The sequence below is a fragment of the Maniola hyperantus genome, chromosome 11, assembly GCF_902806685.2.
Source record: "Maniola hyperantus chromosome 11, iAphHyp1.2, whole genome shotgun sequence".
Classification (NCBI taxonomy): Eukaryota; Metazoa; Arthropoda; class Insecta; order Lepidoptera; family Nymphalidae; genus Maniola; species Maniola hyperantus.
This window is the reverse complement of record NC_048546.1, coordinates 15,143,362-15,214,028: the sequence shown is the minus strand read 5'-3', so window position 1 is coordinate 15,214,028 and position 70,667 is coordinate 15,143,362. Positions and strand designations below refer to the sequence as shown.

General features: G+C 47.4%; 5 protein-coding genes across 6 annotated transcripts in view; 2 read left to right on the top strand and 3 right to left on the bottom strand.

Moving 5' to 3' along the window:
- Window positions 1-2,621, bottom strand: part of Pfdn2 (prefoldin 2) — a 3,015-nt gene extending 394 nt beyond the window's left edge. The window contains exons 1-3 of the mRNA XM_034973242.2: window positions 2,263-2,621; window positions 2,036-2,177; window positions 1-1,344 (exon numbers count right to left, since the gene is read on the bottom strand). The exon at window positions 1-1,344 is cut by the window's left edge and continues 394 nt beyond it. Coding sequence (XP_034829133.1) covers window positions 1,195-1,344; window positions 2,036-2,177; window positions 2,263-2,396 — 426 coding nt within the window. The 5' untranslated portion in view covers window positions 2,397-2,621 and the 3' untranslated portion in view covers window positions 1-1,194. The remainder of the gene's footprint in view (window positions 1,345-2,035; window positions 2,178-2,262) is intronic.
- A 688-nt stretch (window positions 2,622-3,309) lies between these two features.
- Sec3 (exocyst complex component Sec3) lies at window positions 3,310-25,844 on the top strand. 2 transcript variants are annotated; one of them, XM_069501963.1, is made up of 10 exons: window positions 3,310-3,777; window positions 5,227-5,524; window positions 5,594-5,793; window positions 5,864-6,382; window positions 10,448-10,617; window positions 10,692-10,881; window positions 10,986-11,451; window positions 19,249-19,373; window positions 20,538-22,233; window positions 24,879-25,844. In XM_069501963.1, exons 1-9 carry the CDS (start codon window positions 3,613-3,615, stop codon window positions 20,634-20,636), a joined length of 2,232 nt encoding a protein of 743 aa, XP_069358064.1. In that variant the 5' UTR covers window positions 3,310-3,612; the 3' UTR covers window positions 20,637-22,233; window positions 24,879-25,844. The 2 variants fall into 2 exon arrangements, with proteins under 2 accessions (XP_069358064.1, XP_069358063.1); XM_069501962.1 differs by lacking the exon at window positions 20,538-22,233 and having other exon boundaries at window positions 19,249-19,715.
- Window positions 23,909-26,080, bottom strand: LOC117986263 (uncharacterized). Its single transcript, XM_034973097.2, has 3 exons — window positions 25,890-26,080; window positions 24,979-25,136; window positions 23,909-24,034 (listed from the first exon to the last, which is right to left on the bottom strand). The coding sequence occupies exons 1-3, from the start codon at window positions 25,933-25,935 to the stop codon at window positions 23,978-23,980; spliced, it is 261 nt and encodes an 86-aa protein (XP_034828988.1). The 5' UTR covers window positions 25,936-26,080; the 3' UTR covers window positions 23,909-23,977.
- A 1,823-nt stretch (window positions 26,081-27,903) lies between these two features.
- On the top strand, window positions 27,904-48,686 carry Cln7 (CLN7/MFS domain-containing 8). Its single transcript, XM_034973615.2, has 5 exons — window positions 27,904-28,541; window positions 41,255-41,825; window positions 41,898-42,144; window positions 46,556-46,814; window positions 47,442-48,686. Exons 1-5 carry the CDS (start codon window positions 28,353-28,355, stop codon window positions 47,712-47,714), a joined length of 1,539 nt encoding a protein of 512 aa, XP_034829506.2. The 5' UTR covers window positions 27,904-28,352; the 3' UTR covers window positions 47,715-48,686.
- LOC117986743 (organic cation transporter protein-like) lies at window positions 48,337-67,701 on the bottom strand. The gene is made up of 8 exons (XM_034973614.2): window positions 67,046-67,701; window positions 62,675-62,885; window positions 60,350-60,450; window positions 56,814-56,968; window positions 56,175-56,434; window positions 54,508-54,856; window positions 52,367-52,548; window positions 48,337-50,997 (listed from the first exon to the last, which is right to left on the bottom strand). The coding sequence occupies exons 1-8, from the start codon at window positions 67,624-67,626 to the stop codon at window positions 50,842-50,844; spliced, it is 1,995 nt and encodes a 664-aa protein (XP_034829505.1). The 5' UTR covers window positions 67,627-67,701; the 3' UTR covers window positions 48,337-50,841.
- Window positions 67,702-70,667: the final 2,966 nt, after the last annotated feature.

The window sequence follows — 70,667 nt, the reverse complement described above, 5'->3', positions numbered from 1 at the left end:
GTATTCACCGATGAATGCCGTGCACAGAAGCGCCCCCTCGGGCTGCGGGAGGGGAGCTGTCCTATCCTATCAAACGGTACCTCCAAGCATTTTTTCAAAAAACTGATATTACTATTTCTGGAGAAAAATATCCTTTGACTCAACGGGAATAACCCTTTTGGAAATCGGTTTTTTAATAAAAAAAATATTTTAAGATTTTTTAGTGTAAGTAGTCATTGTGGCTAATTCCGTTGTACACAATCTTTAAACTAAACTAAAATGACACGTCTAAATCTATTGCTATCCCTTTCATAATGTTGCTTGCGGAAAAGGATGGCACTAGATTGAGACCTGTAAATTTAGTTTAGTTTAGAGATTGTGTACAAAAGAATCGGCGCCACTGTTTGATACCTAAAATATCAATTCACCACCAAAACTTTCCAAATCCACACGGCTTAGGAGTTCAGTACCTTCAAGCATCAGGATTGAAGAGTTGGGACTTGGAATTCAATAACAAAGTCTATGCTCTCAGCATTTACAATATTATTTCACCAGGAACAGTTCCTGGATCTCTATAGTTTAGGAGTGCTGTACCCCTACATCATCAGGGTTGAGGAGTTGGGACTCGGAATCCAAGCATAAAGTCGTTGCTTGGTACCTACAACATTAATTCACTATGAACACTTCCTGAATCTTAATAACTTAGATGGGCGGTAACCCTGCAGCATCAGGACTGAGGAGTTGGTCCCAGAAATTTTCATGGGACCACCACGGAAACATCCTCTGTTGATTAAAAAAGATTTGCAAATCGATCCAGAAACCTCGAAGAAATCGGTGAACATACAATTTTAAAAAATGGGTTGAATTGAGAACCACCGCCTTTTCGGAAGTTGTTTAAAAATAATTTTTTAAAAATCTTTGTAAATATTCCTGCTGGTACCGTGACAGTGACACCCGGCGGGCGGCAGGGGATGATTAGTTATCTGAGGAATATTGCCTTATTCAAATGCTAACATGTAGGGTTGTGCACTTTCAGCTGACACGTGGGGTTGTGCACTTTCAGCTGACTTGTGCATACAATGTTTACATCTTTGTGAGGGAAATTTGCGAAGCTGATAGCATTAGAATGTGGCAATAACGAGCATGGGTTATTGTCCGAAGGCAGCAGTGCAGGGTCCTCCAGCACGTTGCTCTGAAGGCATCTGCGCAGGGCCCTCAAGCGCTGGCGACCAGCACGTTGCTCTTGGCGGCGTCGGGCGCGGCCGCTTGGGGCTCCGCGTCGCTGCCGCGCTGCACGCGGATGTCGTGCTGCTCGATGTAGTCGTTGATCTCCTGCCCCTTGCGCGTCAGCTGCTCGTTCAGCGCCTGCCACACCAACGACGTTAGGGCTCCAGTGTCACGAGTGCGAGTGTATGTGTTTTAACTTTTCATAGCTGCATTTGAACTTTAACTGTGCAACCCCAAATACAAATCATTTATTTGCCAATTGTAGTTGTGTTGTGTCATTTATAACTTGTTTATTACAATTGTTGTTTGTACAAACCTACATTCTGCCACCATGGTGTGCAAATTTGAAATTATAAAGAGGTAATGTCGTTAAGTTTGTTTGTAGGGGATAATCTCTGGAACTACTGAACCGATTTTGAAAATTCTTTCACCAATAGAAAGCTACATAATTCCTAAGTGACATAGGCTATATTTTATTTTTTTAAAAATTAGGAGATCCCTTCAAAAATATTTGCAATTCGAATATATAAAATTGCAATAAAGTGAAAAAACTCGTCTCATCTGTGAGCTTCCGTGGCGTACGCTGCCTAAATAGTTAGCACGAAAACAATGTTCAATGGAATTGTTCCTCTTAAACAGCTCTAAAAAAAGTCCGGTATCATTTCGCTTAGAATAATATCTTAGGAGATATCAAGAATTTAAAATAATGGAGACGGCCGCGGCAGTCCGTGCATGCAACGCGATTATGTCGCAGGACGAAGTACGATGATATCGGAGGTAAGTAGTATAGGCTCCACGCCGCGCAGCGTCTCGATCACAGAAGGCTCACCTGCAGCGCCTGCGGCAGGCGGTCGCGGTTGCCCTCCAGCTCGGGCAGCACGGCGCCCACGGTGCGCTCCACCAGCACGCCGCCCACCATGCGGAAGCACCTGCGCTCCGGCTCCACGCCGCGCAGCGTCTCGATCACAATTCTGCCGCAACGATACACAGGATCACAATATTATTACGCAGGTTAAGGCGACGACAGAACGTCTCGGTGGAGACGAAGCTGCTTACTTGTGCTCGTTCAGATCCATCTCCAGCTCCGATATCTTGTTGGCGAGCTGCCTCTGCTCGGCGCGAAGGTTCTGAAAGCCTGCGAATACTTCTTCGTTCGATTTTTTTCCACCCTTGGTAGCGTTCTTTGCCATTCTTGCTGTTGTTTGACTGCACTCGAGTGAGGTTATAATGTATGCGGCTCTCCACGCCCTCCTATATATGAAGCTCAATTTTTTAAATAAGTATTGGAATATTTGTATTAATTTAAAAGCAAATCAAATCAATGCGTGACTTAATTTACAATTTTGCATATTTTTTCGTAAAAATTATAAATAATATTATACATCGTTTTGTTCTGGCTTTTCTGGTTTCACAGCTCTGGGTTCTAGCTTAGTATATTATCTATGGTTCTAGCCATAGATAACACCTATACCAATGTACTCTGTGGATAAGGATAACATTCATCCAAGGATAACACGTTCTGAATGCGTTCTGGTTCTGAGGATAACACAATATAAATACCAGAGAGTTCTAGCCCCAAAGAGTTTATAATCACTACGCAACCTCAATGGATCAGCCTGGCTGTCCATAAATAGTGCTAGGGGCAACAACCTATTGGCATGGACCACCAATCCAGTTGGTACAGTAGCTACGGATAACTTTAGAAACGTGTCAAACATTGTGAATCGATCATCCTACTGTAAATTGTTTAGTAACATCTAAAATCACCTTATTACTCGATAAAAAACATATTTAAGTAAATCATATTCTAAAATCCCTTTTTTAAAGCACTATTATACCATCTCTAGGTACTTATTTTATTTCAGTAATAATTTAACTAAGTAGGTACCTACTAATTTTATAATGCTTCTTCTTTACTCTTCTTGTGAAAGTTCAATCTAAAATAGAGAAGCAGGGACTGGTTCATGGACTCATTCTCATGAACCAACTGAACCACATCATCACTAACATGAAACATCTTAAATATTATAATAATAATAATCATATTATGGTATCATTATTATTTTACAATTTGTCATTTGACATTAGTGTAAGATTGATGCGTTGTTTGACAGCTTAGACAATCGCCCTTGTTAGCTAATGTCAAAACGTGTTGTTTCGGTGGTTTGGTGTTGTTTCATTAAAAACACATTAAAATTCGACTACCTATACAATCTACAAATCAAAATTTAATAATATTTTTATTCATTTCATTTTACCTAAAGTACTTTTTAAAGTGAAAGATAGATTCTTACTAAAATTATTGTTGATATTTGATAATATGACAGCTTATGGTGATTCGTTATAGTCATTAAACAACATAGAGAAAGTAGTTATTATCGGTGTGTGGTACGTGGGAGGGGGAGGATGAAGCTGGAGGAGTGCGGCGTGGAGCTGGGCGTGGACGTGGAGGGCGAGGGCGGGCGCGCGCAGCGCCTGAGCGCGGAGGGCGGCGCGCTGGTGCTGAGCGAGGGCGGCGCGCGGCTGCGCGTGTGGCCGCTGCACGCCGTGTGCGTCAAGCCCGACCTGACGGTGAGCGCCGACCGACGTCGCTCAGATTCCAATCGTGGGATCTGCATTAAGTGAAACATCTAGTGTAGCACTGCTATGAAATGATTTGTATTTGGTGGGCTTTCGGTTTGGGTTTGGTTTGTAAACATGAAGCTGAAGGTGGCCCCAACTTAATTGTTTGAGATAATAATACTAACGTTGGACATGCATACTTAACATGTTACCGGCTCAGTGTGATCTTCACGTGACAGCTGTCGCTGGGTATCTGATCCAGTACTCTGTCCAAAATTTTAATTTATGAAATGAACTGCTCAAACATTTTATATAAAACTAGCTTATGCTCGCGGCTTTGTCCGCATGGACTACACAAGTTTCAAACCCCTATTTCAACCCCTTAGGGCTTGAATTTTCAAAAATCCTTTCTTAACGGATGCCTACATCTTAATAGCTATCCACCAGCCAGATTTCAGCCCGATTTGTCCAGTAGTTTGAGCTGTGTGTTGATAAATCAGTCAGTGAACTACATAATATGCACAAAACCCGCTTTTCTTCATACATTCGATTATCCGGATTTTCGATTATCCGAATCCCTAATGACTACAATAAATTAGTCTGGTTTTATCGAGTTTCCACTGTATATATATAAAATAAATTTTCTGATTCTCATAAAAGCTCATGTGTATATTGTACCTGCTATAAGATATATACATGTGTATATTGTAACTGCTATAAGATATATACATGTGTATATTGTACCTAGGGACAACCCTCCACCTCCCATGGCCCCACCAACCTCTCGGTTATATGTGCCGAGTCGCGGGAGGGCGCCCGTTCGGTACTTGCTCTTGGCATTTCCCGGGGCGCCTTCTTGACTCCCTACAAATTATTTTTGTCTCTTCCTTGTCCCTTATGCTCACTCTCCCCCCTTGGGGGCTAGACGTCACTAACACAGCTGTGATCTCCGCTGCTGCTCCTCCGTGGTGCCGGCCTGGCACCTGTACGCTCCGAGCTGCTTCGCCTCGTATGCCAATGGTGCGCGAATTCCCGTAGCCGGTTGTAGTTCCCCGCCGATGAGACGAGGTCCGTGTAGAAGACCGGCCCCGCTTCCCCGCGTACGATCCCATCCAACATCGTCACCCACAAGTCCTCAAAAAGGGGACACTCCCACAGCACATGGTGCCTATCCTCGTCGCCAAAGCCGCACTCGCACGCCGGGCTCTCGCACAACGTCATCCTATGCAGGCGCGCCCGGAAACAGCCGTATACATTGTACCTGTTATAGATATATAAACTATCCTGAGTGATTTCCATTATATATAATATCTGTCCCGGCTTTACTCACGTGTTTAGTCGACGTTAGCCCGACACGTTTCGAACCTATCCGGCGTCCATTTTCAAGGGAGTCCGTTCGCAAGTTGAGGTAGCAGGTTCATCAGCAATATGTCAGTACACGCAGCGTATCCTCCGCAGAGCGGCGCGGTGCTCGTGGAGGCGGGCGGCGAGACGCTGGCGCTGCGCTGCGCGGAGGCCGGGCGCCCGACGCTGCTGCAGCTGGCGGCAGCGGCGGGCGCGCGCCCCGCGCCCGGCGCGCCGTCCGACGCGGCGCTGGCCGCGCTGCTGGACGACGCGGAGCCCGGCGACGCGGACGCCGAGCGCCGCGTGCGCCGCCTGGCCGAGCGCCTGGCGCGCCTCGACGCGCTCAACGTGGCCGGCATGCTGGCCGCGGCCACGGAGGGCGGCGGCGCGCGTCTCGCCGAACGGCTCGAAGGTGCGTCCCCGCCGCGCGCCGTCGCCGCGAGGTGGACTGCGATCCGACTGTAACTGTGTGTGGTCGCAGCGGGCGGCGCGGCGAGCGGCGCGCTGTCGGCGCGGCTGGCGCGGCTCGAGGCGCTGACGCGTGCGGCGCCGGCGGCTCTGCACGCGCGCTCGGGCGCGGCGCGCGCGGACGCAGCGGCGCGCTCGCTGCTCGCGGAGCTCGCGGACATGTACGACTGGCTCGACAACCCCGCGCTGCAGGACCTGGACGCGCTGCCCGAGGTGAGTGCGCTGCGTCGTCGCGGCGGTCGCGGAGGGAGCGATCATGTATGCACGTCGTACTCTGTGTCAGATCTCGCTGGGCACGGCGGAGGGGCGCGCGCGCGCGCTGGCGGCGGCGGAGGCGCTGCGCGGCGCGCTGGACGCGGCGCGCGCGGGCGAGGCGCGGCTGCGGCTGGGCGCCGTGCGCGAGCGGTTGCGGCGCTTGGCGCGCGCGCGCGACGCGCTGGCGGCGGCGCTGGCGCGGCACCTCAACAACGCGCTCATCCACCTCGGCAACGAGGCCACGGCGACGCCGCGCGCGCGTGCGCACCACGCCGAGCTGGCGCCCTACGCGCCCTTCATGCGCTGGCTCAAGTGCACGGACGACAAGGCGTACGCGGCGCTGCTGCGCGTGTACTGCGGCGCGTGGGCGCGCGTGCACGAGCGCGACGTGCGCGCGGCGGCCGAGCGCGCCAAGCAGGAGCTGGCGCACGCGGCGCCGGAGCGCGTGGACCCGCTGCTGGACGAGGTGCTGACGCTGGTGGAGAGCGTGTGCAACGCCGAGCAGGATTTCTGCACGCACTTCTTCGGCCTCGACGTGGACGCGAAGGTGAGTGGAACTGAATGTTTTCCTAGCACAGACTATGGTCTATTTGGGCTGCAAATTGCCTTTAAAACCTTTAAAAGAAAAATCAGTTTGAAGAACAAATTCAACACAAAACTTACTAAAGACTGCTCAATTTTATTTTCTTTTGTGTAGGAAATTATTTTTTATATGGGCCATCTATTATTCACCATTTCACCAAAGGGTCCGAGGCTTAAGTATTTGTAGGCTCGCCGCCATTTAATTGTAAACACTTTGCTCTTTGCTGATGTCGGCCATCCTCTTGTTCTCCAACATATTTATTGTAATATGGTGGGCATCTATTATTCACCATTTCACCAAAGGGTCCGAGGCTTAAGTATTTGTAGGCTCGCCGCCATTTAATTGTAAACACTTTGCTCTTTGCTGATGTCGGCCATCCTCTTGTTCTCCAACATATTTATTGTAATATGGTGGGCATCTATTATTCACCATTTCACCAAAGGGTCCGAGGCTTCAGTAGGTACAACAACTTTTATCTGATCATTTTGAGTGTTTTATCTGATAGTTTTGTGAGAGGCAATTTTTTTCTTTGTTCAGTGGCTATCTTTTACTCTCCAATTCACTAAGGGTCCAAGGTTTTAAGTATTTTTTACTTAGGTACATAGTTTTTGAGAGCGATAGTGTTTTGTATGGGTAAAATTTTAATTCGGTGGTCATTTATTTTCACGCTCACCAAAGGGCCCAGGGTCAAGATATATTCTATGATTGATAGTTTTCGACATAATTAGGGGTACTTCGGTTAATTTTTCATATTCATGATGTTTCTTAATTTTTCTGAAAGGAAACCTTTGAGTTTTATCCACATCATACATACTGTCCAATAGGCTACTTGACAATTTTTTTAAGTTGGTCTTAAATGGTTAATATTTGTCCTATTATATCAAAAAAATTAACACTATATTTTTTTGCGCCCTAAAAACCGTAAAACTTTAATTTAAAAAAATATTTTTCTTAGACAGGTGAAAACACTGTCGGCCATGTTTGGCCGATAGATTATCTGTGCTCTGACGTCATGCATTTGTAAACAACAGCATAACCACAGAGTACATTATATATACTGAGCATAACCTACCAAAGTTTAATAAACATGACTTCTATACTAGTTTACATGAAAAATATAGTAATTATCGTTATTGCATCATCCGAGAATGTAAAAAACGCATCGATAAAGACCACAGGAAAGTTGTGGATTAGAGTGCCCAGTGAAATAAATATACGTAACACGCAAAGACTTGCTTAAAGGGATCCTATATGACTAACGACTTCAACCCAAATTTATTTTTGCAAAGATCACTTTGTTGTAAGTCTTACTTAATAACTTATTCAATTTATAAAGAGAAAACGATATTTTTTTACGTTTACTATGAGTTTTTAGAAATATATAAAAACTAGCTTATGCTCGTGACTTCGCCCGCGTGGACTTCATAAATTTCAAACCTCCATTTAACCCACTCAGAGGTGGAATTTCAAAAAATCCTTTCCTAGTGGATACCTTCTCTTTACCTACAAAGAACACACTCACCAAATTTCATGTATCTAGGCCCAGCTGTTTAGATGTTTAGGCTGTGCGTTGATATATAAGTTAGTCAGGACTCTAAATTTTATATATATGGATACTACGTTAGTCCCCGCGTGACATAGGAATGACATTTCTTTGTTTACATATTTAATGACGTCACCACCCCTGTCCACTTGTCAAAATTAAGAGTGCGTGACAACTCCCTGTGTGAATGTGGTCTAGACGAAGGATCAGCCTCCCACATACTCTTCTCCTGTCCCAAACTCCCCTTTAAACTTTACGATATCCTCCCTCCTAAAATTCCCCGCCCTCTAAATGTTGAATGTGTTTTAATGTTAGTGTATAGTCCTTATATTAAGTATCTATGTAAATTTTTTAAAATTAACAAACTAAAGCTATAATTTGTGTATCTATGTCTCTCTGTTGACCTTCCCATGTGTGTGTCTGTCTATGTGATCCCAGTTGTAATATTATATGTAATAGTTATATTATGGTACTAACAATAAATTAACCCTTCTATTACAGTAAACAGTTTAAGATCTTAACTGCACATTTTTACCGGCCAATCTCCTCTGTGTCTCCTTCAAGCTACTTGAGACTGGCAAAGTGCATTGTGCTGACATGGCACTGGAAAAAGCCATATATTAAGAGAAGAAGAAGAAGAATGACGTCACATCATGGCTGACAGCGTTTTCTGCGTTTCAAATAAAAATAAAAATTGTATTTTTTTAAATTGGATTTATATATCCATCCTGCGTTTTTAATAATTGTTATTGATATATTTCGTTGTCTTAAGCAAAATACTATAATAAATAATCATTTATTGGACGAAATTAGATATGAGTCAAGTAGCCTATTGTGAACGATAAAGTATTGTAAAAAAAAACTACCTTCTCACTTACTAGATGGCGCTGTTTGACTTTACATCGAGTTATTACTTATGATCGAACAGCTTACAGTAGTGTATATTAAATTGAATTTTACCAAATAAATGTCTTCTGCCAACTACGGGTTTTATTCACATACAAAGCTGTAATAGCCTAGTGGTTAGGATGTCCGCCTTCTAATCGGAGGTCAGGGGTTCGATCCCGGGCACCCACCTCTTACTTTTCGGAGTTATGTGCGTTTTAATTAATTAAATATCACTTGCTTTAACGGTGAAGGAAAACATCGTGAGGATTGAGGAAACCTGCATCCCTGAGAGTTCTCCTTAATGTTCTCAAAGGTGTGTGAACTCTACCAATCCACACATGACCAGCATGGTAGACTATGGCCAAAACCCTTCTCACTCTGAGAGGAGACCCGTGCTATGTAGTAAGCCGGTGATGGGTTGATCATGATGACATACATACAAGGTGTGATAAAAAAGTTCCAGTATTCTGTTAAAAATTTAAAATCAATTTTGTATGGAGACGATTTTTTTTGATGCCTTACTTTTTTCGTAATCATAATCATAATCAGACGTGTTCTGGAGTGGAGACCGTGTATCAGCAAGCGCAGTGTGGGACGACCTCCAACCCGCTGGACTGACGACCTTAAGAAGATAGCGGGAAGTGGGTGGATGAGGAAGGCGGAGCATAACTGCTAAATAATTAGTTATTTGTGTCTTGCGGTGTTCTTGCGATAAACAGATTGATAAGTGCACATTTGTATTATATTGTGTGTGGTAAACTTCAAAAATTAATTATGGAGGAAACGGAATTCGACCATATTTGAAGCGGTAGGACTTATTTCGATATTTATTTAACTTTAAAAGTGGACTGTAGATTGAAGCGGTTTAAATTTATTTTCCCCCGAAAATAAGTAGCATTCAAAACAAGGAACAGCTAGGAAAATGGGACGTCTCAAGAACACAGGATAAACTCAGTTTGATGAAGTTGTGAATTTCTTCCTGATCAGGTCTTGGGTTTGATGATTTTTGGCTTATTTTATGCGCACGATTATCGAATTAAGGTTATTTTATTTTGCACAAACACGTTGGCAGTTGGCACTGCGCACGTTGGCAGTTAGCACTGCGCACGTTGGCAGTTGGCACTGCGCACGTTGGCAGTTGGCACTGCGCACGTTGGCAGTTGGCACTGCGTACGTTGGCAGTTGGCACTGCGCACGTTGGCAGTTGGCACTGCGCACGTTGGCAGTTGGCACTGCGCACGTTGGCAGTTGGCACTGCGCACGTTGGCAGTTGGCACTGCGCACGTTGGCAGTTGGCACTGCGCACGCCGTGTCACAGCGCGGCCATGTCTTCACGGCGAAGTGTTTGCACCGACTGGTACTTCTTGCATACAAGTTAGGATGTAGGAAGGAACGGACATATATGGGGTTGCGTACAGGGAAGAAGGAAATGCACATATACCCCTATTTATGTCCCATTCACGCGAATAAAAGATGCAAGCATAGCAACGGTGCTATCTCTGTTATGCATAATAATATAATTGCGGCATATAACGCCATCTATGATTGCGAATGATAAAAATATGAGATTTATCAGTGTGAGTTGGTCGTGCCGGCAGGGCGAGGGCGGCGGCGGGTCGGGCGGGTCGGGCGCATCGGGCGCGTCGGGCGGCGGCGCGGAGGCGCGGCGCGCGTCGGACGCCGCGCGCCGCCTGCGCGCCGAGCTGTTCCCCGCGCTGGAGCAGGAGCTGGTCGCGCTCGTGCAGCACATCGAGAAGCACGAGCCTTAGTGAGTCGAACGAGTCTTCTCTTAAACATTCCAACATAATGTTCTCCCAACTCCCGATTGTCATACGTTCGCAGCGGGGCGATGCGCGCGCTGGCGTGCGTGGGGCGGCGCGTGCTGCGCGGCGGCGAGGCTGAGGCGGAGGCGGGCGCGGGCGAGGCGCGCTGGGCGCGCGCGGCGCTGGCGGCCGTGGCGGTGGCCGCCAAGCGCGGCGCCGACCGCGTCGTGGCCGAGCGCCTCGCCGCGCTGCCCGACGCCGTCAAGCAGGTGCGTGCTGGTGCTGGTGGTGCTGGTGGTGCTGGTGGTGCTGGTGGTGCCGGTGGCCTCGGCGGGCAGTGTCCAACCTAACCTAACCCAACCGATGTCGGCAGGCGGCGCGCAAGCCCAAGTGCGGCATCCTGAGCTTCATCCCGGAGCTGGAGCAGCTGAGCGCCGTGTGCGAGGCCATCTTCGCGCGCGGCCGCCGCGCCGACCTGGACCGCTGGTACCTGGCGCTGGGCGCGGCGCAGCTGCGCGCCATCGCCACGGCCGCGCACCCGCGCACGCCGCGCGCCGTGCTGCAGCTGGAGAACTACCACCGCCTGCACGCGTGCGTGAGCGCGCTGCGCGTGCCCGCGCTGGACGCGCTGCGCCGCGACGCGCGCGCGCGCTACGCGGACGCGCTGCGCGCCTACGTCACGCAGCAGTTCGGGCGCCCGCTGGAGAAGCTCACCACGTTCTTCGAGGGCGTGGCCGAGGCGGTGGCGGCCGGCGTGCGCGAGCACGAGGTGTGCTACCGCGCCGCCTACAGCAAGCACGAGCTGCGGCGCCTGCTCGCGCTCTACCCCGCGCACGAAGGTAGGTACCGCGCCGCCTACAGCAAGCACGAGCTGCGGCGCCTGCTCGCGCTCTACCCCGCGCACGAAGGTAGGTACCGCGCCGCCTACAGCAAGCACGAGCTGCGGCGCCTGCTCGCGCTCTACCCCGCGCACGAAGGTAGGTACCGCGCCGCCTACAGCAAGCACGAGCTGCGGCGCCTGCTCGCGCTCTACCCCGCGCACGAAGGTAGGGTACCGCGCCGCCTACAGCAAGCACGAGCTGCGGCGCCTGCTCGCGCTCTACCCCGCGCACGAAGGTAGGTACCGCGCCGCCTACAGCAAGCACGAGCTGCGGCGCCTGCTCGCGCTCTACCCCGCGCACGAAGGTAGGTACCGCGCCGCCTACAGCAAGCACGAGCTGCGGCGCCTGCTCGCGCTCTACCCCGCGCACGAAGGTAGGTACCGCGCCGCCTACAGCAAGCACGAGCTGCGGCGCCTGCTCGCGCTCTACCCCGCGCACGAAGGTAGGTACCGCGCCGCCTACAGCAAGCACGAGCTGCGGCGCCTGCTCGCGCTCTACCCCGCGCACGAAGGTAGGTACCGCGCCGCCTACAGCAAGCACGAGCTGCGGCGCCTGCTCGCGCTCTACCCCGCGCACGAAGGTAGGTACCGCGCCGCCTACAGCAAGCACGAGCTGCGGCGCCTGCTCGCGCTCTACCCCGCGCACGAAGGTAGGTACCGCGCCGCCTACAGCAAGCACGAGCTGCGGCGCCTGCTCGCGCTCTACCCCGCGCACGAAGGTAGGTACCGCGCCGCCTACAGCAAGCACGAGCTGCGGCGCCTGCTCGCGCTCTACCCCGCGCACGAAGGTGGGTACCGCGCCGCCTACAGCAAGCACGAGCTGCGGCGCCTGCTCGCGCTCTACCCCGCGCACGAAGGTAGGTACCGCGCCGCCTACAGCAAGCACGAGCTGCGGCGCCTGCTCGCGCTCTACCCCGCGCACGAAGGTAGGTACCGCGCCGCCTACAGCAAGCACGAGCTGCGGCGCCTGCTCGCGCTCTACCCCGCGCACGAAGGTAGGTACCGCGCCGCCTACAGCAAGCACGAGCTGCGGCGCCTGCTCGCGCTCTACCCCGCGCACGAAGGTAGGTACCGCGCCGCCTACAGCAAGCACGAGCTGCGGCGCCTGCTCGCGCTCTACCCCGCGCACGAAGGTAGGTACCGCGCCGCCTACAGCAAGCACGAGCTGCGGCGCCTGCTCGCGCTCTACCCCGCGCACGAAGGTAGGTACCGCGCCGCCTACAGCAAGCACGAGCTGCGGCGCCTGCTCGCGCTCTACCCCGCGCACGAAGGTAGGTACCGCGCCGCCTACAGCAAGCACGAGCTGCGGCGCCTGCTCGCGCTCTACCCCGCGCACGAAGGTAGGTACCGCGCCGCCTACAGCAAGCACGAGCTGCGGCGCCTGCTCGCGCTCTACCCCGCGCACGAAGGTAGGTACCGCGCCGCCTACAGCAAGCACGAGCTGCGGCGCCTGCTCGCGCTCTACCCCGCGCACGAAGGTAGGTACCGCGCCGCCTACAGCAAGCACGAGCTGCGGCGCCTGCTCGCGCTCTACCCCGCGCACGAAGGTAGGTACCGCGCCGCCTACAGCAAGCACGAGCTGCGGCGCCTGCTCGCGCTCTACCCCGCGCACGAAGGTAGGTACCGCGCCGCCTACAGCAAGCACGAGCTGCGGCGCCTGCTCGCGCTCTACCCCGCGCACGAAGGTAGGTACCGCGCGCTCTACCCCGCGCACGAAGGTAGGTACCGCTGCGCTGTGCTACTGAAGCCCATTCATATGATACACTTGATACCTATATAGTCAAATTTTTAATTAAACAACATTTTTTGACGTTTACAGTGCTACCAGATTTTTATGAAAAACTAGATGATGCCCGCGACTTCGTCCGCGTGGATTTAAGTTTTTAAAAATCCTGTGGGAACTCTTCATTTTTCCGGGATAAAAAGTAGCCCATGTCCTTCCCCGGGATGCAAGCTATATTTGTACCAAATTTGGTCAAAATCGGTTGAACGGTTGAGCCGTGAAAAGCTAGCAGACAGTCAGACAGACAGACACACTTTCGCATTTATAATATTAGTATGGATAAATAGTGGGGGCAAAAAAATCACCAACAGAGTTGGTACAATATCTACGGGTAACTTTGAAAAGGTGTCTAACATTGTTGGTCGATGGTTCAATGGAATAAATGATATAAAAAATTATAAAAAAATGTTGTAAATTGTATAATAACATCTAAAACCACCTAATAATAGACTCAATAAAATATATATTTACGTAAATCATATCCCAAAAATTCAAGGACCGATTAATCCGCTTAAAAGGTTAACCGGTTAGACGTGAAACCCCTTTGTTTGATTAACCGTTATACGGGGTCAGCCGTATTTCGATAAGGTTAATCTTTAAATATTGCTGATTAACCCGTATGAAAGAGATAGCCGCAAGTCGCAACTATAGGTACACCGTCGCTGCGGCAACGTCGCGATAGCTTACGTCATGCGCGGGCTACTCGTTGCTCGCGGTTTGTTGAATTTTGTGTATTTAGGTAGAGGTACCTACCTACAAGTACATATGTACTATCTCTACATTTATTACTTCATTATTACTCTAATATTTTAAAAATCGATCAAGTTCAAGTCGGACTCATACACGAAGGTATCGTAAGAGATAGCACTTGTACAAAGTTGTACATGTACTTACTTGTTGATTTTTTTTTTGTAAAAATAAAAAAAAAAATTTTAAGTATCCTCCTCCGACACCTCCCAGACCTTGTTTTTTAACCGACTTCCAAAAAGGAGGTGGTTCTCAATTCAGCCCGTTTTTAAGGTGGTAGAATTTTTATATGGTTCGGTAGGGGTGAAACAAGTAGAAAAAGTGCAAGCGATTCTCGACCTTATTGTTAGTTATGAGAAAGTTCTTTTTTGACATATTCTTGCTCAGTATCATTCATAGGGTGCTTAAATGTTGTTTTCTGAAATATGTCAATAAGGTTAAAAATCGCTTGCACCCCATTTTCTGCTTGCACCTCACGGTGCAATCGGTACAAACGAGTCTCGACCATATTGACGATTATGAGTAAGTTGTCGTTTGCGATATTCTTGCTCAGTATCATTTATAATAAAATAAAATGGAGTTATTCTCGTTGAGTGTCACCCCCGTGAGTAACACTGTGACTCAACATAATTTTTTGAAATTATTTTCCCGTTGAGTCACACCTACATATTGCGTGTGTAACAAGTGTTGACTGAATGTGCACATTTCCGGGATGCCATTTATTTTCAAATATAAGATGGCGTACATGAACTTTTTACAAAATATTAGACAAGGGTGTCGTTTTCAGGGTTTTCCAGGATGCTGATTTTGATAGTGACATTTATTTTCAAATCCAAGATGGCGGACATGGACTGTTTACAAAAAAATACATGGGTGTTGTTTTCAGAGGTTTCGAGGATGCTGAATTTGATGATGACATTTATTTTCAAATTCAAGATTGCGGACATGGGCTTTTTACAAAAAATATACATGGGTGTCGTTTTCAAGGATGCTAATTTTGGTAATGACATTTATTTTTAAATTAAGATGGCGGACATGGGCTTTTAAAAAAATAGACGTGCGTGTCGTTTTCAGAGTTTTGGATTTGAAATGGATTTGAAAATATATTTCATCATCAAATTCAGCATCCTCAAAAACCCTGAAAACGACACCCATGTCTATTTTTTGTAAAAAGTTCATGTCCGCCATCTTGGATTTGAAAGTAAATGTCATCATTAAATTCAGCATCCTCTAAAACCCTGAAAACGACACCCATGTCTATTTTTTGTAACAATCCATGTCCGCCATCTTTGATATGAAAATAAATGTCATTATTAAAATCAGCATCCTGGAAAACCCTGAAAACGACACACATGTCTATTTTTTGTAAAAAGTCCATGTCCGCCATCTTGGATTTGAAAATAAATGTCATCATCAAATTCAGCATCCCCAAACCCCTGAAAACGACACCCATGTAATTTTTTGTAAAAATTCCATGAGAGCCATCTTCAATTTGAAAATAAATGTCATCATCAAATTCAGCATCCTTGAAAACGCTGAAAACGACACCCATGTCTATTTTTTGTAAAAAATCCATGTCCGCCATTTTGGATTTGAAAATAAATGTCATTATCAAATTTTTGCATCCCGGAAAAGTGCACATTCGGTCAACACATCTTCTTACACACGCAATATGTAGGTGTGATTTAACGGAGGCAAAAATTCCCATTAAGTCACAGTGTTACTCAACGGAAAAAAAATCCAAAAAAATCCTGTTGAGTCACACTGTTACTCACGGGGCTGTGACTCGACGGGAATAACCCAACATTCGGTCGAACGAATTTAACAATTGTACAATTTTTTTGAATTAAGTAAATATTTTAAGGTAAAAAATATTAAACACTAGATGATGCCGCAACTTCGTGTGCGTTGATTTTGGTTTTTTAAACCCCTTGGGAACTCATTGATTTTTCGGGATAAAAAGTTGCCTATATAAATTTCAAGATGCAAGATATATCTGTACCAAATTTCATAAAAATCGATTAAACTGTTGGGCCGTGAAAAGCTAGCAGACAGATGGACCGACAGACAGACAGTCACACTTTCGCATTTATAATAATTATTAGTGGATATGGATGTTTCTGTAACAAACGTTAATACTATGATATAAGAATGTTATCATATTTAACACCTCTAGATCAAATCAACATAAAGTGCTAGGTAGGTACTAAGAATGAAAAGCAACGACTGATATGAACAAAAACACTCAACTTTAACTCATAAGTAGGTATAGTACGCGACAGGTTGAGATGGCAATCGAAGTACGAGGCGGGAGGACGTCCCGCACACCCGCACGTCACCCGCGCTCACCCACACCGGGTTAGCGCATGTGCGGGGCGTCCCCACCCCGATTGCCATGTCGACCTGTTGCATACTAGACTGTCAGTGATTTGCGCTAGAATCGAAATAAAATTGTGAGTAGTAAATAATACCTACAGCCAAACACTTGCCAAAATTAAATACAATATTGTGCACCAGAAATAACGTTTAAAATCGCATGCATCCTTCGTGGCGGCAATTGGAGTCGTGCCGGGACGCGATCAAACACCGAGCGGCTGTTATCGCCATCACTTTCTTGCGCATTTTTATAAGCAAAAATGAACCTTAGGTGCAGAACCGGTTTATATTGGCTGATTAACCCATATAATACGGGTTATCTTTATCGTGGGGTTTTTAACCTAACCCAAAAAATTAATCCGATTAAAACCCTCATACGGGTTACCTTTTCGGTCCCTGCCCAAAATCCTTTTTTAAAGCACTATTATACCAATCTTACATAAGTACCTCTAAGTACTTATTTTATTTACTAATTTTATAATGCTTCCTTTTTACTCTTCTTATATGAGCTTATAAGATAAATGGTTAGAGTTGCTATTTATTTCTTGAAATTGCTACTAAACTCTTTAGATTTTGCTTAAGAATTAATTCTAAACCATAGACATTTTATTTGTAAACAGAGGCACGTCAAAATGATAGACAAAATACTACAGACGTAACAGATAATATATAGCAGCTAATCCAAAGGTCTTACATGGTGAAACTGATTTTATTATATTTTAGAAATAAAGTAATTGTAGATTTAAATAGAGTATAATGTGGAATTTGAAACTAAAGTTTAAACTCTATTGTTGACTCTATTGAATTTGAGTTTTAGTATCATTATACTTATGGAAAGGGTAGCCAAAGGGCTATAAATGGCTCTGCTTTGACAGTAGAGATAATTAATTTTCCTATTTTTAAGAAGAAGCTGTGAACTAGCTACAGGTACGAAATACCTAGGTACTGTTTGTTTTATTTGATTGTGATTTTCTATTCCTGTTGTTGTACTTTATACTTTGTTTTATGTATTGTTCAATGTGTAATTGGTTATTCAGAATAGACACCAGCGAGTTTTTCTTGCCAGTTCTTTTCTCTCGGTAGATATGTTTTTACGAAGTGGCGGTAGAGTCTTCTTAAAATGAATAATAAATTATCTATATATATAAAATTCAAAGTCCTGACTGACTGGCTGACATAGATATCAACGCACAGCCTAAACCGCTGGTCCTAAAGACATGAAATTTGGAAGGTCTATTCTTTGTGAAGAGTATGTATCCACTAAGAAAGGATTTTTCGAAATTCAACCCCTAAGTGGGTTAAATGGGGGATGGAAGTTTGTATGAAAGTCGGTCATTTTTCAAGTTATTTGCATGAAAATTGGTATTTGGGTTTTCGGTCACAAATGAAGAAATACGTGTTTGAGGATTATTGGAAAATTCGCCCATAAGGGTGGTTAAATAGGGGATGAAAGTTTGTATGGGAAAGTTTTAATTATTGATATGATTAACTTGAAATTTGGAAAGTAAGTTTTTTCTTAAGGTTAGGTGGCAGCTAAGAAACGGCTATGAAAAAATCCCTCCTAAAGGGATGAACCGGGGGTTGGAAGGTTATATGTGTTATTCGGTGCTGTTCAGGGTGCGCGTCCTGATGTTATATGCCATTTGTTTCCTGTAGGCCACGCGGGCGAAGCCGCGAGCAGAAGCTAGTTTAATGATAAAGCAATAAGTAATGGTAAAGATAAATTTGATTTGGAGGCAGTTTTCCCTGAATAAAACAGTTTATTTCCTTATACAATCTTTTATTTTGTTTTCTACCTTCAACCACGCCCTAGTATTGATAACGAACTAAGCTCTAGACTCTCAGTAGGTTACTTCCTGACTCTATTGTCTCTATATTCTGAGGCTAATCTAGCTAGCTCAATATAAAATAGAGAAGCGGGAACTGATTCATTGACTCATTCACATGACACAACTGAACCACATACATCACTATTATCTTAAATATGGTATCATTATTTTACGATTTGACATTAGCTAATGTCAAAACGTGTTGTTTAATTAAAAATTCGAGAATAGTTATCATACTTTGAAAATTAAAAATACTAATTATTAGTTCAAGAACAAAAGCGACCGACATAGCTCAAAGGATTAGCGCGCTGAAGTGGCAATGGGCAGTGGGCAGTGGGCAGTGGGCAGGCCAAGTCTGTCGCAGAACCGACGGCCGATGCGGCAGACGTGTTCTGGAGTGGACACCGCGACCCCCCGCCCGCTGGACCGGTGGTGGGGAGCGGGTGGATGAGGAAGGCGGCGCGCTCTTGGAAAGGCCTATGTCCAGCAGTGGACGCAAACAGGCTGATGGATTGGATTGGATTAGTTCATGAATACATTTTTTTGTGATGTAACCACTGATTCACGACTTTCGGATTTTTTCCTTTACTTGTGCTATAATACCTACCTACCTGCCAAATTTAATGATTCTAGGTCCACTGGAAGTACCCTATTGGTTTTTTGACAGACAGACAGTCAGACGGTCAGACAGACAGACAACAAAGTGATCCTATAAAGGTTCCCTTTTTCCAGTTAGAAAACGATTTTTTTTCGGTGGCCATATTTTTTTTACCGGTTCACCCGATGGGCCAAGGTTTTTTTAATATATTATCATAAAAGTGCTGACAACAGTGCTATTATAATATTTGTACTAACCTAAACTTATAAACATACTTATACCTAAAAATCGGTCCATTGACTTATCTTAGTTAGTAGACTTATCTTGGTAGTTAAAGAGTTGAAGACACTTTGTTCTTGTGTTCTTTAAAAGGGCCAAGGTTTTGAACATTTTTGGTTGGGGACTGTTGTGTGCTTGTTGCAGTGCGCAAGTCTCTGCACCGCCTGTACCGGACGGTGGAGAAGCACTTGAGCGAGGAGGGCGGGCTGCTGCAGGTGGTGTGGCGCGCCATGCAGGAGGAGTTCATCGCGCAGCACGTCGCCTTGCAGGTACTCGCGTCTACTGCTCATTGATACCTGTATCTTTGGCACGTTATATCCAAGTCTCTGCACCGCCTGTACCGGACGGTGGAGAAGCACTTGAGCGAGGAGGGCGGGCTGCTGCAGGTGGTGTGGCGCGCCATGCAGGAGGAGTTCATCGCGCAGCACGTCGCCTTGCAGGTACTCGCGTCTACTGCTCATTGATACCTGTATCTTTGGCACGTTATATCCAAGTCTCTGCACCGCCTGTACCGGACGGTGGAGAAGCACTTGAGCGAGGAGGGCGGGCTGCTGCAGGTGGTGTGGCGCGCCATGCAGGAGGAGTTCATCGCGCAGCACGTCGCCTTGCAGGTACTCGCGTCTACTGCTCATTGATACCTGTATCTTTGGCACGTTATATTCAAATAAAGCTCGGTACTACGGTTTGTTGCGCGTTAGTTTTAATTTTACGATATTTCAAATTATTTTAATTTTGTGATATCTCGTTAGATATTATTCTAAATTAAATTATGTAAAGGGCAATTTTGGTCTAAATAGAATATTACAGATGATCAACTATTTTATTTTGATAAGAATCAATAGTATGTCAGTAAAAACACCCTCGAAAGTAAGGCTTTGTTTCAGATCACATTTGAAAACCATAAAATCGATTATTGTGAGCCAACCTTAAAAGATACATGTATGCTATCGCTACTTTTTTGTAGAAATTTTTAAGAGAAATAATTTCACCGTAAATTGTTTTCGTGTAACTTTGACCGTTTATGCAGCGCACGCCTCGGAAACTCTCAAATGAGAGGTTTTTTTCCGACCTAATTCACATTATTTCAATTTCCCTAGGGATCTCTAATTTTTTGAGAATTTAACTATCTATAAACCTTCCTCTTAAATTACTCTATCTATTGGTGAAAACCGCATTAATATCCGTTGCGTCGTTTAAAAGATCTACGCGTTCATACGTACATACATACATACATATATACATACATACATACATACATACAGTGGGAGGCGACTTTATTTTATACTATGTAGAAATGCTGTATATTTCCAAATGTATGTAAATTTAAAAAAAACTTTTTATCTCCGCCCTTCCCACGTCCAGTCAGTGCCAGGACACTATTCCACGTGGTGGTGGTGCGCCCACACCATGCTGATGTGTGTGTGTGTGTGCAGGCGCGCATCGCGGCGTGCTACCCGGGTGCGGGGCTGTCGCTGCCGCTCACCACGCAGGACATCCTCGACGCGTTCTCCGACATCGCGCGCGAGCACTAGCGCGCGACAGACGACAGATGGGACACGATGTGTGTGTGTGTGCAGGCGCGCATCGCGGCGTGCTACCCGGGTGCGGGGCTGTCGCTGCCGCTCACCACGCAGGACATCCTCGACGCGTTCTCCGACATCGCGCGCGAGCACTAGCGCGCGACAGACGACAGATGGGACACGATGTGTGTGTGTGTGCAGGCGCGCATCGCGGCGTGCTACCCGGGTGCGGGGCTGTCGCTGCCGCTCACCACGCAGGACATCCTCGACGCGTTCTCCGACATCGCGCGCGAGCACTAGCGCGCGACAGACGACAGATGGGACACGATGTGTGTGTGTGTGCAGGCGCGCATCGCGGCGTGCTACCCGGGTGCGGGGCTGTCGCTGCCGCTCACCACGCAGGACATCCTCGACGCGTTCTCCGACATCGCGCGCGAGCACTAGCGCGCGACAGACGACAGATGGGACACGATGTGTGTGTGTGTGTGTGTGTGCAGGCGCGCATCGCGGCGTGCTACCCGGGTGCGGGGCTGTCGCTGCCGCTCACCACGCAGGACATCCTCGACGCGTTCTCCGACATCGCGCGCGAGCACTAGCGCGCGACAGACGACAGATGGGACACGATGTGTGTGTGTGTGCAGGCGCGCATCGCGGCGTGCTACCCGGGTGCGGGGCTGTCGCTGCCGCTCACCACGCAGGACATCCTCGACGCGTTCTCCGACATCGCGCGCGAGCACTAGCGCGCGACAGACGACAGATGGGACACGATGTGTGTGTGTGTGCAGGCGCGCATCGCGGCGTGCTACCCGGGTGCGGGGCTGTCGCTGCCGCTCACCACGCAGGACATCCTCGACGCGTTCTCCGACATCGCGCGCGAGCACTAGCGCGCGACAGACGACAGATGAGACATGACGACATGATGACGTACGAGTTACCCGGAACCGGAGTTAACTCGTACTATCAGCTATGAAGCTAAACATTACATGTCTTGTATGATGTATCTAATTGATTAATATATTATACAACAGTACCTACTACCTATACTCGAATTTTTAATTAAACAACACGTTTTGACATTAGATAATGATACCATATTTAAGATGTTAGTGATGTATGTGGTTCAGTTGTGTCATATGTGAATGAGTCAATGAACCAGTTCCCGCTTCACTATTTTATTTTGAGCTCACACAAGCAGAGTAAAAAGAAGCAACTATAACAAATAATTACTAAAATAAAATAAGTACCTAGATGTAGGTAACTCTAGTATAATATTGCCGTAAAAAAGGGTTTTAGGATATGATTTACGTAAATATATATTTGTGTAGTTAGGTGGTCTTAGATGTCATTAATTCCATTAAACCACCGACTTACAATTTATGACAGCTTTCCAATGTTACCCGTACTACTACGCCACTGTACCAACTCAGTTGCTGATTTTTTTTGCCCCCCTCACTATTTTTATTTTTGCACGAAAATCTAGTAGCACTGGAAACGTCAAAAAATGTTGTTTAATTAAAAATTCGACTATAGTAGAAAACTTAAAGTGTTTTGTTATTTAAGTATATTGTTAAGTAGCACCATATTTATATACCTACCTACTACCTAGCAAGTAAGTTATGTAAAATAAATATTTTATTTTTAAAAAGATTGTTTAAGTTTATATAGGTATACAAAAAGAGAAGCTGACTGTCTGATTGATCTATCAACGCACAGCCCAAAGGTGGCCCGCGGGCATGCCAAGCTGTGCAGACCACTAAGGTGGCCCGCGGGCATGCCAAGTTGTGCAGAGTGCAGACCACTAAGGTGGCCGGTGGCCCGCGGGCATGCAAAGCTAATTTTTGTAAATGCAGGCATTGTCTTTATGAGACATTACCTAATACTTTATACTATGTATTTGGGTTTTGATGTTTGTATTTGTATGGGTTTCCTGTCAACACTTCCGAGCACTTCTCATTTCTGAGTTTTATATACCTACCTACATAAATGTATTTTGCATTTTGCTCTTTATAGAACCTTGAAAAGAAAAATAAATCCAGCACAAAACTTAAGATGGACTGATCAATAGGAATTTAATGTTGTTTAGTGGCCAACAATTTTTTTTGTATGGAGATGAATTTTTTGTTGGGTGGCAATTTTTTTTACTAGTTCACCCAATAGCCCAAGATTTTGAACATTTTTCGCTTTAGCACTGTATCGCTCCGACTGCTAGTTTTCACCCCACGACTGACTGACACCCGCGGTGTAGCCTACTTCATTGGTTAATTGAGTTTTCGGTCACAAATGAAGAAATACATGTCTCAGGATTTTTGGAAATTAAACCCCCCACCTCAATTTTCTAAATTCCACCCGAGCGAAGTCGGGGCGGGTCAGCTAGTTCCAAATAAATATTGTTTAAAGCATGTTAGATGTACTTTGGCTTCCACAATCCATATTCCATGGAATTCCATAGTCATGTACCCCTACTTAGTTACGTACCCCTACTTAGGTTTGTACCCCTACTTTGTTACATACCCCTACTTAGTTACGTACCCCTACTTAGTTATGTACCCCTACTTTGTTACATACCCCTACTTAGTTACGTACCCCTACTTAGTTATGTACCCCTACTTTGTTACATATCCCTACTTAGTTACGTACCCCTACTTAGTTATGTACCCCTACTTAGTTACGTACCCCTACTTAGTTATGTACCCCTACTTTGTTACATACCCCTACTTAGTTACGTACCCCTACTTAGTTATGTACCCCTACTTTGTTACATACCCCTACTTAGTTACGTACCCCTACTTAGTTACGTACCCCTACTTTGTTACATATCCCTACTTAGTTACGTACCCCTACTTAGTTATGTACCCCTACTTAGTTATGTACCCCTACTTAGTTACGTACCCCTACTTAGTTATGTACCCCTACTTAGTTACGTACCCCTACTTAGTTACGTACCCCTACTTAGTTATGTACCCCTACTTTGTTACGTACCCCTACTTTGTTACGTACCCCTACTTAGTTATGTACCCCTACTTAGTTACGTACCCCTACTTAGTTATGTACCCCTACTTTGTTACGTACCCCTACTTAGTTACGTACCCCTACTTAGTTATGTACCCCTACTTTGTTACGTACCCCTACTTTGTTACGTACCCCTACTTAGTTACGTACCCCTACTTTGTTACGTACCCCTACTTAGTTATGTACCCCTACTTAGTTACGTACCCCTACTTAGTTATGTACCCCTACTTAGTTACGTACTCCTACTTAGAATAGAAATGAGTATAAACAATGTCTTGTGTTAGTTGAATAGTTTAATTTACTAATTACATCACATAGGTACATAGTTTACATACAATCGACACTTAGTCGACGGACTTGGGCGGCGCGTAGTTAAGGTACAGCAAGCCGGAGCCCTTGGCCTGCAACAGATATATATTTTAGTAACTAAGAGGAACTAGTTTAATATAAAAAAGCACATTTATACACTTTAGAGATTTGTAAAAAATTAAATCATTTTTTTAATTTATAGACTAGCGCTCCAAAGATGGAGCGCACTGGTCTAGAAGATGCCTATTCACTGTTGACTTGAAGGTACCCATATTATAATTGGAGGGGAAAACTGATGCTGGAAGATTTAGTTATAAATTTACATTAGGAACTAAAAACATTTAGAAAATCATTGCACTATTGGTGACTGTCTGTGTGATGGGTCTAATCTTCAAAACAGTTGAACCGATGACACTTCACACAGTGATCTAAGCTACTTGTAAACTGCAAGTAAAACAAAACGTTCCTACTAGTGTTAGCTTATTGAAGTTAGTTTAATGAATTAGACAATATTTGACTCATTCGATGTCACGCAATCTGTGGTGGGGTAGCCATCTTGATTCGATTTGTATAAATAGAGTGTATGACAGTTATTACTTCAGTCTCATTCCGACTCGAGACTCGACGACTATTAAATACTTTTGTGTTTAGGTCGCTATTTTGATTATGTGGTTGCAATAGCAATTGTGCCCTAATCAAGTTAATATTGCAGTTAGGTTATTATATAGATTAAAACTCTCGATAAGCCTCTACAGGTTGTGATCTATATCCACATGCAAGCTTTATATGAGGGAACATTTTAATAACTTATAAAATTAGTTAAATTTAACCTACTTTTCTGACTTACGCTTAAACTAGATTCATAAAAAACATACACGAATGAAATATGTACATAAAAGAATAAACTAGCTAACATATCAATTCCTCTACAAACAGATCAGACCACACCACACGGGAGGGTCGGCAACTCACGATGGCGATATATCCTACAAGTGTGGGATGTGTGCCACCCGGGTGGCAATAGAGGTGAACTCACGATAGCGATAGATCCCGCCATGAAGCTGATGCCGAAGAGCAGGATGGCGTTGTAGCGGCGCTGGTTGGCGTCGTATCGCGCCTGCCACGAGCCCTGCGGCACGGGCAGCTCGTCCATGCTGGGCGTCTTGAAGCCCTCGCCCGCGTGGTAGCGCCGCACTGTGCACATCGCTACATTCGTTACTCTGTCCCCAGCTATGCATGCACTCGTCTGCCGGGGCAGCCGCAGGATTGACATGCCAACCACTTCCCCATTTATAACTGTTGCTGATCTTTCTTTATTTATTCATTTATTAAACAATTTGACAGTAAAACCCATTACCATTAACTTAGTTTGGCCCTGTCTCTGGGACCTGGGGATTTTTATTTTTTTTGTTAATAAGTCAAATCATGGGATTTGACTTGATAAAAATTAAAAAAATGAATTGGTTCAGACATATTCAGTATTTATAAAAAAACATCATAATATTAGATAGGTATTGAAAAACAGATACCAATTCTAATACTGATAAGAATAACATTTATCTATTGGGCAAGTCATGACTTTGGGAGTCTTCCTTTGTCTGATATCATTTTGTAATTACATATTACAATTTCATCTAAAACAAGGATCCTCTTTTACATATCTATTATTCTTAAACATAATTTATAACATTTCATCTAAGTAACGCAAATGTATTTCAGTATTGCCCTAAATTACAAAGTTTTAGGTTATTTTCAATTGTTATGTAACAATATTCTTTCAGTTTAATTTGGAGAAACAAAGTCAAGTCTTCGTTTATTAATCGGGAGATCTTTAAATGAATTATTATGAATGTTAATAACTAAGTAAATATAAATAATCTAAATAAAATATGAAAGAACTCATTTTTTTCTTGAATTTTCATTTTCAAATGTCTTGTTTTTTCTTACCTGTGGTTTGCATTAAGCGGGAAATAACATTTCGTGAAGCAAGCATTTTAAAACTAAATTTAACTTGACTTTTGAAATATTTTGCCGGAAAATTTTATTCGAAAACCTGCGAAAATCGTGCGATCCGTGTTGGCCACAAAAATAATCGATTCAACAGTCAACCACAGAGTACATTGAATATACGCAGTCAACTTCAAGAAAGTAGAAACACAGTGAGTAGGTAGTGACAGACTGGTGACAGACCAACAGACCAAGAAGTGTTAATTATCATTTGTCTTTATCATTCTCAAATGACAGTTGCGTTTCTTTTCACATTACCATAGAAAGTCTGCAATATAAGTCCCGCAAACTGATATTACGCTGGAACCATGTCTCATTAACATCGAAATGACGTCATTTTGACATCAGCCGAAATAAAAAAATATACAGTAAAATCGTAAAATATCAGCTCGAAACTTCATAGTGATTATATAAGTACTCTTTGCTTCAGTCTAGATTTTTAATGAAACAACACGTTTTGACATTAGCTAATGTCAAATCGTAAAATAATGATACCATAATTATTTAAGATGTTAGTGATGTATGTGGTTCAGTTGGTTCATGTGAATGAGTCCATGAACCAGTCCCTGCTTCTCTATTTTAGATTGAACTTTCACAAGAAGAGTAAAGAAGAAGCATTATAAAATAAGTAAATAATTACTAAATAAAATAAGTACCCAGAGATGGTATAATAGTGCTTTAAAAAAGGGACTTTAGAATATGATTTACGTAAATATGGTTTTATCGAGTAATGAAATGTTCACTTATAATACCACAAGAGCTTCAAAATTATCGGGTATTTCCCGATAGGTTCGTTGCAAACAAATGAAGGAGTCAAGTTTATCAGGTTAAAAAATCACGAGCGCGAAGCGCGAGTGATTTTTCCTGAAAAACTTGACGACTTTATTTGTTTGCAGGGAACCTTGAGGGAAATGCCAGATAATTTTGAAGCTCGTGTGGTATTCGGGGGATTATTTTTCCGTCCCAAATGTCGGCCAAAATCTCCAATTTTCACAATTGAATTCAACCTGTCAGTTTGACGTGTGGACTTCAACTACCAGAGAAAATTTTCAAAAAATTATCAGTATAATACCATGTAGGTTGTACCACGTGACGTCGAATGGTGCAATTCTATTGGTCGACATTTGGGTCGGAAAAATAATCTTAGATGTTACTAAATAATTTACAGCAGGATAAACCATGAATTACATTTAACTATCGACTCACGATGTTTGACATGTTTCTAAAGTTACCCGTAGCTATTGTACCAACTGGATTGGTGGTTCATTTCATACCAATGTGGTTGCTCTCGGCACTATTTATCTAAATATATTATGTACAAAGGAATTGACTGACTGACTGATCTACCAACGCACAGCTTCAACTACTGGACGAATTGGGCTGAAATTGGGCATGCAGATAGCTATCATGACGTAGTCTCAGGAAGTTTGAAAATTCTACCTCTAAGGGGGTGAAATAGCGGGTTGTAGTTTGTGTAGTCCACGCGGATGAAGTCGCGAGCATAAGCTAGTTTTTCATAAAAATCGGTAGCACTGGAATTGGAAACATCAAAAAATGTTTGTTTTATTACAAAATCGAGTACCTAGGTAGGTAGTTATCTTTTATTTCTGGTCGGTGGTAGTTATACCTCTTGGTATACGTAGTGCTGACGTCACTAAAATGGCAGCCACGCGCTTTAGCAGTTTGCGAATGCTACAAAACACATAATAATTCAATTAAGTAAGTTCATTTCTTTTATGTAGGTACCTATCTGATTTACTATTTTATGTAGGTACCTATCTGATTTACTATTTTATTAACCATACTTTTAACATTCCCGTAATTTTTGTTTTATATACCATCGTGACGTAATGGAACGTGATAGGCTGATAGCTAGTTTGTAGATAACTATTGTAGTGCTGTATCACCAGAGTGCTTAGTGAAACTAAATAGCGTCTACGGGTGTCTAACGTACAAACGTATATTCAATGTACTCTGTGCGTACAAAACCACATCGTATTTGATAACGTAATAACGTAACGTACAGATTTTACTTTCTACTATTGACAAACGTGTCGTAAAAATATACCTACCTAGCTAGTTTGATAGAGTCGTTCGTGTCGTCAGAGAGAGAGACGATGCCAATGAACGAGATACGAATTCTTGTTCAAACGTCAAATACCAACAGCACGCCACAGCACTGACTACTGACACTGAGCACAGCAGTGAGCAGTCAGCAACAGTTTATATCGGACATCGGGAGGGAGCGCACGTCGCTCGCTCCGCGTGTGCGTCTCTTTGTTTACACTTATTTGTTTAGAGTGTCGAATGTTGTGATCGGGGCTCGTTCGCACACAAGTATCAGAGGCAGAGCAGCGCAAATGTTGGCATGTTGGCGTGTCGGTGTGGTGTGAGGACGGGACTATGGAGTGGCTGAGGGCGCTGGCGGGGCGGCGCGAGGCGGACGGCGGCGCGGGCGACGGCGGCGCGCTGGAGACGGCGCAGGAGCGGCGCGAGCGCTGGCGCAGCGTGTACGTCATCTACTTCACCATGTTCCAGATGTCGCTGGGGTTCAGCATCGTGCTGACGGGCGTGTGGCCCTATCTGGACAAGGTGAGTCGCCGAGAGGTCCGACTCCAGTACGACTACTGTACTGTACCTAACATACCTATCGTACAACAAATAACACTTTTAGTGGAAGACGCTCACATCCGTTCATTACATGGTAATTATATTAATCTTCGCACAGAGCTCAACAGACTCCACATTCCATCGCTCCACTCGCTCCACTCGCTCCACTCGCTCCACTCGCTCCACTCGCTCCACTCGCACCACTCGCTCCACTCGACCACAAAGCTTCAATGACCTAGCCATTTCCTTTAAATAATACATGAGCTATATACCTAGTTACGTACATAGGTGTAAGACAAGCTGTAGAGCACAGAAGACAACTAGGTACATGTATCGGTAGGTAAATAACAGTTTACACCGTCCGTCCGTCCGTCCGTCCGTCCGCGTCCGTCGAGCTGCTCCTTGCGATGTAAACAGAAGATTTCTACCTACAATTAACTTATTTATCTGTTCCGGTAGGTAAATACCTAGTTAGTATGATAAATTATGCATAATATCACTTAGGTATTATAATGATATGTACTTAACTAATGTGCTACCTACAAGCTCGTAATTAGGTACTTTATGTATGAACGAACTTTATGTACTTTATGTAGAAAAGAGCTGAATCTGTGTGTTTGTGTATTTGTCTGTAGCATGGTATGGTAGCTAGGTAGGTAGCTAGGTAGGTAGCGAGGTAGGTAGCTAGGTAGGTAGCTAGGTAGGTAGGCGAATGAACCGACTTTGATTCAGTTTTTGTTTGTTTGAAAGGTGTCTCGATCGAGTGTTCGTAGCTAGGTAGGTAGGTATAATCCAAGAAAATCTGTTGTTTGAAAATTATCAGCTCTTTTCTAGTTTTCTTATTAGACCGCTTATTGTAAATGTATCCGACCAATACATAATCAATGTCTCCAGCCACATTGTTGTGAAGCGACGCATTGGCATGGGAGGTGCCTAGTGCGTAGTGTACGACCTACAGGTCTAGCTATTGCACGAACCACTTGAAGCTATTCTCGACCCCCTGATTACGATGACGCACTAACTATTGAACCCTCTTTTTGGGTCGGGGGTTAAAAAATAGGTATAACTTCCTACCTATTTTTTAATAATATGTCAAATAGATCGGGAAATAAATGCAGAATTCAGTGACGTAATTCAGAGTAGATACAAATGTAGTGCAAGTGGTCACAATGACGAGTGACCACTGACCACTGACCACTGACCAGGCGTGATTGTTAGCAGGAATCTGGCGCAGCGGCCAGCGTGGCGGCGCGACCACAACAAAAAGAGTCAAGGCCGAGTCCGCGGGGTCGCCACGGCCGCCGGTCGCGTCGCCACGAGCGTTGCCACATCTACCTATCTACTTATGTCTAACTATACCTACTAACTACTTACTATAATATTATAAACAAGTCAAGTTTGTAAGTTGGTTTGTAGGCAGTAATATAGATTACTCCTTACAAACCAAGAATTTTAAAGAATTTTTGTAATTCTTTCATCAGTAGCAAGCTGAATGTAGCTTCACAGTTCTGAGTGACATAGATAGACTATATTTTATTAAAAAAAAATTATAGATCCCTACGAAAATTGAAATACACGTTCGCGTTGACTCCACGACACGACACGACACGACACGACACGCTCGAGTCGAGGCGCGATAACGACACAGATAACAGTGTACATTGTTGTACGTGCTATAGCTATAGGTACGTAGCGATACCGACAAATATATATATAAGTACTTGCGTAATGAATTGTTTAGTTAACATTCAATGATTTCTACTAATTAAGTACCAACAAAAACTACTGAACGGTGCTAAAACTCGGAATATAAATGGGGTGAAATGTACCTCTACATATTATACCTAGTATATCAGTGCCCTGTCCGTCCGTGCGTCGTCGGGCACGCCAGCACGCCAGCACGCCAGCACGCCAGCACGCCACACACAGTGCCGTCGTACACAACACTAACATTTTCACAGCGTTCATTTTGAAATTTATAATATTATTCTTTGTTGCAGCGGCAATATAAAATAGAATTAGGTACCTACATGTTCTTTAAAAAAATCAACTCTCTACTTATACCGGTTCACGAGATAGCCCGCTGACAGACACACATGGACAGAAAGCGGAGGCTTAGTTCATTAGTACCTGATAGGGTTCCGTTGGCGACCTTCGGCTACGGAACCCTAAACAAAGATGAATATTTATTCGAATGACGATGACAGATACAATAAAGTATTTGATGGATCAGGTAATCCGTTGTATCGGGCAGTGGAAATAATCCCGACATGTTGTCGCATGATCGATCGCGTGGATCTCAATATCGGAACCCGCCTGCCGCCTGCCGCCTGCCGCCTGCCGCCTGCCGCCTGCCGCCTGCCGCCTGCCGCGGTGCAGGCACCGGCCCACTGCAGCCCAGCAGTCCAGCACTCGGGGCCCACGTCGCGCTTCGGTTACCTTTCCGGCGATTAGGATCTGGCGTAGCTTTAAGAGAAAAAAATTATTAAAAAACCGACTTCGAAAACCCCTACAAAGTAAAAAATAACTTTTGATTCTAGACGTGTATGAATGTTGAAGTCGGGCGAACTTCACGTATTAACTTCTAGTAGTTCATACATAATTTATGTATGAAGAAACGTGTATCAATTATTATTTTATACTTTGTAGTGGTTTCCGAAGTCGTTTTTTTTGATATTTTTATTTATTTAAAGCTTCTTAGTGTAAGTAGTCATTGTTTGGTTCCTAAATATCAATTCCCCACTAAAGCTTTCCATATCCACACGCCTTAGGGGTTCAGTACCTTGCAGCTTCAGGATGGAAGAGTTGGGACTTGGAATTCAATAACAAAGTGTAGGCTCTTTACAATATTATTTCACCAGGAACAGTTCCTGAATTTCTATGGCTTAGAAGTTCTGCATACTTCAGCGTCACGTTTGAGGAGCTTGGAGCTGGAGCGAACGGCATGAAGCCGTCGCTTGATACCTAGAATATTAATTCACCACCAGAAATTCCCGAATCCCCATGGCTTAGGAGTTCAGTGGTGTAGTCTATGCTCGGTACCTTAAATAATATTGCATCATCCGCAGTTCCTGAGTCACTTGTTTAGGAGTGCTGTACCCTGCATCGTCAGGGTTGAGGAGTTGGGACTTGGAGTTCAAGCATACTAGTTTAGGAGTGCTGTACCCTGCATCGTCAGGGTTGAGGAGTTGGGACTTGGAGTTCAAGCATACTAGTTTAGGAGTGCTGTACCCTGCATCGTCAGGGTTGAGGAGTTGGGACTTGGAGTTCAAGCATACTAGTTTAGGAGTGCTGTACCCTGCATCGTCAGGGTTGAGGAGTTGGGACTTGGAGTTCAAGCATACTAGTTTAGGAGTGCTGTACCCTGCATCGTCAGGGTTGAGGAGTTGGGACTTGGAGTTCAAGCATGAAGTCGTCGCTTGGGACTTACAATATTAATTCACTATGAACACTTCCCGAATCGTCTTAAATTAGGCTGGCAGGAACCCTGCAGCATCAGCATTAAGGAGTCGGATCCAGAATTTTTTATGGGACAACCACGGAAGCTTCCTCGGTTGATTAAAAAAATATTCTGCAAATCGGCTCTGAAACCTCGAAAAAATCGGTGTACACAAAAACGGGTCGAATGGAGAACCACCTTCTTTTTGGAAGACGATCAAAAAGCAATGGTTCGTTACGAGCGATTAAATCGGCCCGACTTCCCCGGCTTAGCTCCGAGAGACCGGGAGAGGATTGTTATTTGTGAAGTTTCCGACTGTCCCAGTCCCAGTCCCAGTCCCAGTCCCAGACTGCGTCGCGCTGGACGGCGTACATTTGCCAAGATGTGCAGCCGGAGACGTGTCGCCAAAACTCTAAACATCAACTTCTCTTCAGTGTTGTTCGTGTCGTTATGTTGAAGCGTGTCGCGGCTACTGGCTTGTGTTCTTACGTACAAACTCTAAACATCAACTTCTCTTCAGTGTTGTTCGTGTCGTTATGTTGAAGCGTGTCGCGGCTACTGGCTTGTGTTCTTACGTACAAACTCTAAACATCAACTTCTCTTCAGTGTTGTTCGTGTCGTTATGTTGAAGCGTGTCGCGGCTACTGGCTTGTGTTCTTACGTACAAACTCTAAACATCAACTTCTCTTCAGTGTTGTTCGTGTCGTTATGTTGAAGCGTGTCGCGGCTACTGGCTTGTGTTCTTACGTACAAACTCTAAACATCAACTTCTCTTCAGTGTTGTTCGTGTCGTTATGTTGAAGCGTGTCGCGGCTACTGGCTTGTGTTCTTACGTACAAACTCTAAACATCAACTTCTCTTCAGTGTTGTTCGTGTCGTTATGTTGAAGCGTGTCGCGGCTACTGGCTTGTGTTCTTACGTACAAACTCTAAACATCAACTTCTCTTCAGTGTTGTTCGTGTCGTTATGTTGAAGCGTGTCGCGGCTACTGGCTTGTGTTCTTACGTACAAACTCTAAACATCAACTTCTCTTCAGTGTTGTTCGTGTCGTTATGTTGAAGCGTGTCGCGGCTACTGGCTTGTGTTCTTACGTACAAACTCTAAACATCAACTTCTCTTCAGTGTTGTTCGTGTCGTTATGTTGAAGCGTGTCGCGGCTACTGGCTTGTGTTCTTACGTACAAACTCTAAACATCAACTTCTCTTCAGTGTTGTTCGTGTCGTTATGTTGAAGCGTGTCGCGGCTACTGGCTTGTGTTCTTACGTACAAACTCTAAACATCAACTTCTCTTCAGTGTTGTTCGTGTCGTTATGTTGAAGCGTGTCGCGGCTACTGGCTTGTGTTCTTACGTACCAACTGCGACTCGCGTCGGCACGCGTGTGGCTCTCTGCCAGAACATTATGGTTATTATTTCATTCTAAAACTCGTAATTTTTTTTTAAGTGACGAAAATATCAACCATGCCAGAGACAACAAGCGGACTTTATTTAATTTCCTAAACACTGTACAATTCTTTATAGTTAGGTGTACATAATATTATAAATATTCGGCGACATTGCTGTGTCTTGTGATTATCTACCACCGTGTGTCACTCACGATAGGGGAGTAGGTAGGTATCTACTGACGAGTAGTTGTCCCGAACGTGGCATATTGGATGATCGATGGAGACGCGACGTGACAACACTGAGATAAATAGGTATTGGTTTGAGTTGCCCCAAGGGAGCGTGACGCGTGACGCGTGACGCGTGACGCGTGACGCGTGACGCGGCGTGTGACGGGCGACAGGCGCGCTAGTGTCCTTGGATAATTGGGAGATTGCATGCTACAAGCCGTGACGTGGCGCGTCCCAAACGACAACTCGAGTCGCCGGCGCCGAGGCCCGCTGGTGAGGGGTGATACACTATGTAGGTACTCGTTAGATAACTCGAGTCGCCGGCGCCGAGGCCCGCTGGTGAGGGGTGATACACTATGTAGGTACTCGTTAGATAACTCGAGTCGCCGGCGCCGAGGCCCGCTGGTGAGGGGTGATACACTATGTAGGTACTCGTTAGATAACTCGAGTCGCCGGCGCCGAGGCCCGCTGGTGAGGGGTGATACACTATGTAGGTACTCGTTAGATAACTCGAGTCGCCGGCGCCGAGGCCCGCTGGTGAGGGGTGATACACTATGTAGGTACTCGTTAGATAACTCGAGTCGCCGGCGCCGAGGCCCGCTGGTGAGGGGTGATACACTATGTAGGTACTCGTTAGATAACTCGAGTCGCCGGCGCCGAGGCCCGCTGGTGAGGGGTGATACACTATGTAGGTACTCGTTAGATAACTCGAGTCGCCGGCGCCGAGGCCCGCTGGTGAGGGGTGATACACTAGTAGGTACTCGTTAGATAACTCGAGTCGCCGGCGCCGAGGCCCGCTGGTGAGGGGTGATACACTATGTAGGTACTCGTTAGATAACTCGAGTCGCCGGCGCCGAGGCCCGCTGGTGAGGGGTGATACACTATGTAGGTACTCGTTAGATAACTCGAGTCGCCGGCGCCGAGGCCCGCTGGTGAGGGGTGATACACTATGTAGGTACTCGTTAGATAACTCGAGTCGCCGGCGCCGAGGCCCGCTGGTGAGGGGTGATACACTATGTAGGTACTCGTTAGATAACTCGAGTCGCCGGCGCCGAGGCCCGCTGGTGAGGGGTGATACACTATGTAGGTACTCGTTAGATAACTCGAGTCGCCGGCGCCGAGGCCCGCTGGTGAGGGGTGATACACTATGTAGGTACTCGTTAGATAACTCGAGTCGCCGGCGCCGAGGCCCGCTGGTGAGGGGTGATACACTATGTAGGTACTCGTTAGATAACTCGAGTCGCCGGCGCCGAGGCCCGCTGGTGAGGGGTGATACACTATGTAGGTACTCGTTAGATAACTCGAGTCGCCGGCGCCGAGGCCCGCTGGTGAGGGGTGATACACTATGTAGGTACTCGTTAGATAACTCGAGTCGCCGGCGCCGAGGCCCGCTGGTGAGGGGTGATACACTATGTAGGTACTCGTTAGATAACTCGAGTCGCCGGCGCCGAGGCCCGCTGGTGAGGGGTGATACACTATGTAGGTACTCGTTAGATAACTCGAGTCGCCGGCGCCGAGGCCCGCTGGTGAGGGGTGATACACTATGTAGGTACTCGTTAGATAACTCGAGTCGCCGGCGCCGAGGCCCGCTGGTGAGGGGTGATACACTATGTAGGTACTCGTTAGATAACTCGAGTCGCCGGCGCCGAGGCCCGCTGGTGAGGGGTGATACACTATGTAGGTACTCGTTAGATAACTCGAGTCGCCGGCGCCGAGGCCCGCTGGTGAGGGGTGATACACTATGTAGGTACTCGTTAGATAACTCGAGTCGCCGGCGCCGAGGCCCCGCTGGTGAGGGGTGATACACTATGTAGGTACTCGTTAGATAACTCGAGTCGCCGGCGCCGAGGCCCGCTGGTGAGGGGTGATACACTATGTAGGTACTCGTTAGATAACTCGAGTCGCCGGCGCCGAGGCCCGCTGGTGAGGGGTGATACACTATGTAGGTACTCGTTAGATAACTCGAGTCGCCGGCGCCGAGGCCCGCTGGTGAGGGGTGATACACTATGTAGGTACTCGTTAGATAACTCGAGTCGCCGGCGCCGAGGCCCGCTGGTGAGGGGTGATACACTATGTAGGTACTCGTTAGATAACTCGAGTCGCCGGCGCCGAGGCCCGCTGGTGAGGGGTGATACACTATGTAGGTACTCGTTAGATAACTCGAGTCGCCGGCGCCGAGGCCCGCTGGTGAGGGGTGATACACTATGTAGGTACTCGTTAGATAACTCGAGTCGCCGGCGCCGAGGCCGCTGGTGAGGGGTTGATACACTATGTATGGTACTCGTTAGATAACTCGAGTCGCCGGCGCCGAGGCCCGCTGGTGAGGGGTGATACACTATGTAGGTACTCGTTAGATAACTCGAGTCGCCGGCGCCGAGGCCCGCTGGTGAGGGGTGATACACTATGTAGGTACTCGTTAGATAACTCGAGTCGCCGGCGCCGAGGCCCGCTGGGTGAGGGGTGATACACTATGTAGGTACTCGTTAGATAACTCGAGTCGCCGGCGCCGAGGCCCGCTGGTGAGGGGTGATACACTATGTAGGTTACTCGTTAGATAACTCGAGTCGCCGGCGCCGAGGCCCGCTGGTGAGGGGTGTATACACTATGTAGGTACTCGTTAGATAACTCGAGTCGCGGCGCCGAGGCCCGCTGGTGAGGGGTGATACACTATGTAGGTACTCGTTAGATAACTCGAGTCGCCGGCGCCGAGGCCCGCTGGTGAGGGGTGATACACTATGTAGGTACTCGTTAGATAACTCGAGTCGCCGGCGCCGAGGCCCGCTGGTGAGGGGTGATACACTATGTAGGTACTCGTTAGATAACTCGAGTCGCCGGCGCCGAGGCCCGCTGGTGAGGGGTGATACACTATGTAGGTACTCGTTAGATAACTCGAGTCGCCGGCGCCGAGGCCCGCTGGTGAGGGGTGATACACTATGTAGGTACTCGTTAGATAACTCGAGTCGCCGGCGCCGAGGCCCGCTGGTGAGGGGTGATACACTATGTAGGTACTCGTTAGATAACTCGAGTCGCCGGCGCCGAGGCCCGCTGGTGAGGGGTGATACACTATGTAGGTACTCGTTAGATAACTCGAGTCGCCGGCGCCGAGGCCCGCTGGTGAGGGGTGATACACTATGTAGGTACTCGTTAGATAACTCGAGTCGCCGGCGCCGAGGCCCGCTGGTGAGGGGTGATACACTATGTAGGTACTCGTTAGATAACTCGAGTCGCCGGCGCCGAGGCCCGCTGGTGAGGGGTGATACACTATGTAGGTACTCGTTAGATAACTCGAGTCGCCGGCGCCGAGGCCCGCTGGTGAGGGGTGATACACTATGTAGGTACTCGTTAGATAACTCGAGTCGCCGGCGCCGAGGCCCGCTGGTGAGGGGTGATACACTATGTAGGTACTCGTTAGATAACTCGAGTCGCCGGCGCCGAGGCCCGCTGGTGAGGGGTGATACACTATGTAGGTACTCGTTAGATAACTCGAGTCGCCGGCGCCGAGGCCCGCTGGTGAGGGGTGATACACTATGTAGGTACTCGTTAGATAACTCGAGTCGCCGGCGCCGAGGCCCGCTGGTGAGGGGTGATACACTATGTAGGTACTCGTTAGATAACTCGAGTCGCCGGCGCCGAGGCCCGCTGGTGAGGGGTGATACACTATGTAGGTACTCGTTAGATAACTCGAGTCGCCGGCGCCGAGGCCCGCTGGTGAGGGGTGATACACTATGTAGGTACTCGTTAGATAACTCGAGTCGCCGGCGCCGAGGCCCGCTGGTGAGGGGTGATACACTATGTAGGTACTCGTTAGATAACTCGAGTCGCCGGCGCCGAGGCCCGATGGTGAGGGGTGATACACTATGTAGGTACTCGTTAGATAACTCGAGTCGCCGGCGCCGAGGCCCGCTGGTGAGGGGTGATACACTATGTAGGTACTCGTTAGATAACTCGAGTCGCCGGCGCCGAGGCCCGCTGGTGAGGGGTGATACACTATGTAGGTACTCGTTAGATAACTCGAGTCGCCGGCGCCGAGGCCCGCTGGTGAGGGGTGATACACTATGTAGGTACTCGTTAGATAACTCGAGTCGCCGGCGCCGAGGCCCGCTGGTGAGGGGTGATACACTATGTAGGTACTCGTTAGATAACTCGAGTCGCCGGCGCCGAGGCCCGCTGGTGAGGGGTGATACACTATGTAGGTACTCGTTAGATAACTCGAGTCGCCGGCGCCGAGGCCGCTGGTGAGGGGTGATACACTATGTAGGTACTCGTTAGATAACTCGAGTCGCCGGCGCCGAGGCCCGCTGGTGAGGGGTGATACACTATGTAGGTACTCGTTAGATAACTCGAGTCGCCGGCGCCGAGGCCCGCTGGTGAGGGGTGATACACTATGTAGGTACTCGTTAGATAACTCGAGTCGCCGGCGCCGAGGCCCGCTGGTGAGGGGTGATACACTATGTAGGTACTCGTTAGATAACTCGAGTCGCCGGCGCCGAGGCCCGCTGGTGAGGGGTGATACACTATGTAGGTACTCGTTAGATAACTCGAGTCGCCGGCGCCGAGGCCCGCTGGTGAGGGGTGATACACTATGTAGGTACTCGTTAGATAACTCGAGTCGCCGGCGCCGAGGCCCGCTGGTGAGGGGTGATACACTATGTAGGTACTCGTTAGATAACTCGAGTCGCCGGCGCCGAGGCCCGCTGGTGAGGGGTGATACACTATGTAGGTACTCGTTAGATAACTCGAGTCGCCGGCGCCGAGGCCCGCTGGTGAGGGGTGATACACTATGTAGGTACTCGTTAGATAACTCGAGTCGCCGGCGCCGAGGCTGCTGGTGAGGGGTGATACACTATGTAGGTACTCGTTAGATAACTCGAGTCGCCGGCGCCGAGGCCCGCTGGTGAGGGGTGATACACTATGTAGGTACTCGTTAGATAACTCGAGTCGCCGGCGCCGAGGCCCGCTGGTGAGGGGTGATACACTATGTAGGTACTCGTTAGATAACTCGAGTCGCCGGCGCCGAGGCCCGCTGGTGAGGGGTGATACACTATGTAGGTACTCGTTAGATAACTCGAGTCGCCGGCGCCGAGGCCCGCTGGTGAGGGGTGATACACTATGTAGGTACTCGTTAGATAACTCGAGTCGCCGGCGCCGAGGCCCGCTGGTGAGGGGTGATACACTATGTAGGTACTCGTTAGATAACTCGAGTCGCCGGCGCCGAGGCCCGCTGGTGAGGGGTGATACACTATGTAGGTACTCGTTAGATAACTCGAGTCGCCGGCGCCGAGGCCCGCTGGTGAGGGGTGATACACTATGTAGGTACTCGTTAGATAACTCGAGTCGCCGGCGCCGAGGCCCGCTGGTGAGGGGTGATACACTATGTAGGTACTCGTTAGATAACTCGAGTCGCCGGCGCCGAGGCCCGCTGGTGAGGGGTGATACACTATGTAGGTACTCGTTAGATAACTCGAGTCGCCGGCGCCGAGGCCCGCTGGTGAGGGGTGATACACTATGTAGGTACTCGTTAGATAACTCGAGTCGCCGGCGCCGAGGCCCGCTGGTGAGGGGTGATACACTATGTAGGTACTCGTTAGATAACTCGAGTCGCCGGCGCCGAGGCCCGCTGGTGAGGGGTGATACACTATGTAGGTACTCGTTAGATAACTCGAGTCGCCGGCGCCGAGGCCTGCTGGTGAGGGGTGATACACTATGTAGGTTCTCGTTAGATAACTCGAGTCGCCGGCGCCGAGGCCCGCTGGTGAGGGGTGATACACTATGTAGGTACTCGTTAGATAACTCGAGTCGCCGGCGCCGAGGCCCGCTGGTGAGGGGTGATACACTATGTAGGTACTCGTTAGATAACTCGAGTCGCCGGCGCCGAGGCCCGCTGGTGAGGGGTGATACACTATGTAGGTACTCGTTAGATAACTCGAGTCGCCGGCGCCGAGGCCCGCTGGTGAGGGGTGATACACTATGTAGGTACTCGTTAGATAACTCGAGTCGCCGGCGCCGAGGCCCGCTGGTGAGGGGTGATACACTATGTAGGTACTCGTTAGATAACTCGAGTCGCCGGCGCCGAGGCCCGCTGGTGAGGGGTGATACACTATGTAGGTACTCGTTAGATAACTCGAGTCGCCGGCGCCGAGGCCCGCTGGTGAGGGGTGATACACTATGTAGGTACTCGTTAGATAACTCGAGTCGCCGGCGCCGAGGCCCGCTGGTGAGGGGTGATACACTATGTAGGTACTCGTTAGATAACTCGAGTCGCCGGCGCCGAGGCCCGCTGGTGAGGGGTGATACACTATGTAGGTACTCGTTAGATAACTCGAGTCGCCGGCGCCGAGGCCCGCTGGTGAGGGGTGATACACTATGTAGGTACTCGTTAGATAACTCGAGTCGCCGGCGCCGAGGCCCGCTGGTGAGGGGTGATACACTATGTAGGTACTCGTTAGATAACTCGAGTCGCCGGCGCCGAGGCCCGCTGGTGAGGGGTGATACACTATGTAGGTACTCGTTAGATAACTCGAGTCGCCGGCGCCGAGGCCCGCTGGTGAGGGGTGATACACTATGTAGGTACTCGTTAGATAACTCGAGTCGCCGGCGCCGAGGCCCGCTGGTGAGGGGTGATACACTATGTAGGTACTCGTTAGATAACTCGAGTCGCCGGCGCCGAGGCCCGCTGGTGAGGGGTGATACACTATGTAGGTACTCGTTAGATAACTCGAGTCGCCGGCGCCGAGGCCCGCTGGTGAGGGGTGATACACTATGTAGGTACTCGTTAGATAACTTTTGATAAAGAACTCGAATGATGAAATTTGAAATATTTGAACTCTAGCTTCTCTGCTCACAAACAGATAGCAAGTAAGGAAGCACCCTCGCACCTCAGCGCCCTCAGCGCCCTCAGCGCCCTCAGCGTCAACCTCGCTCGTCCGCGGCGCCCTCTGCCAATTGGCGAAGGTTACGACGACTGCTAGGCTCTACATCACATACAGAGCGGTGACGGGCGAACACGCCGGTAGGTTCCCAACGATTCACACTCAATCGTTTGGGAACTCATAAGACGCTGACCAGCCCGCTCCCGATCCGGTGCGCTGCCATCACAACGACACAGCGACACAGCGACACAGCGACACAGCTGTGGTCGAGCGAAATACAAGTACAGCTAGATACAATCGCGAGTGCCGCTCTACGGTTGTCACGCTGTGAGAGGGAAAGTGGTGGCGCCCTCGCAGGAAGCCTTAGGATACGTTTCCCACAACAAAATTCCTTTTTTAAACGCCTTAGGTATTTGTTGGATTAACGACTGTTGGCTAAACTTAAGAGTCGTCGTCGTCGTCGGAGGTGGCAGGATACAGCGGCACCTCCCATGGCCACCAACCAACCTCGCGGTTATATGGGCCGAGCGCGCGAGGGCGCCGGTCGGTACTTGCTCGGTGGCTCTTTCGCTTGGCGCCTTCTTGACTCCCTACAAATTCTTTCTATCCTTTCCTTGTCCCTAATTAGTCTTTCTCCCCTTTCTGGGGCAGACGTGCACAAAACGCAGATCCCCGCGTGCCCCGCGTGCCCCGCGGTCCGGATCCTTCCTCAAGCACCCACTGATGGTCCACGATCACGGTCCCAGCTTAACCGATCCATATTTCGGTGGTTGCAGCTGCAGCCCGGCTCGAGCAAGGAGGCCCTAGGGCTGGCCGTGGGCGCCAGTCCGCTGGGGCAGCTGGCCGCGTCGCCGCTGCTGGGGCTGTGGGCCAACCGCGCGGGCAGCGCGCGCGCACCCATGCTGGCCACGCTGGCGCTGTTCGTGCTGGCGTCGGTGCTTTACGCGCAGCTGCACCTGGCGCGGCCGCACGCGCAGCACTGGATGCTGGCAGCGCGCGCGCTGGTGGGCGTCAGCTCGGCCAACGTGGCCGTGGCGCGCGCGTACCTGTCGGCCGCGACGCTGGCGCGCGAGCGCACGCGCGCCGTGGCGGCCGCGTCGCTGGCGCAGGTGCTGGGCTTCGTGGTGGGGCCGGCGCTGCAGGCCGCGGCGGCGCCGCTGGGCCCCGGCGCGCCCTACGCGCCGCCCGGCGCCGCGCGGCCGCCGCTGCGCCTCGACATGTACACGGCGGCCGGCTGGACCAACGCGCTGCTGGGCCTGCTCAACTTCCTGCTGTTCCTGCCGTGCTGCTTCACGGAGCGCAAGATCGCCGCGCGCGAGGCCATGCTCGTGCACGGGAAGCGGACCGGTGAGCCCCGAGCCGAGGCCCGAGTCCCGAACATCACACAGTCGTGTACTGAAGTGTATCTGTGTTCTGCAGAGAAGGAGGCGCTGCGGGCGATGGCGCCGGACTACGTGAGCAGCTGGATGCTGGTGGGCGCGTTCTTCGTGCTGGTGTTCAACTTCGTGCTGCTGGAGACGCTGGCCACGTCGCTCACCATGGACCAGTTCGCGTGGAGCAAGCGCCAGGCGCTGGAGTACATGGGCGCGCTCATGAGCGCCGGCGCGCTCATCGCCTGCGTCGTGTTCGCGCTCATCGCGCCGCTCACCAGGCTCTTCGAGGAGAGGTGCACGTTTGTACTACTCTACTACGCTACTACCCGCCCCGGCTTCGCATGGGTGCCACGTAGACACTAACGTGGTGTCAGATTAGGTCTATACCTAATCTCCTCACTGACAGCGCGCCGCGCGCCGCGCCACGGCAACGTCTCGTTTTGTTGCGCGCTAGTTTTAATCTTACGATATTTCATATTATTTTGGGGTTGTTGATGGTGGTGTAGGAAGACCAAGATGTTCCCCAACAATCAGAAGACAGGCTCCAGCACTCAATCGGTTTAAATGGCACTATTAAAGCAATTACAGTCTCGCGAAGTAACGTACTTAATAATTTAAAATTACGTGCATGTCGGAGAAACAGAAGGATGGCCGATAATTATTATTGATCTTTAGCCGACATCAGAAGGTAGTAATTAATAAGTAGGTACTTTAATCCATGTTCTTTACAAATAGTTCTCAGTACTGCAAACAACTTATTGGATCAGTCAGGACACTTTCCCTAAATTAATCAGGCCACTTGTATTTGAACTAACTATATTCTTTTGTTATGCAATGACATGAGCTACCTTCAATTACAATCATTGTAATACTCACTTATCACACGTGAAATTTTTTTTACAAAAAAAGTAAAAACCGACTTCGATACACAAACACTAAAAATTTAAAAATAATTTAATTTATTACCGAATATATTATGTATACAAGAGTTAATATAGTTCCATAATAATACTTTTTGGTGCCGGTGCCAATTAGCTTTAGCTGCGCGAATCGTCTAGACTTCATATTATTATGAGACTCCACAATGGCACCTCATTGGCACCGACCCCAAAAAATATTATTATGGAACTATATTAACTCTTGTATACATAATATATTCGGTAATAAATTAATTTATTTTTCAATTTTTAGTGTTTGTGTATCGAAGTCGGTTTTTATTTTTTTTGTAAAAAAATTTTATTTCACAATTTTTAGTGGCCCCATGGAATTATGCTATGACTGGTTAAAAATCTACTGTTTACTAAGCTATTACATTAAGTCGGTTAAAAACCACTAGCGTAACGTAACGTAGGTAAATCTTCATCATCGCATCATCATCATCATCATCGTTTTTTTTTTTTTTTTTTTTTTTTTTTAATAGATATAGCGAGCAAGCGAGCAGGCGGGTCACCTGATGTTAAGTGATTACCGCCGCCCATGAACATTTGCAGCACCAGAGGAGCCGCCGATGCGTTGCCGGCCTTTTAGGAATTTGTTGGTCCGCCCCTTGAATAACCCCATGTTATAATCTAGTGGGAACACCGCCGATGGGAGTTGGTTCCACAGTTTGCACGTGCGTGGAAAGAAGGATCTGGCGCAGCGGACGGTCGAAGTGCACCAGACACTCAGATGGTGAGGGTGAAATTCCTTACGGTGGCGCGCGGTGCGGTTGTAGAAAAAAGAGGGTGGAATGAGGTCAAAAAGCTCTTCAGAGCACTCCCCATTCTACAGGCGATAGAACACGCATAGAGAGCTAACGTCTCTGCGGTGCTCCAGGCTTTCCAACGAGCCGGTTAGTTTGGGATCGTCCACAAGTCGAACAGCCCGCCTTTGGATCCGATCAAATGGAAGGAGTTGGTACTGGGGTGCTCCAGCCCAAAGGTGTGAGCAGTACTCCATGTGAGGGCGGACTTGCGCCTTATAGAGTAGGAGCCTATGCTCGGGCGCGAAGTACCGCTTTGCTCTGTTGAGCACCCCAAGCTTTTTGGAGGCTAATTTGGCCTTGCTTTCCAAATGATCGCGGAATTGAACCTCGCTCGAAATGTGGACTCCAAGGATCCCAATGCTGTTGGAAGGTGTGAGGGGAGTGCTCTGAAAGAGAAGAGGCAGTGTAAAAGGGGACTTCTTGGCGGAAAACGCGCAAACCTGTGTTTTAGTTGGGTTAAATTGCACTAGGTTTTGTGCGCCCCATTCTGACACTTTACCTAGGCAGGTTTCTATGTCAGACACAAGTTTGGCTCTACACTCCTCCAGCACTGCGCGAGAAAGCTGTGTATGTCCTTTGTACAGGGCATCACCCGTACTGTCATCCGCATAGCAATGGATGTTGTTGTGATGCAACATGTCATTGATATGCAGGATGAACAGTGTGGGCGATAGCACCGAGCCCTGAGGGACGCCAGCATTGATGGGTTTGAGTTCCGAGCAAAAACCGTCGACAGCGACCTTGATGCTGCGACCGTCAAGGAAACTGGCGACCCAATTACACAGCTTCACTGGTAGTCCGTAAGATGGTAGTTTCGATAGAAGTGCCTCATGCCAAACCCTATCAAAGGCTTTTGCAATATCAAGACTGACCGCCAGAGCCTCTCCCTTGCTGTCAATGGCTTCCGCCCAGCGGTGCGTGAGATAAATAAGAAGATCACCAGCTGATCGGCCGTGGCGAAAACCGTATTGACGATCACTGATCAGCTGGTGCTCCTCAAGATATCCCAGCAGCTGGGCGTTTATGATTTGCTCCATGACTTTGGACAGGAGGGAGGTAATCGCGATAGGTCGATAATTTGAGGAGTCCGAATGATTGCCTTTCTTCGGAATAGGGTGAACTAAGGCAGTCTTCCACGAAGATGGAACTGTGCCGGAGGAGTAAGACAGACGGAACAGACGAGTCAGGACCGGTGTCATCGTCATCGTCATCATCGCATTATCATCGCGTTATGTGATTAGGGCACAATTGCTATTGCAACCTCTCAATCAAATAATGACCTATTCCGTTATCTAATCATCTCACGGTAATCAATCACAACTTCATGAACGCTCTTAAAAGGATCATTGCATTGACTCTCTTACGATCTAAACCAGTAGGGCGATTGTCTAAAACCTGCATCAATCATTATTACAATCTCAATTGTTCTGATTGGCTGAATTTGTGCGATTCTTGTTGCAACAATGAGCAACAATGCATTGTGGCCAATAGTGAGCGAGCATTACCCAATCAGAGATGATTGCGATCGTGACATTGTAGCTGTCAAACAACCGCGGTAGGGCCACCGATCTTATAATTGACTTCTCATTACTAATTCAGAATATCGCAATAGCTCTACCTTCTCCACTCCGTGCACATCTGCATACAGAACACCATAGCATCGTGCGCCACACGCGTGACGCGCCACGACTACTATCCACCCAAATAAGCGATCACAACAGAAACCAGGTAGAATGTAAGCTATTCGATCTCATGGGCAACTCATTGTCTAATCCATTTCAACATTACACGAGAGTCATCAATGATTCTTTACCAACCGGGTTATACGATTCTAAAGCGGGTACTATCAAAGTTAACTTCAAGTTACTATCACACTAAACTATCACTTCAAACTAATCATTATCTCAACTGCCGGTATATCTCCAATTACACTCTAAATTACTAGCGTTTGCAGAAATAACCTTAACGGATGTCCTTATAATAATCTATCCACTGAGCCAAACGTTAACTCACGAATTACTCTAATATTCACCAATAAATAATATTGCATATTCGTCAAACAACTACGCGAACATTATTAATAGTGCCTTGCAGACAAAGTCACCGCATGGCACTAGATTTAACACAATGTACATTAGCATCGAACAATTACTGTTCTAACTATATCACAATCACCGAATTAAATATCACGATTAAGAAACTACCTACCTATCTCAAATAATAAAAATTAGCTAAGCTATAATCTGATACTTAATTAATTTAACGCGAGAGAGAATTGTGAACAACCACAAAATGTGTGTCAAAATCCAACTCTGACAACTAAAATAAAGATGACTACGTTCCATAGAGTAAATACTTTCTTCATACGTTTCTTTTCACGGAGTCTACGACAGTAAGAACTCGTTCAATATCGACACTCCAATATGCATATGTTTTCGCGCTATCGACAGACGTGGACACAGGGACGGTGTTGGAAGCCACCAGGCGGGCCCTCGGCCGCAGCGCGCCGCGGCGGGGGCTGCGGCGCGCCGCGGCGGGGGCCGGTTCCCCGATCAGCTGGCACGCGTGTGTGCGTTGCGTCAATGGACGATATGCACACAGATGCCGCGCGGTAAAACTAATATTAGATATCTTAATTTATCTAATTAAATATGTACAATTGATTTTTATAGACATATTTCTCTAGGGATCTCTAATTTTTAAGAATTAAACTATACCTATAAACCTTGCTATCACTCTATCAAAACTGCATTAAAATCCGTTGCGTAGTTCAAAAGATCTACGCGTGCATACATACATACAGACGCGGGAAGCGACTTTATTTTATACTATGTAGAGACTAGCACTCGGCTGCTGGCGAGTGGGTGTGGCGGAGCGCGCTTGTCTAGGAGATCCCTTTTCATTTTAAGGTAAGGTGACTTGCACGCATCTTACTGTATCGTTGTCCGGTCGTGTTGCAGAGCTCTGCTGCTGTGGGGCGGCTTCCTGCTGACGGGCATGGCGTCCCTGCTGTGCATCCCGTGGGGGCCGGGCCCGCCGCCGCTGGCGTCCGAAGCGCTCGGCACGGACGCAGAGGCCGGCGGCGGGTGTCCTCAACACTCCCAGCCCTGGTGTGCGACCTCCCGCGGCCTCACCCTCGTGCAGTTCCTGCTGGGGTACTTGTGCGTGTCTATAGGGTACCCGTTGGGAGTCACCCTCATACAGACTATATTCTCTAAGGTGAGTTCTCTTGGAAACCGGCTGAATGCTGCATGCTTCGGTTTATTTTTGTGTAATAGTGTATGATGTTTTCTTCTGCATTCATGCATAGTTACATTATGTCTGCATTAAATTATACCGTGAACTGGCCATAAACAATTGTAGCATAGTAGTATTTCATTGGTCATAAATTGTGACGCCAACTGAGGGATTTGGGTTAACTTTGTAAACTCTCAATAGTTGAAAATTATTTATGGGACGCGTGTGGAGTTTTTGAAGAACTAATGTTTATTTCTAAATACTCTGTTTTCTGTAATCTTTAATACTCTTTCAAGGAAATTTGCCGCCTTAAAAGTTCTCGCATTTTAAAATCCTTCAAGTTTGATGTTCTGCCCGGGAGTAGGTACCAGAACGGGCTGGCTCGGTCACGTGATCTGAGAAACATACCTACGTCGCCTCTTCGATGGCTCTCGTGTAAAATTTTTGGTGTAAGATTGCATAGAGAGGGAGAGCTGTGGTATCTATCACGACGCAATAAAATGAAATTTAGTTCGCACAGCACTGCGGTCGTAAACTCTTACATCTCTGTCACTCGTATGAGATGAAAGGGGATCGGAGCACGTGATCGAGCGAGCCTTGTGACGGCAGGTGCTGGGCCCGCGGCCGCAGGGCGTGTGGATGGGCGTGCTGACGGGCGCGGGCTGCGTGTCGCGCGCGCTGGGGCCCGTGTTCGTGGCGGCGGTGTACGCGCGGCGCGGCCCGCTCGCCACCTTCAGCGCGACGGCCGTGCTGACGTTCGCGGCGCTGCTAGCGCTGCGCGTGGTGTACTCGCGCCTGGCGCCGCCCGCGCCGCCGCCGCCGCCCGCCGCGCCGCCCGCGCGGGAGCTGCAGCCGCTACACGCCGCTGACCAGCCCGCGTGACCGCCGCTGTCGCTGGCGCGTGCCACACCTTCGTTATTATATAAAAGCTGAAAGTTTTTCTGCGTATTGTCCCCAACACAGGGAGGAACGATCAGCGAGTATAAAGTTTGGATCATGGTGGCTTTGGGAGATAACAGGTAATAAAGGTGTAAAAAATTCTACGTCAAAGTATAAAGTCAATTTTTTTATATTTTCTTCAGAATAGTATTAGAAATCACGTCATGTATTGTCAGACACTAGTGTCGTGGCAACCCTCTGCCAAAGAAAGAAAGAAAACTTTTATTTGATCATTACACTTCAATGAACACTACAATTAAATAAATCTGAAAAACTAATTAAATCAATCTATATAATTAAACTAATAAGTAAAAAAAATATAATAATGATCAAATAAAAGTTTTCTTTATTGTTATAAAAATATTTTAAGTATTGTACATCGGCCTTTACAATGACATTTCGGCTTCGTAGAGCGTTGTCTCTGTCACTCATACCTATGTGACGTTTCGTCGGTCTCAACGACAGAGACAACGCTATCTCTTTTAAAAGTCGATGTACAATATTATATTCTGCTACTGTAATTTTACATTTTTAGAAGCTGGCATTTTTTATGAAATGCCTATCTTTGCATACTATAATTGGTGAACTGTGTTTGTCTGTAGTACCCAAGTAGATATGTATAGATTAGACTGATTGAGATGGAAGTGAGTGAGTGTGAGTGTGTGTGCAGCCCACAGCCTACCGTGTCGCACCGGGCACCGGGCACCGGGCACCGGGCACCGGGCACGGGGCACCGGGCACCGGGCACCGGGCAGTGTTGTGCTGTTGCTCTGCCACTTGCATACACGCGCAATGCACTTGTGCGTCCGTGCGACGCGCGTGCAAAAGTTGTGCAAACACGCTGAACATACAAAAGTATTGTGTTCACTGCAACTGTGTTTAGGAATTAATATAAGTAATAAAACATGAAGTCTTTGTAAATGTTTATTATTTTGTAGCAAACCCTAACTTAGCTTTATAATATACAAAGGTAAATACAATTAACCATATCTATAGCTGTTTCAAAATGTCAAACTTTCAAAACTTCACAAAATGTGTATTTTTATGGCCGCTATAACAACAAATACTAAAAATTACAAAATGGCCACCATAAAAATAAAAAAATTAAAAAGTGATATTTCTTGTACGATGGTACGGAACCCTTCGTGTGCGAGCCCGACTCGCACTTGACTGATTTTATATTACCTTTTGACCTCATTGAAAAATAATCTTTGACGATTTTGCATTAAACTCGTTTTTACATTGATTCTGATTTAATTCTTTGGCAATAGCATTTGTTAGAATTTTCTACCTGGTCTCTTTATTGTGTAATTTTTTCTTGATTTTATGATTTTTTTGTACTAATGGGTAGCTATCGAAACGTAGATGTTTTTAAAATAGTCCGCAGGATAAGTGCCATAGTAATTTTTACAGAAAATTTGCAAGTTGTTCAAAGAATTAAATTTAAAAATCGAAAACTTGTACAATTTTTGGGCTGTAATTTTGAAATGCTTGAAGATTTTTCTTGTTTTGTAACTGTTTATTAACAAGGATATGTACTAGCAAGAAATAAAAAAAAATCTGATGAAATACATTGTTCCTTTTTTTTTATTAATTTTCAAAGTGGCAAACACCCCTTTATCAAGAAAAAAATAAAAAAATGAATAACTCGAAAACGATACACTTTCGCATAAGCACTTTAGGGGTCGTTTGATAGCTAATGTCCTGTACTATAACCCCCTAACGGGATCGTGTCCTCTTTTCCTGTAACCCTGTATATACCTACTGCCACACATCATTGAAGTACTGTGTCTACTTCATTTACTAGCATCATTAGGTAAGTACCTGGTACCTAGTATCATTAGGTAAGTACCTGGTACCTAGTATCATTAGGTAAGTACCTGGTACCTAGTATCATTAGGTAAGTACCTGGTACCTAGTATCATTAGGTAAGTACCTGGTACCTAGTATCATTAGGTAAGTACCTGGTACCTAGTATCATTAGGTAAGTACCTGGTACCTAGTATCATTAGGTAAGTACCTGGTACCTAGTATTATTAGGTAAGTACCTGGTACCTAGTATCATTAGGTAAGTACCTGGTACCTAGTATCATTAGGTAAGTACCTGGTACCTAGTATCATTAGGTAAGTACCTGGTACCTAGTATCATTAGGTAAGTACCTGGTACCTAGTTACCTACCAACCTATTTTAACAGTCTAAAGTATTTCAAGTTAGAGATAATGTTCAGGACGAGGGCTGCTCTCGGCTCTATCAGTCAAGGTAGTCCCTCAGGGGAGACTTTGATATTCGACTGAGTACAGGCGTACCTTGGAGGTCCCTGCCTACTTAGCTGCTAAACGAAAGGAGCTGATAACCACGCCTCCCACGCCAGCACTGGCAGTGGCGGCAGTGGCGGCGAGCGGCACAGGCGCATGTCTGTAATGGCGAGATGGTGGTGACCACGTCTTGGTCACCACCATCTCGCCATTCTAAGTATGAACAATAATATGAAGTACCTATAGTTACCTACGTGTCGTCTTCGCCACTTGACCTCAGCTTTGCATAGCTATAATAATATCAGGACCTAAGACGATGCTGGGTGTCTAGTCTAGAATATTATTTGTCGGCTATTATACTACTTAGTACTCATAAATCTATAGGTAGTGATATTATCTAGAGGACAATCGATATACATACACATCGTAGGTAGCAATCACCGACTAGTATGTGGTAGAAATTATATCACCGAGTAGTAAATGTGGTAGAAATTATATCACCGAGTAGTAAATGTGGTAGAAATTATATCACCGAGTAGTAAATGTGGTAGAAATGATATCACCGTTGTCGTCAGTGGACACTCCCTCCCACATCGAGTAGGTGTGGGACATGCAGGAGCCGGCAGGAAATATTGTACATCGGCCTTTAGAGTGAGATAGCGGCTTCGTAGAGCGTTGTCTCTGTCGTTCCTATCTCCTGCAAGTAGGGGCACCGTCTTACTCTCCCGATCCACCATCGCTTGCTAACACGGATAGATTGTTGTATTGACGAGAACCCGTCGATCAGTCAAAGCCGCCACATGTACTACTGGCGCTACAAGTCGGTGGAGCCGGGCGGCGGCGCCGCCAGGGTCTCCGCGTGCGCGGCGAGCTGCGGGAGCGGCGCGCGGTGCGTCTCCGGCGCCAGCAGCAGCAGCAGCGCCGCGGACACCGCGCAGCCGCCGTACAGCAGCGCCTGCACGTACACGCTCTGCAAACAGACGCCACTCGGTACACACGCGGGCAAAAGCAACACAGGCCTCAAACTGCAGGTGGAACCATCTATTTAGTGGTACGCACGCAGTGCTGCAGCTGCAACGACCAAGTGTTTGTGGCGACCCGCTCCACCACACGCAGCTGTATTGCCAGGAAGGTTGTGGTTCTCTATGCAGTCGCACTAGTGACAACCAATTTGGATTCCGAGCAGGCATGGGAACTAGGGAGGCACAGTTTGCGCTCAATGTACTGGTTCAGAAATGCAGAGATTATGCAACAAGACGTGTTCTTGTGCTTTATCGATTACGAAAAAGCCTTTGACCGTGTTCAACACGAGATACCTACTTATGAAACTTATAGATATAGGCATTGACACTAAAGACATACGTACCATCATGAACCTGTATTGGGAGCAAACTGCAACAGTCAGGGTAGGTATACGGTGAAGAAACAGACGCCATTAAAAATGAAAAAGGCGTGCGAGAAGGATGCAATCTATCGCCCCTACTATTTAACTTATATTCGGAACACGTTATCAAAGATGCTCTAGAAGATATCGCATTAGGAATTTTTGTTGATGGGCAAGTGATTAATAATGTACGTTATGCTGACGATACTGTAATAGTAATTAATAGAGTAAACGATTACAGTAACAGGGTAGCGTTGAACATGAATGTATCAAAAACAAAGTAAGTATAATATGGTTGTTTCAAGGAAGCCACAGTTGCCGTCACAAATACAAATCGGACAAAACATCTTGGAGAGAGTTGACAAATACAAATATCTTGGGTCATGGCTAACAGACTCGTGGAAAAGTGACACTGACATCCAGGTTCGCATTGAAATTGCTCGCACATCTTTTATGAAGATGAAGAAAGTTCTTTGTGGTCACCAACTTTCTCTAAAACTCTGTATCAGACTCCTACAATGCTACTTTTGGCCCGTAGTTCTATATGGTTATGAGGCATGGACCACAGTGGCGGACTTGCGGAAAAAGATCGAAGCCTTCGAAATAAAATGACGGATAAGGTGTCCAACGCTGAGGTTCTTACCCGGATGCAGAAAAAGACCGAGTTAGTTAAAACCATCAAGCAGCGTAAGATCTCGTACCTGGGCCATATTTTGCGACACGATAGGTACCGCCTGCTGCAGACAATCATGATGGGTAAAATAGCTGGGAAAAGAGGGGTGGGAAGAAGGAAAAAGTCATGGCTACGTAACATCAGGGAGTGGACTGGCATAGAAACAGTCGGAGAACTATTCCGCCTAGCCATGGACAAGGAGAGTGACTGCTGACCTTCAGTAATGGAGAGGCACTAGAAGACGAAGATGCAGTCGCAACTCGCATTAGGCAAGCAACTTACCAGCAGCGGCGTCTGCGGCGCCAGCACGGAGCCGAGGCGGCCGACCAGCGAGGCGGCGCCCAGCGCGGACGAGCGCGCGTCCGTGGGGAACAGCTCGGCCGTGTACACGTACAGCGAGTTGAACGCGAACGTGATGGCCAGCTTGCCCACGAAGAACGTGCCCAGCCCCGTGCCCGCGTGCGCTGCACACAAACCGACTCGTGTGGGAGGAGCCCGAGGGCGACAGTAGACACTAGACAGGCACTCTCCGGCTGCAGTCGTTACAATAACAGATTCAGTAACACTCAGACGTGATGTCCTAATTACAAGTGTTAAATATTTCAAACTTTTCCTTATCGCAGCGCACTTTTATCCTAAATCGCGGCCAAAATTAAGTGTTAGTTATTGGAAATAAAATATGTTAGTCTGTAGCACAGACTTCGTGCCCAGTCCTAAATTTTGCCAGTTTTCTTGTCATTCAATCAGATTTCAGTTGTTATCAGTATTGCACTTTCGGCGCTCGGCTTTCACGAGGGCAGATTTACTAAAAGAGGGAGGTTGCCTCCTCCCTCCCTCCCTCCCTCCCTCCCTCGGGTTACCGTTTACCTACACCACACCTACACCTACTGCGACATCCAATCTATGTACATTTTTCTCACAGCTCAATCATCTCCCTAGGTACCTACATTCCTACATACACAATTGATATGCTCATAAAATCAGACGTATTCTGTCTCAGCGTCATATAGCTCATTGCGGAGGGTCATGTCTCTGCGTCATGTAGCTCATTGCCTTGGACATTGCGGAGGGTCATGAACCCTTTATACACATAATTGTCGGGATTTTTTGGAATATGAAATGCTCCTAGATCCTTACGCATACACTCCATTAAGAGGTTTCAACTCTTTAGGTTTGACGATTAATTTTAGATGTTGATGATAATAGAACTATCGATGTACCCTTGGATGAATGATGATAACAGAACTATCGATGTACCCTTGGATGAATGATGATAATAGAACTATCGATGTACCCTTGGATGAATGATGATAATAGAACTATCGATGTACCCTTGGATGAATGATGATAATAGAACTATCGATGTACCCTTGGATGAATGATGATAATAGAACTATCGATGTACCTACCCTTGGATGAATGATGATAATAGAACTATCGATGTACCCTTGGATGAATGATGATAATAGAACTATCGATGTACCCTTGGATGAATGATGATAATAGAACTATCGATGTACCCTTGGATGAATGATGATAATAGAACTATCGATGTACCCTTGGATGAATGATGATAATAGAACTATCGATGTACCTACCCTTGGATGAATGATGATAATAGAACTATCGATGTACCCTTGGATGAATGATGATAATAGAACTATCGATGTACCCTTGGATGAATGATGATAATAGAACTATCGATGTACCCTTGGATGAATGATGATAATAGAACTATCGATGTACCCTTGGATGAATGATGATAATAGAACTATAGATGTACCCTTGGATGAATGATGATAATAGAACTATAGATGTACCCTTGGATGAATGATGATAATAGAACTATACATGACTGCTGTCAGCTGCACCACCTATAAATACACTGTGACATGACTGCTGTCAGCTGCACCACCTATAAATACACTGTGACATGACTGCTGTCAGCTGCACCTGTTTGTACCTTGGGCTGTTGGTTAGGCGCTGGTAAGTTTCGAACCTTCGTTCTTCTTGGCTGTCGCAATTGGGTTTGTGGAATCTTGAGTTTTCCTTTATTAACTTGTGTGTTGAAATCGATGTAATGTAAAAGTCCGTTAAAGTTACGTGCTGAATTCATCTGAAGCCTGTTAGTCCGTTTCCTGCCTAATGTCAGGCTGTCACATATGTCGTATCACTGTCACTGTCAATGTCTTTTGAGTAGACCACAGACCCAGTGCCTTGTCTATGATCTGTTTGTTTATATAGTTGTTGTGTTCACAACAGCACCACCTATAAATACACTGTGACATGACTGCTGTCAGCTGCACCACCTATAAAACGTGTATTTATGATTGTGTCCAAGGTCCGGAGTACGGAGAATCAAAAGGGCCATGTCAGGACCGCAGGCGGGCAACATCGTCAACAAAGCGTTTGTACAAACTTACAAATAAAGTAGGGAATGATGCAAGCGATGCCGCAGACGACGAACGCCGCGAAGATGCTCCGCTTCCGTCCGAAGCGTTCGAGAGCCATCATGATGAGCAGCGAGGCGACGATCTCCATGGCCATGTTGAGCGCGAAGTTGGTGTGCTTGTCGCCCGACAGCGCCACCGAGTTGATGGTGAGGCCGTAGTACACGAAGGACACGGCCACCCAGCACCAGCAGCAGACGCCCAGCCGCAGCATCAGCGGCCGCGACCTTATGAGGCTCAACCAGGGGTTGCTTTTGGGCTTCACTTCTTCCGATTTTGTATCTTTACCGATTTCTGCCAGTAGATCTTCGTGGATTGTGACCTGAAGAGTACGGGTTTCTATTATGATAATAGTGTGAATAATGTTAGTGGGTACACCACCTGTAAGGTCGCCCATGTGAGGGTACACCACCTATAAGGTCGCCCATGTGAGGGTACACCACCTATAAGGTCGCCCATGTGAGGGTAGAATTTAGGAGTCACCAAGTATTGCCAGCACAGCGTGCAATTTATATTATCAGTTGATCGATCTGTATGTGCCCGAGGCTGCAGCTGGTTGAAATACAATGTTTTGGTAATCGCTCTTGGCAGGTTTTGACGATGTCCCTGGCACAACGGCACAGTGGTTAGCGCTGTGTAAACCTGGCACAGTGGTAATCGCTCTTGGCAGGTTTTGACGATGTCCCTGGCACAACGGCACAGTGGTTAGCGCTGTGTAAACCTGGCACAGTGGTAATCGCTCTTGGCAGGTTTTGACGATGTCCCTGGCACAACGGCACAGTGGTTAGCGCTGTGTAAACCTGGCACAGTGGTAATCGCTCTTGGCAGGTTTTGACGATGTCCCTGGCACAACGGCACAGTGGTTAGCGCTGTGTAAACCTGGCACAGTGGTAATCGCTCTTGGCAGGTTTTGACGATGTCCCTGGCACAACGGCACAGTGGTTAGCGCTGTGTAAACCTGGCACAGTGGTAATCGCTCTTGGCAGGTTTTGACGATGTCCCTGGCACAATGGCACAGTGGTTAGCGCTGTGGAAAGAGGAGGTTCATTTTATTTTTTAATATCTACTTGACTTGGATCTGGTTTGGTGTTAGGGTATATAATATAGGGTCGACTTACAATATGGATACCTTCAAGACAAGAGTGAATAGGCATCTTCAAGGCAAGCTCGCTCCATCTTAGGCTGCATCATCACTTGCCACCAGGTCTGTTTGCAGCCAAGCGCTAGTCTATAAATTAAAAAAAAATGGCTTCAACCATAGCTAGTTACCGACCTGTGAGGTTGCAGTCGAGGGTTCATCAAATGAAATAAAAAGTATCCTGCACATTTAATGCTAAAGGAGTGTCTGTCACCTTTTAACGGCCCATCCGTTGATCGATTTTGACGAAAGGCATACCTAGATACTTAGCTTGTATTGTGGCGACAGAACAGGGAAGGACGAATTGTTCGAAGAGCTTCCACTGGGATACTCAGAAACCTTAGCCAACATAGATGATGTTACCGACCGCAGCCATTCCAGCTTCTAGAATTCATTTCAGAGGTTGCTTATTCCAACTTCGTCTGACAATGCTGGAGTAGAAGAGAGCCAAGACTACTGCTCTCTTTCACTCCAGCAATGTCAGATGATGTTGGTCATTGACCTTGTTCCAGCGCGCCGCCTTGCATATGTTCCGCACGGCCTGCGCGCGGCGCCCGCTCACGTGCAGCCAGCGCGCACTCTCGTGCAGCAGCAGCCCGTACAGCGGCAGCAGCAGTGCGGGCGCGTGCACGACGCGCAGCAGGAGCCGCCAGTGGCGCACACGGCGCGCCAGCAGCGCGAACAGCACGCCGCCCAGCCCGTAGCCCACGCCCGTGGCCGACGCGAAGGCCACGCGGAGGGAGGGACGCGCCAGCTCCACCACTGAAACCAGCACAACCATGTTTTCAGGCTTAGAGCTGGACGTACGAGGGAAATAGTCGAAAATTCATGAAGAAATGCATAGGTCCTGAAAAATAATAATGCAGTCAATGTGGCGGTTACCACAGATGCAACTAGATGGCGCTATTCAATCGATAACATTTCATGTACTCACACTAACGGAGTTTTCTGCAATCTAGATTATATATCTAAGAAGTTTCAAGATACAACCAGCTGGCGCTACCGAGCATAACCAACCGCTCGGTGAGAGATATCCCTTTGGTACGGTCGAGCCTGCACACCGCCGCTCCCACACAACACTGATGACACAGCTATGCTGTGCAGAGAGCGGTGCGTCGACCCCAATCAACTGACAACATACTCATGACATAGGCGGCGCTGTTGAAGCCGTACCCCAGCGCGGCCTCGAGGAACTCCAGCGCGAGGTAGGCGCGGTAGTGCGGCATCAGCGACTTGACGAGGCCCAGCGCGCCTGCGCACGACGACAGCGTGCAGAGCGCGGTGCGTCGACCCCAACTGACAACAGCAAGCAACTCTTATGTAGGCTTTTCAGGCTGTGCTATAGGCTAAAAATAGGATGGATGAGAGTGCCAGTTGGGCTTATGATGAAAAAGAATAGATGTTACAGGTGTCTCGAGTACGAGCATATCTCCACGGGACGTCCAGGCCAGGATCGGAGCAAAAAATTACAGCTTTGAAAAGTTTGAGCACGATGTAAATGAGCTTTTCGAAAGTATGTCACAACGTGGTGACATCCTAGTAGCCGGAGACTTTAACGTGGCGTCAAAAGTCTGGTCAAGTAAGGCAGAAAATGCTAGAGGTCGCCGTATCATGGAAATGCTTGCTAGTGCGGATTTGGTAACGGTGAACGTGGGGGTTGCCCCGACATTCCAAAGAGGCGCAAAGAATTCCACGCCAGACATAACATTTGCAAGTTCAGGTCTGGCGCAGCGAATTACGGAATGGCAGGTCCTGGACGAGGATAGCCTTAGCGGTCACCGGTACATAAAATTCCACATATCCCAAGATGCATGGAAACCGCCAATGCAGCAGCGGCCAGGATGGAGACTGAATAAGTTAGACCAGAAGATACAGGAGAGCGTCCGTAAGGGAAAAGAAAATGAGATCAGCACACCTGAGGAGCTAGTGTTGGAGACCACGAAGGCAGACAGGCCCCTTTTTGGCTTGCGACAGAGCAATGCCAAAAAAGGGGCTGCCTAGGAAGGCGCCTGTTTACTGGTGGAATGCGGCGGTAAAGCAAAAGAGGGATAAATGTACTAGACGCCTTAGAATATACACTCGGGAAAGGTGGAATAAGGGTAAGGAATATTCGATGGAGAATTATACTGGCGCAGAAAATGTTCAACGGGTGAAAGAAGAGTATGAGACGGCAAAAACGGCACTCCAACCTGCCATCACAAAGTCAAAGGAAGAGAAGTGAAAAGTGCTTTGCGACGAAGTAGACCAGGATACGTGGGGACTGGGATACAGAATCGTCACAAGAAAACTGCGACAAAACCCACCTTGTTTGGACATGGACCTCATAAAATCTGTGGTCAGAGACTTATTCCCGTCTCATGGAAACTTCGGCCGGATCATGGCAAATGCCTCCGAAATGGTGGAAATAACGGACGAAGTGATAAGGAAGGCAACTGAAGGGCTAAAGCCAAAAAAGGCCCCAGGTCCCGATCTTTTGTGTCCGGAGATAGTAAAATTAGCAGTGCAGACTATACCCGAGAAAATCAAACAGGTAATGGAAATGTCCTTTGTCTCAGGAACACTTCCGGCAGCCTGGAAGATAGCGAGTCTGGCCTTACTTAAGAAAGCCCAAAAACCAGCAGATGACCCAACGGGATACAGGCCAGTCTGCCTGCTTGCCTGTTATGGCAAGCTGATGGAGAGACTCCTTCTCAACAGGATTGAACAACTACTGCCAGACCACGGCGGCCTCTCCGATCATCAATGTGGCTTTAGACAGGGTCGGTCGACGCTGATGGCTGTAAGGAGAGTTACGGAAACCGCCATGAAAGCAAGACAAGGCACAAAGAAAACCAGAAACCTATGTGACCTGATCTGCCTTGACATGAGAAACGCTTTCAACTCAGTTTCCTTTGAGGGAGATTTTTTTAGAGATACGGAAGAGAGGGTTACATTCAAAACTTGCTTAGTAGCTACCTGGAGAACCGATTCATTAAAGTGACAGATAGTAAGGGTTTGGAGGAGAGGATTCAAGTTAGTAGAGTTCCATAAGGATCCATACTTGACCCAACTCTGTGGAATATTCTATATGATGGAGTTTTTAAGCTAAAACAGGAAGAAGGCACAGAACTGGTAGGGTTTGCCGATGATTTGGCTCTTGTAGTAGTAGCCAAAACGGAAGCTACCCTCATGACACGAGCAAACACAGCACTTGACCGAATAAACACCTGGATGCAAGAAAGGCAGCTCGCCCTAGCGCCAGAAAAAACGAAAGCAATAGTGTTTTGTGGAAGGCGAAGGCTAGATCCTATTAATTTTTTGATTCAAGGTGCTAGAGTGACATCAAAAGAGCACGTTAAATATTTGGGAATATGGCTTGACAAGAGTTAAATACAAAAAACATATAGAAGAGGTAGCCAATAAAGCCCAGAAGCTGACAGAGGTACTATACAGACTTATGCCTACAAAAGGAGGGCCTAGAGCGAGCAAGATGAGGGTGTTGTCATCAGTGGCCCACTTCATTATTCTTTACGGGGCACCAATATTCAGTGAAGCTATGAAGGTGGAACTGTATAAAAAGAAATTAGAAGCAGTCCAAAGGCGACTTGCTATAGGTATTTGTGGAGCATATTGAACAGTTTCCACTGAAGCCGTGCTGGTGATATCTGGGCTTGTCCCTATAACAAAACCGGTAAAAGAAAGAACGTGCTAAGCTGTTCGATAGTAAGGAGAAAACACTTTTATAAGTGCGAGAAGATACCTTGAAGGAGTGGGTAAAGGAATGGTCGGGAGCAGGCAAAGGGACCTGGACCAGAAAACTCATTACCGACTTGGAAAAAGGCACACGAGGAAGCATGGGGAAGCCCGTATGGTGTCAAGCGAGGATGAGTGGCACAGATACGGTCAGATGCTGAGGGCCATAATGATGAGAAGGGAAGACAGAGAAAAGCAAGAAAAAAAGGAGAGAGAGAGTAACCAGAGGGTCAGCACGAAGTAATGTAATACGGTTCCGTGCTGATCTCGGAGAGGGGGAGGTCTTTTAGTCCGTGCGAGTCGGACACACCCTGACGACATCCTGTAGACAGAAGTCCGTTAGGGATTTTTCCTCCTCCTAGAAAAAAAAATAGGCTACCTAGTAACTACATCTTAGCGCTTCGATCGTTTGAGGCTAAGTCGTGCAAGTGCCAGTAACTCATGCCCTTGTGTACCACAAAAGATATTGCAGTGGGGGGTAAAATTATTATAAAATCAATTTTCTTCCTATCTTTTGTAGTCCTAACTCCTAGCATGTCGACAGCCTCTGTGGTCCCAGAGCTAGACGCGTGCAGATACTCTTTGCTCCGAAATGAGGTCAACGGCACAAAAGGGTCAACTAATACAATATTTTGGTGGATGAAATCCCATATTAAAGAAAACGTAACTTTTTTATCGAGGAGATCACTTATCTTTTAGAGCATATTTTCCTCTGTAACTACCAAAGTATACAAAAAAAAAAGATTCCGACGAATTGAGAACCTCCTCCTTTTTTTGAAGTCGGTTAAAAAATGAGTAAGTATACCTGTTTTTCATTAAGCTATAAACACATAAGCACATAAGCACATAAGCACATAAGTAGGTCATTCGGGAAAGACTCAGGTTGAAATTAATTTTTAATTTACGGTTAACAATAATGTTGGTTGTTTATAAAATGTCGGTTACCCATCCGATATGTAGCCGGTGAGGAGCAACGCGAGGGGCAGCGCGGCGTTGCGCAGCGTGCCCACCAGGGTGCGCTGCCACTCCCGGCACGCCATGTCGAACTGGAACCGACAGGTGAACAACTGACACTATACACTTGCACCAACTTATTGTACTAAACATCCGATATGTAGCCGGTGAGGAGCAACGCGAGGGGCAGCGCGGCGTTGCGCAGCGTGCCCACCAGGGTGCGCTGCCACTCCCGGCACGCCATGTCGAACTGGAACCGACAGGTGAACAACTGACACCATACACTTGCACCAACTTATTGTACTAAACATCCGATATGTAGCCGGTGAGGAGCAACGCGAGGGGCAGCGCGGCGTTGCGCAGCGTGCCCACCAGGGTGCGCTGCCACTCCCGGCACGCCATGTCGAACTGGAACCGACAGGTGAACAACTGACACCATACACTTGCACCAACTTATTGTACTAAACATCCGATATGTAGCCGGTGAGGAGCAACGCGAGGGGCAGCGCGGCGTTGCGCAGCGTGCCCACCAGGGTGCGCTGCCACTCCCGGCACGCCATGTCGAACTGGAACCGACAGGTGAACAACTGACACTATACACTTGCACCAACTTATTGTACTAAACATCCGATATGTAGCCGGTGAGGGGCAGCGGCCAGTTAGCCGCACGTCAGGAGACGGCACCACAAGATCATGAGGACATGCCCCCCCTCCATCTGCCTCTCGGGCACACGGCGTCAAGTTTTTTAAAGGACGGAATGGGATGGAAGTCGGCTCGCGAGCAGCTCGGCTGGTGCGCGCGCAGCGGCGCGTACCGCCGGCAGCCGTCCTCCGCCACCAGCAGCTGGACGGTGGCGTTGGCGAAGTGGCTGCCCGCGCCCCCCCCGCCCTCGCACTCTGGGACTATGCACCTGCAGGTACAACACCTACCTCGGCATAGATGGTGTCCATGTTCTGGTAGACGAACGCGTCGCAGCTCACGGTGGCGGTGGGATGGAAGTCGGCTCGCGAGCAGCTCGGCTGGTGCGCGCGCAGCGGCGCGTACCGCCGGCAGCCGTCCTCCGCCACCAGCAGCTGGACGGTGGCGTTGGCGAAGTGGCTGCCCGCGCCCCCCCGCCCTCGCACTCTGGGACTATGCACCTGCAGGTACAAACACCTACCTCGGCATAGATGGTGTCCATGTTCTGGTAGACGAACGCGTCGCAGCTCACGGTGGCGGTGGGATGGAAGTCGGCTCGCGAGCAGCTCGGCTGGTGCGCGCGCAGCGGCGCGTACCGCCGGCAGCCGTCCTCCGCCACCAGCAGCTGGACGGTGGCGTTGGCAAAGTGGCTGCCCGCGCCCCCCCCCCGCCCTCGCACTCTGGGACTATGCACCTGCAGGTACAAACACCTACCTCGGCATAGATGGTGTCCATGTTCTGGTAGACGAACGCGTCGCAGCTCACGGTGGCGGTGGGATGGAAGTCGGCTCGCGAGCAGCTCGGCTGGTGCGCGCGCAGCGGCGCGTACCGCCGGCAGCCGTCCTCCGCCACCAGCAGCTGGACGGTGGCGTTGGCGAAGTGGCTGCCCGCGCCCCCCCCGCCCTCGCACTCTGGGACTATGCACCTGCAGGTACAAACACCTACCTCGGCATAGATGGTGTCCATGTTCTGGTAGACGAACGCGTCGCAGCTCACGGTGGCGGTGGGATGGAAGTCGGCTCGCGAGCAGCTCGGCTGGTGCGCGCGCAGCGGCGCGTACCGCCGGCAGCCGTCCTCCGCCACCAGCAGCTGGACGGTGGCGTTGGCGAAGTGGCTGCCCGCGCCCCCCCCGCCCTCGCACTCTGGGACTATGCACCTGCAGGTACAAACACCTACCTCGGCATAGATGGTGTCCATGTTCTGGTAGACGAACGCGTCGCAGCTCACGGTGGCGGTGGGATGGAAGTCGGCTCGCGAGCAGCTCGGCTGGTGCGCGCGCAGCGGCGCGTACCGCCGGCAGCCGTCCTCCGCCACCAGCAGCTGGACGTGGCGTTGGCGAAGTGGCTGCCCGCGCCCCCCCCGCCCTCGCACTCTGGGACTATGCACCTGCAGGTACAAACACCTACCTCGGCATAGATGGTGTCCATGTTCTGGTAGACGAACGCGTCGCAGCTCACGGTGGCGGTGGGATGGAAGTCGGCTCGCGAGCAGCTCGGCTGGTGCGCGCGCAGCGGCGCGTACCGCCGGCAGCCGTCCTCCGCCACCAGCAGCTGGACGGTGGCGTTGGCGAAGTGGCTGCCCGCGCCCCCCCCGCCCTCGCACTCTGGGACTATGCACCTGCAGGTACAAACACCTACCTCGGCATAGATGGTGTCCATGTTCTGGTAGACGAACGCGTCGCAGCTCACGGTGGCGGTGGGATGGAAGTCGGCTCGCGAGCAGCTCGGCTGGTGCGCGCGCAGCGGCGCGTACCGCCGGCAGCCGTCCTCCGCCACCAGCAGCTGGACGGTGGCGTTGGCGAAGTGGCTGCCCGCGCCCCCCCCGCCCTCGCACTCTGGGACTATGCACCTGCAGGTACAAACAAGTACAGTCACTATCATGTGGCGGTTACCACAATAGAAACTAGATGGCGCTGTTCAATCGATGACGTAGTCCCGAACAAATGTACCGCCGATAGTAATCGCACTAACGGAGTTTTCTGCAATCTGGACTATATATAGAAGTTTCAAGACATAACCGTCGGCCCAGCTGGCGCTACCGAGCACAACCAACCGCTCGATGGGAGATCTCCCCTTTGGTACGGTCGAGCCTGCACACCGCTCCCGTACAATCGCAATGCCAACGGCGGCTTACTACTGACGACAGGTCTCCTCTCAGAAAGAAGGTTTGGCTATGGTCCACCACACTGGCCTATGAGAACTCTTAGGCATGCAGATTTCCGCACGATGTTTTCCTTTACTTACTTACCACGGCAAACGGAATAAAAATGTAACTCTCGATAAGAGAGGCACACTTGCGCCGTTTGACGACTTCAGCTGTCTCTGCTGCGGCTCCCGGCCTCGATGCTGTCTCCCGGATATGACACGGGACTCCCTGCCGGCTCAATGAGCGCAGTAGTATCTTTTTTTATTTCTGAAGGCTCATGACTGACTCTCAAGTGTCATTTATTTTTATTTTTTTATTTATTTTATTTTATTTATTTTATATCTAATTAGAACGGCAGTGCCACTTACACTAACTAGATGATTAATAATAAATTTAAATACAAATAAAGGTACAAGAAAAAAGACATAAAATACAAAACGATAAAAGATCAAAGAATTTTGAATATGTACGCTGAGAACATTGAATGACATATTCATGCAATGCTCTCAGCGTACTTCAGTAACTCCCGAACCAGTATTATAGACCCATCATTAAATGGGTCCCATTGAGCATTATTGTCCAAAAGCGCGTTGAATGATGCTAATGAACGGGGTATAGGTGACATAGATCTAGCAACAGTGCGATGATGTGGGACCACGAAAAGTTTATTTTTTCGTGGACGAAGATTACTGTTGGATTCAGGGACACGTATGCGACACAGTTGGTTATGAAGTTCTGGAGCATTAACATCTCCTCGCAAAATTTGACACATAATTTTGAGTTGGTCGCAAATGCGTCTGACCTCCAGGGAGTTGAAACCTAAGCAACCTAACAGAAATTTGGTTGGGTATAGGAAAGGATAATATCCATAGCAACGTTTATACAGGTATCTTAGGAAGGCCTTTTGTACTTTTTCTAATATAAGCCCGTACTTTGCCTCGTACGGATGCCAGACACAGGTGCTTGTTTCGAGCTTGCTTCGGACTAAGGCGTAATATAGTAATCGTATTACCAAAGGACTATGGAACTCCCGAGAGTTGCGTAGTACAAATCCTAATCTTCGAAATGAGTCAGCTGCTACGGTGTTAATATGGTCATGGAAGGTCAATTTTTTATCAAAAATTACACCTAGGTCTTTCATGTTCTGTACTCTGGGAATAGGGATTCCATCCATTTTATATTCATGTATCAAAGGATACCGAACTTTACCAAAGGTCATAACTGAACATTTGTCACGATTGAACTCCATTTTGTTCGCTTTACTCCAGTGATATACAGCTGTAAGATCGCATTGCAACTTGAGACAATCTTCGATAGAAGTAATTTCGAATATAAGTTTTAGGTCATCTGCATATAGCAAGCATTTTGCATATTTTATAGATTCTGGAAGATCGTTTATCATGATTAGGAAGAATAGAGGTCCTAAGATAGAGCCCTGGCTTACACCGGATCGCGTATGATATGGTCATGTAATACATATTGTGGTAATGCTGCTCGATTAAACATTATTATTGTGGTGATGCTGAAGTTATGACATTTGTCGTCTGAGATACCGTGTCAGTAGCAAGTCAGTCTGGCACAGCGTGGCAGTAGCAAGTCAGTCTGGCACAGCGTGTCAGTAGCAAGTCAGTCTGGCACAGCGTGTCAGTAGCAAGTCAGTCTGGCACATCTGGCAGTATTGTCCAAGGACGGCTGCTCCGCTCCGTTCCCGTCCAACTCGCGTCTCTAGCAGAATATTGTGTCTGGGCTGCTGGTGCTGGTGCTGGTGCTGGTGCTGGTGCTGGAACGAATCTTATCAAAACCAAACAGAACTCCTAACATACCTACCTACTTTTTATCTCATATTGTTGCCAACTTTGACGAATGTATGAAAATCTGATAGTAAGTAGGTATATAAATGTTGAGATTAGAAGGAAAGAGATAAGTTATAAGATCAGTGTCGCTAAGGTTGCGAGTGGCGATAGAGATTGCAGTCGCTAGCCGGTGTCGACTGTCGCTACTGATACCTAGGTAGTCTAGGTAGTCTAGGTAGTCTAGGTAGTCTAGGTAGTCTAGGTACAGCGAGCGGTGCGCTAATCTCTAAACTAAAATAAGAACGAAAAGCAGAGATTTGAAATAAATGTCATCTTGAACGGGGACTGCTCTGAGCAGTTGTTTCAACACATTCCACTTTGTCTTTGTTTTCAACTGCACCACTGCTTTCTGGTGCACTTTGACTACCCCTTGCACCACTTGCACCACTTGCACCATCATTCTTTCCACTTGCATTACCGATCATGGAAGCAGCTCGTTCCTACTGAACTTTGATGATAATAATATTAAGGGGTCATGCAAAATGTTGGACCAATAAATTACTAAAAAGCCTCCAATGCAGGGGCGATTTCTCTGGTGCTGCAAGTGTTTATGGGCGGCGGTGATCACTTAACATTAGGTGGCGGCCTAGTCTTTTTGCTCGCTATTCAAAGCTGCACAGAAACCTGTTCCCCAACATCTTCGCCTGTGTATTGAATTGGTTTAAACCATTGAATTATTATGTACTAACCTAACGTACATTTTAACGGTGTAGAGTGTAGAGTGTAGAGTGTAGAGTGTAGAGTAATCTGTCAAGTTAAACATTGCGGTTGCCTCGATATAATTATCTACAAACAAACGTGCTCCTCGAATGTTAATCTTCGTTTAAGTATTTACACATACCTACCTACTGTACCTGTACCTACCTACTGTACCTGTACCTAACTACCGACAAACATGTCAACATATTAAATATTGAAGCTTCTCATGAACCACAATTCGTATGGTGACTAATAAAATTATCTCTGTCAAAAATTTCAACGTTCAAAAATTTATTACGGTTCATGATGACATACCACCCGCTGACAGACGGACGGACGGACGGACGGACGGACAGCGGAGGCTTAGTAACAGGTCCTATTGGCACCCGGGTCGGGTATCTACTATGTACCTACAGACGTAGATCGTGAAACAAATGAGCAGATATACAGCGCAGGTATTTATTATATTGTATCTTTGCTCATATATTTTGTTACGTACAGTACCCGTAGTACAAGATTTTACGTCTCACCAAACCAAACCAAATTCGAGAGTCGAAATACTTCCGCGTTACAGTAAACTGGATCTTAAATGCCTTGTTTTAAAGCTCAAGTTTGTCTACACTTCTACAGCCAGCGCTCCAAGCGGAAACATTGCGAAATTAAAATCAGTGGCATTGAATATTTGACTTCAATTCAAGGCTGTTTAAGTCCATTTTACTGTAACGCAGAAGTATTTCGACTCTCGAATTTGGTTTCGTTTGGTGAGACGTAAAATGTTGTACTACGGGTACTGATGCATACGTCATAGTAGCTATCTGCATGCCTTCAGTCCGACCCGTCCAGTAGTTTGAGCTATGCGTTGATAGATTAGTCAGTCAGTCAGTCATCTTTTCGTTTTATGTATTTAGAATCCGGCCGCCTCGATACATCGATGGTTTAATCGCATAATTTTGTTGTTTTATTGAGGCCTTAACAGTGAATAATGATTATAATATATCAATAAATATTCGAAGGTAAATAATAATGTAAAAACCGTTGATTAAGATAAATAAAATACAATTTAAGATAATTTAGTTTAAGATAATCTGGGACTGTTCTGTTTTTGGAAGTCGGTTTTTTTAATATTTTTATTTTTATTTAAATAGGTAAATTGTAATGTTTTCGAACTGTAATAAGCTTCAACTAACTAATCAGTCCCACGGTTGATGCGAGCAAATAAGACAAACTACGGATCAAACAAGACAAACTTACGTACCTACCTAGGTAATATACTTAGAGATATGATGTGTGAACAGTAATGTTTCCCCTTACCGAAACGGGACCTGATCAGCTACGAAGACATAGTTGAGCGAGTACATCGCAGCCAGCACGCTGGGGATGCACAGCATCAGCACCACGTAGCGCTGGTACAGCCCGAACGGCCCCAGCTGCATCAGCGCCAGCTCCAGCGCTCGCGCGGAGTCCCTGCAGCTCCAGCCCTCGCTGTCGTCCGGAAGCGCCTCATGCTCTACCCTCAGTGGGATTCCCTTTGCGTTTGTATCAGTCGCGCCACTTTCACTTTCGTGTCGGTCCGTGCCATTCAACTCACTGTCACATGCCGATGTATGACCATTGTTTGAATTTGAATCTCTAGTACTGTGATCGTTTGTTTCACTTTCGACGTCACTTTCTGTTTCAGCATTTTCACTTAGACGAAGCGTCGGTGGTTCATGTTTATTCTCCTTTGTGGTACCTCGGAGAGCGTCCCCCGGCGTGGCTGGCGGCGTGGCTGGCGGCGTGGCTGGCGGCATGGCGGCGCGTGGCGGACTGGCGGCTGTTGCGTCACAGATTGTCGCACTCGGCAAACACTTGCCGTGTGATAACATCACCTTGTATTTCAACTTTATCCTCATATTGAGAACAAATAAATATAAGATCTATAGCTTGACACTTGTATATAATATTATGTCAGCTATTCTTGCGTTCAATTCAGCAAATCGTGCTGTAATAAGCAGTCTGGAATTTTCCCGTATCGGTATGCTGATTGCTAATTATTAGAAACTTGTATCGAAAATTCGAAACACATTTTGAAGTCTGCCGTAGGTACCTACCTATTAAGATTAAATCTGAGTACCTACCTAATTGCATAAAGTTATTTTTGTGTTGTACGATCGTTGTTGGCGAAGACGTAGTAAATTGGATGGAATTAAAAATATTTGATGATTCGGTCATTACAAAACCAGTTTCATGCCCTGAACACTAAAATTGCTAAAACTAATTTTACGTAGGTATAAGGTATAAGAGTTTTTTCGTTTTGCTTATTTCATGGGACTCAGTTGATTGGTAAGACCTTGGATCTCGTGACCTGGAGATCGTTTCGATCGTGACACATCATGTTAACTTTACTCATCAACTACTTAAACTCATTAATTTCTTAAATTAAAACCGCAACGGTTTCACCGATTCTGTAAATTCATTGTGTGATTGGTTCGATGATAGTTAATTGTAATTTGATAGAGCGAAGATGTCAAAGTGAATACCTACTAAGTTATTAGTTGAATGTTTTAGAATAAAATAGATTTAAACCCAAATTGTACCACATTCTAGCAAATAAACACTATTTCTATTTCTATTACGGAGATTCTGTTAGCTGATAAAAGTGACAACGATCCTAACGATGATAGTGGTTCCGATATCAAGTGGATATCAATGATGATAATTGATAACACATCAGACGCCTGCGAGACAAAGCCAGCAAATGTTGATAGTCACATCGAATCATGAACAAGTTGGAGGCGCAACAACGACACGCTCAAATACAACAATCAACATTCTTTTGTTTTACTTAAATGTCTCATAATAGCGTTGCTATAAAGCCTTCAAATAAACATTCGTACGAAAGAGCTTAATTTATTTTAGACAAACTTTTAAATAAGTAGAATATAAAGTATTTAAAATATCGAGAGTTATTGAAGTAAGTAATTGCGGCCGGTTATTTAGCGCATGAGTGAAATGTCGTTGACTCGTGTGCTGACGGACGGTAGCGGGCGCCGGGCGCCGGGCGTCGGGCGTCGGGCGTCGGGCGTCGGGCGTCGGGCGCCGGGCGTCGGGCGCCGGGCGCCGGGTAGCACATCAGTCGGCTGTCGGAGTCCAAAGCTCGCGTAGTAAAGGTTCGGTTATATTTACACGGCACATATTTCGGTCGTGGCATACATGTTGTATGTTGTTCCACGTATTTTTAAACGCATCGCGTTCGCCACGTGCGTGCTTAGATAAACTAGTAACTACCTACTTCACTGAGGGCCACTATCTCACTCGGCCTCTTCTCCGATATAAACGGTAACTACCTACTTCACTGAGGGCCACTATCTCACTCGGCCTCTTCTCCGATATAAACGGTAACTACCTACTTCACTGAGGGCCACTATCTCACTCGGCCTCTTCTCCGATATAAACGGTAACTACCTACTTCACTGAGGGCCACTATCTCACTCGGCCTCTTCTCCGATATAAACGGTAACTACCTACTTCACTGAGGGCCACTATCTCACTCGGCCTCTTCTCCGATATAAACGGTAACTACCTACTTCACTGAGGGCCACTATCTCACTCGGCCTCTTCTCCGATATAAACGGTAACTACCTACTTCACTGAGGGCCACTATCTCACTCGGCCTCTTCTCCGATATAAACGGTAACTACCTACTTCACTGAGGGCCACTATCTCACTCGGCCTCTTCTCCGATATAAACGGTAACTACCTACTTCACTGAGGGCCACTATCTCACTCGGCCTCTTCTCCGATATAAACGGTAACTACCTACTTCACTGAGGGCCACTATCTCACTCGGCCTCTTCTCCGATATAAACGGTAACTACCTACTTCACTGAGGGCCACTATCTCACTCGGCCTCTTCTCCGATATAAACGGTAACTACCTACTTCACTGAGGGCCACTATCTCACTCGGCCTCTTCTCCGATATAAACGGTAACTACCTACTTCACTGAGGGCCACTATCTCACTCGGCCTCTTCTCCGATATAAACGGTAACTACCTACTTCACTGAGGGCCACTATCTCACTCGGCCTCTTCTCCGATATAAACGGTAACTACCTACTTCACTGAGGGCCACTATCTCACTCGGCCTCTTCTCCGATATAAACGGTAACTACCTACTTCACTGAGGGCCACTATCTCACTCGGCCTCTTCTCCGATATAAACGGTAACTACCTACTTCACTGAGGGCCACTATCTCACTCGGCCTCTTCTCCGATATAAACGGTAACTACCTACTTCACTGAGGGCCACTATCTCACTCGGCCTCTTCTCCGATATAAACGGTAACTACCTACTTCACTGAGGGCCACTATCTCACTCGGCCTCTTCTCCGATATAAACGGTAACTACCTACTTCACTGAGGGCCACTATCTCACTCGGCCTCTTCTCCGATATAAACGGTAACTACCTACTTCACTGAGGGCCACTATCTCACTCGGCCTCTTCTCCGATATAAACGGTAACTACCTACTTCACTGAGGGCCACTATCTCACTCGGCCTCTTCTCCGATATAAACGGTAACTACCTACTTCACTGAGGGCCACTATCTCACTCGGCCTCTTCTCCGATATAAAACCTCGCATAGATGCTACTTGATGTTGAGTATTGAAAAACCACTTGTTATGAGAAATTCACTTATTTACCTACTAATTTCTTTGAATGAATAAGAACCCGCATTGAGACCAGCATTGAGCATACCGGTCCAAGTGACCGGGATTGCTACCGCCTATGAACATTTGCAGCACCAGAGGAAACGCCAATGCATAGCCGGCTTTTAAGAAACTTGTTACTTAATCTACCATTTGAATATCTTGCCAGTTCCCTCGTGTCAATGTTTTGTAACTTTAATGGATCAGCTACCAAAAATCTATCTCGATTCTTGACTCATATTCT

Excerpts from the sequence above, each read along its gene's own strand:
- LOC117986263 (XM_034973097.2), bottom strand. The coding sequence starts at position 25,935 with ATGCTTGCTTCACGAAATGTTATTTCCCGCTTAATGCAAACCACAG. Across the intron at positions 25,137-25,889 it reads CCGCTTAATGCAAACCACAG|TGCGGCGCTACCACGCGGGC; the intron begins GTAAGAAAAAAC and ends CGATGTGCACAG. Across the intron at positions 24,035-24,978 it reads TGGCGGGATCTATCGCTATC|GCCAAGGGCTCCGGCTTGCT; the intron begins GTGAGTTCACCT and ends TATCTGTTGCAG.
- LOC117986743 (XM_034973614.2), bottom strand. The coding sequence starts at position 67,626 with ATGAGGATAAAGTTGAAATACAAGGTGATGTTATCACACGGCAAGTGT. Across the intron at positions 56,969-60,349 it reads ACCGGCTACATATCGGATGG|TTGGGGTCGACGCACCGCGC; the intron begins GTAACCGACATT and ends TGCTGTTGTCAG. Across the intron at positions 50,998-52,366 it reads CGCCGCAGACGCCGCTGCTG|AGCGTGTACGTGCAGGCGCT; the intron begins GTAAGTTGCTTG and ends GTCTGTTTGCAG.
- Cln7 (XM_034973615.2), top strand. The coding sequence starts at position 28,353 with ATGGAGTGGCTGAGGGCGCTGGCGGGGCGGCGCGAGGCGGACGGCGGC. Across the intron at positions 28,542-41,254 it reads TGTGGCCCTATCTGGACAAG|CTGCAGCCCGGCTCGAGCAA; the intron begins GTGAGTCGCCGA and ends CGGTGGTTGCAG. Across the intron at positions 46,815-47,441 it reads TACAGACTATATTCTCTAAG|GTGCTGGGCCCGCGGCCGCA; the intron begins GTGAGTTCTCTT and ends TTGTGACGGCAG.
- Sec3 (XM_069501963.1), top strand. The coding sequence starts at position 3,613 with ATGAAGCTGGAGGAGTGCGGCGTGGAGCTGGGCGTGGACGTGGAGGGC. Across the intron at positions 5,794-5,863 it reads ACCTGGACGCGCTGCCCGAG|ATCTCGCTGGGCACGGCGGA; the intron begins GTGAGTGCGCTG and ends ACTCTGTGTCAG. Across the intron at positions 19,374-20,537 it reads CGCAGCACGTCGCCTTGCAG|GCGCGCATCGCGGCGTGCTA; the intron begins GTACTCGCGTCT and ends GTGTGTGTGCAG.